Genomic DNA, 72,089 nt, shown 5'->3' on the forward strand with positions numbered 1-72,089 from the left:
ACACCTCCAATTTACTCAAATGATGTCAATTAGCCTATCAGAAGCTTCTAAAGCCATGTCATCATTTTCTGGAATTTTCCAAGCTTTTTAAAGGCACAGTCAACTTGGTGTATGTAAACTTCTGACCCACTGAAATTGTGATCCAGTGAATTATAAGTGAAATAGTCTGTCTAAACAATTGTTGGAAAAATTACTTGTCATGCACAAAGTAGATGTCCTAACCGAGTTGCCAAAACTATAGTTTGTGGAGTGGTTGAAAAACAAGTTTTATTGACTCCAACCTAAGTGTATGTAAACTTCCGACTTCAACTGTGTATGTATGGTTGGTTGAAATTTTCTTTCTTTTTTATGTAACATGATGGAAGACACCCAATACTGCAGAGTAGGTAGCAGCATGCACAAACAAAATGTGCAAATGCCATGACACTGAAGAAGACCTTTTCCGAATGCCTGACTTCTGTGGAGGCTGCATCGCAGTAAATGCTCTATGGCCAGTGACGACCCGTCATTCAGGGCATGTAATAAAAAAAAAAAGATATTTTTTTTAATTGTTGGCTGTTTTGCATGTTGTTTTGGTATTAATACATGTTTCATATCAGTTTGCAAACAATTTAAAAATATATAATAGTTGAGTTAATAAAGCTGCATACAAACATTGTTTATTTCTTTCTTAAGGCACCTCTAAAATGCAGGTGTTTCAGCCTAGCTCAGGTTTCAGCCTGTGGTTGTGGGACAGCCAGCGGAAAATACAGAACATAGGGGTTGGTAATGTTCTCTAGTTGCGCTATGTTGCACATTTTCTTAACATTTGTCATAATTAGCAATAAATTTGTATCCCCTCTTGTCAGACTTCGACTGCATATTTTCTTCCAACCTGAAAATGTTGAAGCCACGCCCATTTTCTGAATTGCATTATGGGCCAGAAAAGTACAGAAATAGTGTCCACTGCTTGTATACTTCGTATTTTGTTGAATGTAGTACGACATCCGGGAATTTTTGGCATTCTAACTATGACTAATAAGCACACTACATACTCAATTTATCTCACAAATAGTACGGTTAGTATGTGTATTCGAACACAGGTTAGGTCAGAAAATTCTTTGGGGAGAGCTCGACTGGGGAAAATAAGTTTTGAACGGTCATCCAACTCGGAAATCCATTTCGGGAACCTGGGCCTCTTTCTAGAGCTCCGACCTGAAAATCACTGACGTCATGATTCAACCTTTGTATTTTTCCCAGAGTTTTTAGTTACATTTTAGTCATTTAGCAGACGCTCTTATCCAGAGCGACTTACAAATTGGTGCATTCACCTTATAATATCCAGTGGAACAACCACTTTACAATAGTGCATCTAAATCTTTTAAGGGGGGGTTAGAAGGATTACTTTATCCTATCCCAGGTATTCCTTGAAGAGGTGGGGTTTCAGGTGTCTCCGGAAGGTGGTGATTGACTCCGCTGTCCTGGCGTCGTGAGGGAGCTTGTTCCACCATTGGGGTGCCAGAGCAGCGAACAGTTTTGACTGGGCTGAGCGGGAACTGTGCTTCCTCAGAGGTAGGGAGGCGAGCAGGCCAGAGGTGGATGAACGGAGTGCCCTTGTTTGGGTGTAGGGCCTGATCAGAGCCTGAAGGTACGGAGGTGCCGTTCCCCTCACAGCTCCGTAGTTGTCTTGAAAGCACCATAAATCCAGAGAATGCCAGACTTTGATTACAAAATTTGCCCACAAGGACCGTCGCACCACCTTGCTGTTCAAGTGTGCACAGCACAAGGTGAGTCCAAAAAATGTATTGTATGCTGCTGCATAAATGATGTAATATGCCAGGGAGATATGTATACTGTAGTTAAGAAAGTACTACTAAGTGTATGTTGTGTAGTAAGCTGTTAATAGCCCATGTGCCTCACCCTAATAATTTGATACCTTTCCCCCCTCATAACTTAGCCTACTGTTCTGACTTGGTGGTGTACGTTTAGACTATAGCCTGTTTTAGAGAAATTTCATCATTGAATATTGTAAGAGCTTTCATGGTCTGCTTACATACCCCCTTTATTTGGTGTACAGGGAGAATAGCCTACTGTAAGACCAGCCCATATTCTGAATTCTGTCACTGTACATTTCAAAAGTGCTGATCAAATAGTTATATTGACTGTTACTTTATATTGACTACTACTACGTTGCTCATTGTTTTAATTGAGATTACGGATTTCCTCATCTGCTCACCGTTCCCTTATGTCATAGTTTGTACATCTCAATTGTTACTAGAAACCACATTTGTTTCAGCAAGTCAGCCATATCGGCTATGTTTGTTTTTTTAAAGGCAGTAAATGAGGCTGAATGAACTGTTAGGCTGCCAGACAAGGCGCCGTTAATAGCCAGGCATAGCCAGGGTAAGGATTCATTCCATGGTGCTGAAAAGATATCTCTGCTGTTGGGACAGCTTTATGTAGGCCCTAATACTTAGTGGGTACCGTTTGGCACTGTTACAGTGTATTTAAAAAAAAAAAATAATCTGTTGTTGCTTTGCTGGCATGCTTCCCCAAAAATGTTTGGGGTTTGCCCCACCAAGCTTTACATGCTGAAATCGCCACTGGTTCACTGCACTGATCGCGTACTTCTCTTACTGGGCCTCAGCCAATAACGGACTCTCTCTGGAAGAGAACGTTGTCAGAGAGGAAGAGGCAAAGAGACTCAACTCGAGTAATCTAGCCATGATCTAATTTGAAAGACAATAGCAAGGGATTTCACTAATCTCAAATTCGGCCTGCCACTTTCCAGCAAACCGAAGCCAGCCAGCCAACTGCATGTTGTTGTTTCTATAAATACCTTAGAATTGTTGTGATTTTATTTGCAAATGTTAAAACAATGTAACCACACGTAGACATAATGCAGTTACAATCATTGAGGATGACACCAACAACCTGATTCAAATAATTTAAAGTTAAAATAGATTAATGATATATTGATTATAGCAAAAACAACCTACATTTTTTACATTAATTTAACATACTATATTGAGACAATACCAACAGTTATTTTCTAGCAATAAATGAATCCCTAAACCGCATCACCCACTTGCAGAAAAGTGTTTTACTATATACAGTAGGTGGCGGTACAACTTAAACACCACAGAAGAAGCTGAAAAGCATCAACAGGAAGTGCTTTGTTACCGTCCTCCTATTGCGTTTTTAAGGCAAATAAAAATCCACAGGCTTTTGCTGGATCTTTTCTGATGTAAAATTAGTCTTACATGACACTTATTTGTCCCAATTTAAATAGTTTTGATAATTAATAAGTTGTGATCTAGCTTTTATTTGTTTGAACGCTGTGACAAAGAAATGAACTGCAGCGTACACATTTACTGTCATCTTTTTTTTATTTGAAGAAAGAATATAGTAGCTTCCACTATGGATCGGGTAAGTTTGTTTGACTTTTATGAACAGTATGCCTACTGTGGTGTATAACATGTCTAGGTCTTCATCTTTGACTTTTCAATAATCATGCGTTCGATTTGAACAGCAGGACAAAAGAGCATGGTGGTAATTTCAGCCAAGTAGCCTAGTAGCCTATCCCACACAGATTGATACAAGCAATGCGCAACCAGCAGGTCAAGTCAGAACCAGGGAGAAATAATTAGGCATCGGCAACACCAATGGTGAATATAAACCCTGGATTGCTGATGCTATGTATTGGCCATTGAGTGGCTTTGGTTAACCTCTTTGAGGTATTTTCTGAACACCTTCTCACTTTGTTTATCCTGATGTCAGTTTGACCACACACACCGTTTACACACATTTTTGGCGCCCAAATAAAAAAAGGACAGTTGAAAATAGGTGATTGTTGTTGCAAGGCTACCATTTACGGTGCTTGTGTTTGCGCGTGTCTTTATACAGAGGGAATACAACAATGATAGCTAGTGTCGAATAATGATATGGAGTTAATGTTAGTCAAATTATTGAGCATGTCCTCAGCGCAAATAAGCATCAGAAATTTTCTTTATTTAGCATATCAAGATCCTGATGTGGTCCTCAGTCGAGCCTATCAATTTTTATGTCACATGCGCGGAATACAACGGTTGTAGACCTTAGGGAAATGCTTACTTACAAGCCCTTAACCAACAATGCAGTTTTAAGAAAATCCCCCAAAAAGTAAGAGAAGAATAACAAATAATTGAAGAGCAGCAGTAATTAACACTAGTGGTAGTGGTACAGAGTCAATGAGCACCTGTGTCGAGGTAATTATGTACATGTAGATAGAGTTATTAAAGTGGCTATGAATACCGTAATTTCCGGACTATTAAGCACACCTGAATATAAGCCGCACCCACTGAATTTAAAAATATATATTATTTTGAACATAAATAAGCCGCAGGTGCCTACCGGTACATTGAAACAAATGAACTTTACACAGGCTTTACCGCTAACAAAATAAATAGGCTTTAACGAAACACGGCTTGTAACAAAAAATACAAAATTAGCAGTAAGCTTTAGTTGTCTTTTTGCACTGAGTCAATTCCTCACGCTGCTGTTTCCAACATCTTATCATCGACTCATTAAGACCAAGCTCCCGTGCAGCAGCTCTATTTCCTTTTCCAACAGCCAGATCAATCGCCTTCAACTTGAAAGCTGCATCATATGCATTTCTCCGTGTCTTTGCCATGATGAGGGTGACAAAATGACTACCGTAATCAGAATGATGGGAAGTTTGAGAGCGCTCGATTTAATCTAAACAGTAAACAAAAAAGTTGTTTGACCTTAACCCGTTCGGCAATTTCATTGGTCTAATGAAAGCTTCATGCCGCCAAAAAACTGAGCACTTCACAGAATGTGTTTTTTTTTTTTTTGAGAAAAAAAAATTGAAAGCAGGAAAAATCCATATATTAGCCGCGTCATTGTTTAAGCCGCGAGGTTCAAAGCGTGGGAAAAAAGTCGCGGCTTATAGTCCGGAATTTACGGTAGATACTAACAGAGTTGCAGCAGCATGGTGGGGCAATGCAAATAGTCTGGGTAGCCATTTGATTAGCTGTTCAGGAGTCTGTTTGTTTAGAAGCCTCTTGGACCTAGACTTGGCACTCCGGTACAGCTTGCCCGGGGGGTAGCAGAGTGAACGGTCTATGACTAGGGTGGCCGGAGTCTGACAATTGTTAGGGCCTTCCTCTGACACCGCCTGCTATAGAGGTACTGGATGGCAGGAAGCTTGGCCCCAGTGATGTACTGGGCCGTTCGCACTACCCTATGTAGTGCCTTGCGTTCGGAGTCCGAGCAGTTGCCATACCAGGCAGTGATGCAACCAGTCAGGATGCTCTCGATGGTGCAGCTGTAGAACCTTTTGAGGATCTGAGGACCCATGCCAAATCTTTTCAGTCTTCTGAGAGGGAATAGGTTTTGTCCTGCCCTCTTCACGACTGTTTTGATGTTCTTGGTCCATGTTAGTTTGTTGATGTAGACACCAAGGAACTTGAAGCTCTCAACCTGCTACACTGCAGCCCCGTCGATGAGAATTGGGGTGTGCTCTGTCCTCTTTTTCCTGTAGTTCACAATCATCGCCTTTGTCTTGATCATGTTGAGGGAGAGGTTGTTGTCCTTGCACCACATGGTCAGGTCTCTGACCTCCCTATAGGATGGCTCATAGTTGTCGGTGTTCAGGCCTACCAATGTTGTCATCAGCAAACGTAATGATGGTGCTGGAGTCGTGCCTGACCGTGCAGTCATGAGTGAACAGGGAGTACAGGAGGGGACTGAGCATGCACCCCTGAGGGGCTAACGTGTTGAGGATAAGAGTGGGGGATGTGTTGTTACCCTACCCTTACTACCTGGGGGGTGGCCCGTCAGGAAGTCCAGGATCCAGTTGCAGAGGGAGGTGTTTAGTCCCAGGGTCCTTAGCTTAGTGATGAGCTTTAAGGGCACTATGGTGTTGAACGCTGAGCTGTAGTCAATGAATAGCAGTCTCACATAGGTGTGCCTTTTGTCCAGATGGGAAAGGGCAGTGTGGAGTGCAATAGAGGTTGCATTATCTATGGATCTGTTGGTGTGGTATGCAAATTGGAGTGGGTCTTAGGTTTCTGGGATAATGGTGTTGATGTGAGCCATGACCATACTTTCAAAGCATTTCATGGCTACAGACGTGAGTGCTACGGGTCGGTAGTCATTTTGGCAGGTTACCTTTGTATACTTGGGCACAGGGACTATGGTGGTCTGCTTGAAACATGTTCGTATTACAGACTCGGAGAGGGAAAGGTTGAAAATGTCAGTGAAGACACTTGCCAGTTGGTCAGTGCATGCTCGGACTACACGTCCTGATAATCGGCCTTGTGAATGTTGACCTGTTTAAAGGTCTTACTCACATCGGCGGCGGAGAGCGTGATCACACAGTCGTCTGGAACAGCTGATGCTCTCATGCATGTTTCAGTGTTACTTGCCTCGAAACGACAAAGTTATTTAGCTCGTCTGGTACGCTCGTGTCACTGGGCAGCTCTCGGCTGTGCTTCCCTTTTGTAGTCTGTAATAGTTTGCAAGCCCTGCCACATCCGATGAGCGTCAGAGCCGGTGTCGTACGATTCGATCTTAGTCCTGTATTGAAGCTTTGCCTGTTTGATGGTTCGTCGGAGGGCATAGCGTGTTTTCTTATAAGCTTCCGGTTTAGAGTCTCGCTCCTTGAATGCGGCAGCTCTACCCATTAGCTCAGTGAAAATGTTGCCTGTAATCCATGGCTTCTGGTTGGGGTATGTACGTACAGTCACTGTGGGGGCGACGTCATCGACGCACTTATTGATGAAGCTAGTGACTGATGTGGTGTACTCCTCAATGCCATCGGAAGAATCCCGGAACATATTCCAGTCTGTGCTAGCAAAACAGTCCTGTAGTTTAGCATCTGCTTAATCTGACCACTTTTTTTATAGAACGAGTCACTGGTGCCTCCTGCTTTAATTTTTGCTTGTAAGCAGGAATCAGGAGAATAGAATTATGGACAGATTTGCCAAATGGAGGGCGAGGGAGAGCTTTGAAAGCATCTCTGTGTGGAGTATAGGCGGTCCAGAGTTCTTTTTCCTCTGGTTGCACATTTAACATGCTGCTAGATATTTGGTAAAACGGATTAAAGTTTCCCTGCATTAAAGTCCCCGGCTACTAGGAGCGCTGCCCCTGGATGAGTGTTTTCCTGTTGGCTTATGGTGGAATACAGCTCATTGAGTGGGGTTTTAGTGCCAGCCTCTAACTGGTAGTATGTAGACAGCTACGAAAAATACAGATTAACTCTAGGTAGATAGTGTGGTCTTCAGCTTATCATGAGATACTCTACCTCAGGTGAGCAAAACCCTTCGACTTCCTTAGATATCGTGCACCACCTATTAGAGGTCGATCGATTTATGATTTTTCAACGCCGATACCGATTATTGGAGGTCCAAAAAAGCCGATACCGATTAATAGTCCGATATTTTTTTAATATATTTGTAATATTGGCAATTACAACAATACTGAATGAACATTGAACACTTATTTTAACTTATTATAATACATAAATAAAATCTATTTAGTCTCAAATAAATGAAACATGCTCAATTTGGTTTAAATAATGCAAAAACAGTGTTGAAGAAGAAAGTAAAACTGCAATATGTGCCATGTAAAAAAGCTAACATTTAAGTTCCTTGCTCAGAACATATGAAAGCTGGTGGTTCAATATTCCCAGTTAAGTTTTAAATTGTAGTTAATATAGGAATTAAGAAGCGTCGACTATTTCTCTCTATACCATTTGTATTTCATATACGTTTGACTGTTGATGTTCTAATAGGCACTTTAGGCTGGCAATACTAATCTCAGGAGTTGATAGGCTTGAAGTCATAAACAGCGCTGTGAAGCAAGCATTGCTAAAAGCTGCAGGTAAACGCAGTAAAGTCTGAATGAATGCTTACAAGCTTGCTGCCGCCAACCACCGCTCAGAGTGCTCCATCAAATCATAGTTAATTATAATAAACACAGAAATACGAGCCTTTGGTCATTAATATGGTCAAATCCGGGAACTATCATTTCGAAAACAAAACGTTTATTCTTTCAGTGAAATACGGAACCGTTCCATATTTTATAGAACGGGCGGCAACCCTAAGTCTAAATATTGCTGTTACATTGCAAACCTATGGTATGCCATAATTATGTAAAATTCGGGCAAATTAGTTCGCAACGAGCCAGTCGGCCCAAACTGTTGCATATACCCTGACTCTGTATGCAATGAACGCAAGAGAAGTGACACAATTTCCCTAGTTAATATTGCCTGCTAACATGAATTTCTTTTAACTAAATATGCAGGTTTAAAAAATATATATACTTCGGTGTATTGATTTTAAGAAAGGCAAAAGATGTTTATGTTTAGGTACATTCGTGCAACGATTGTGCCTTTTTCGCGAATGCACTTTTGTTAAATCATCCCCCGTTTGGTGAAGTAGGCTGTGATTTGATGATAAATTAACAGGCACCGCATTGATTAAATTAAACGCAGGACAAGCTAGTTAACTACACATGGATGATAATATTACTAGGTTAACTACTGATTATGTGAAGATTGATTGTTTTTTATAAGATAAGTTTAATGCTAGCTAGCAACTTACCGTGGCTCCTTGCTGCACTTGCGTAACAGGTGGTCAGCCTGCCACGCAGTTTCCTCATGGAATGCAATGTAATTGGCCATAGTCGGCGTCCAAAAATGCAGATTACCGATTTATGAAAATCGGCCATGCCGATTAATCGGTCGACCTCTACCAACTATTGTTTAAAAATATGCATAGGCCCCCGCCCCTTGTCTTACCAGAGGCTGCTGTTCTTTCCTGCCGATTTACTGTGTAACCCGCAAGCTGTATGTTCTTAATGTTGTCGTTCAGCCGCGACTCGGAAACATAAGATATTACAGTTTTTAATGTCCCGTTTGTAGGATATACGTGCTTTCAGTTCGTTCCATTTATTTTCCAGTGATTGAATGTTAGCTAGCAGAACGGAAGACAAGGGCAGATTAGCCACTCGTCGCCTGATCCTAACAAGGCATCCTGATCTCTTTCCGCGATACCTACGTTTCCTTTTCCAGCAAATTACAGGGATCTGGGCCTGGTTGGGTGTCCATGGTATATCCCTCGCGTCCAACTCATTGAATTGAACGAGGAGTTCTTCTTTGAGGTGAGTAATCCCAGTTCTGATGTTCAGAAGCTCTTTTCGTTCATAAGAGAAGGTAGCAGCAACATTATCTACAAAACAAGCTACGAACAACGCAAAGAAAGGAAGAAAAATAGTATGGTTGGTTAAGAGCCGATAAGACGACAGCGCTACCCTATGGGTTGGATGTGCTGAGAAAATATACAATGTAGGCAGTATTTCATCATATTCAGAAAACAAGGTTTCCTCATAGGCCTATATCAGGATACATGAGTCAATATCCAGCCAAACCATGTATGATATCTGGAGGGAATCCAAAAATGATTTGTGCATAAAAGAAAAGTATGGATTTCATTATTTAGCCTTTGCAGAAAACTGCATCAGAAATCCTTATTTTCAGCATATCAAGATCAATATATGGACCTCAAACGAGAAGCTTCATGTCTTGAATGTGCTGAAAAAACACAGATATGCAATGTATACAGTCAGTATTTATCAACATGAAGAAAGAAAATAGGGTGTCACACACCTCAGGATAGTGAATGATTCCATATCCGACCATAGGAAATGTCCATGTGTATTCCGAGTAATCCCAATATCCATTTTTTTATTTATTTCACCTTTATTTAACCAGGTATGCCAGTTGAGAACAAGTTCTCATTTACAACTGCGACCTGGCCAAGATAAAGTAAAGCAGTGCGACCAAAAACAACAGAGTTACACATGGGATAACACAATAGAAAAATCTATATACAACGTGTGCAAATGTAGTAAGATTAGAGAGGTAAGACAATAAATAGGCCATAGTGGCGAAATAATTACAATTTAGCATTAACACTGGAGTGATAGATGTGCAGATGATGATGTTCAAGTAGAGAAGCTGGGGTGCAAAAGAGCAAAAAAAAGAATAATATGGGGATGAGGTAGTTGGGTGGGCTATTTACAGATGGGCTGTGTACAGGTGCAGTAATCGGTAAGCTGCTCTGACAGCTGATGCTTAAAGTTAGTGAGGGAGATAAATTTCCAGCTTCAGGGATTTTTGCAATTCGTTCCAGTCATTGGCAGCAGAGAACTGGAAGGAGAGGCGGCCAAAGGAGGAATTGGCTTTGGGGGTGACCAGTGAAAAATACCTGCTGGAGCGCCTGCTACGGGTGGGTGTTGATATGGTGACCAGTGAGCTGAGATAAGGCGGGGCTTTACCTAGCAAAGACTTATAGATGACCTGGAGCCAGTGGGTTTGGCGACGAATATATATAGCGAGGGCCAGCCAATGAGAGCATACAGGTCGCAGTGGTGGGTAGTATATGGATGGGGCTTTGGTGACAAAACGGATGGCACTGTGGTAGACTGAGTCCAATTTGCTGAGTAGAGTGTTGGTGGCTATTTTGTAAATGACCTCGCAGAAGTCAAGGATTGGTAGGATAGTCAGTTTTACGAGGGTATGTTTGGCTGCATGAGTGAAGGAGGCTTTGTTGCGAAATAGGAAGCCGATTCTAGATTACATTTTGGATTGGAGATGCTTAATATGAGTCTGGAAGGAGAGGTTACAGTCTAGCCAGACACCTAGGTATTTGTAGTTGTCCACATATTCTAAGTCAGATCCGTTCAGAGTAGTGATGCTAATCGGGGGGGCAGCGAATGGTTGAAGAGCATGCATTTAGTTTTACTAGCATTTTAAATGCAGTTGGAGGCCACGGAAGAAGTGTTGTGTGGCATTGAAGCTCGTTTGGAGGTTTGGTAACACAGTGTCCAAAGAAGGGCCAGATGTATACAGAATGGTGTCATCTGCGTAGAGGTGGATCAGAGAATCACTAGCAGCAAGAGCGACATCATTGATTTTATACAGAGAAAATAGTCAGCCCGAGAATTGAACCTTTAGCACCCCCATAGAGACTGCCAGAGGTCCGGACAACAGGCCTTCGGAGTTCAGTGTGTCAAATCGATTTGAGAAGTAGTTGGTGAACCAGGCGAGGCAGTCATTTCAGAAACCAAGGCTATTGAGTCTGCCGACAAGAATGTGGTCATTGACAGAGTCGAAAGCCTTGGCCAGGTCGATGAAGACGGCTGCACAGTACTGTCTTTTATCGATGGCGGTTATGATATCGTTTAGGACCTTGAGCGTGGCTGAGGTGCACCCATGACCAGCTCGCATAGCGGAGAAGGTACGGTGGGATTCGAAGTGGTCGGTGATCTGTTTGTTAACTTGGTGTGCTTCTTCTGGTGTGCTGTGTATGGGGTCTTCTGTGTGGTCATCTGTGGGATTAAAGCTGGAGCACTTTGTTTTTTGGCAATCACACTCCAGATTCCCTGTTGCAGAGCACATGCAGCTGACTTCGCGGTAGAGAATTTTCCCAGGTGAAAGAGTGACCACCTGGTGGAGCCTCATTGTGGACGATACGGCTGGAAGGTCAGCTGGCATTTCTTTCACTCCATCCTCCACAGTTTGCTCCTGAATAAACAATTTCACCTCCGATTGTCCCTCACTCAGAGCTTGGTACAGGGACAATGCCGTGGGGATATCCACTCTTTGGCTGACAAGCTTGTTGGCCCTGCTCTTCAATGTGCCACCCACACCATCTGGGGCACCTTTGCCCTGACCAGCTTCAAAGTAGTTCCAGGTTCCTCTTGTAAACCCCTTCTTGAAAATGTCAGTACAAAAGAGGTAAAAATTACCACTCTGCTTGTACTGTGTGTAGGGACCGTCGCAAAGTAAAAACAACATACGGGCATCTCTCTCGGATTTCCTTCAGGATGGGCTCCAGGTGTTGCCATATGGCAGGTGGTCATTTCAGTCTGGATGCCGATACAGTAAACCCCAGTGTGCAAAGTGGCCAGCTTGTGCTTGAGTGCTGTACTTGCAGCTGTAGTTCTCAGAAAAGTCAATATGGACTGCACATTCATTTGCAAGGAGGTTCAGCGCCCGTGAGAAAGCATATTGCTGTCTGATGTTATAGAGATGGTGCCTGAACTTCTGGAGCAAAATGTTGTTTCCACCAGCTCTTCTTGCGGGGCATTCAAATTATTTTTTCAAAGAGATCTTTGTGCTCTTTGTCCACAGTGGCCCACTGAAGGTATGAGATGTGATCAGTGGCTCTGTAGTGGCTTTTGAGTGTATAGGTATTATTGCTGCATTGCTCACATTCCCCATACATACATTGCTTGCTTGTGGTGTCACACGTGATGGTATGTGTCAGGCTCTCCAAATTGGATGTGCATCTGGTGAAGCTTTTAGGCAAAATAAAGCCTCATGTTGTTTGCACATGCATGTGTCACGATCTGCCAATGTTGGATGCACAACCCAGTAGGAGGGGAAGTGTGCAGAACAGTGAGTATCATAGACGGAGGTTGGTATGCTCATCTAGGAATTTCAAATGGAGGCTCTTCATTGAATCCACCAGTAATCTTTTCTGCATTTTCTCTTTTTTTGTCACGTAAAAATAATCATTTCACTGTTGATCTCAGCGTGGCAGAAATCCCCTTGTGCTTCTTCCTCTGGTACCCGTAGACGTTTTAATTTGCCAGTTGTGTCCACCTTCTCCTTAAATCCAAAAACCTCCTCTGCCAATCTCTGCAACCTGTACTTTGGGATTTTGCTGGTGACTATTCCTGCAATGACTTGTCTGTCACTCTCTCTCTCTGAATGTGTGTACTTGTTACGTACTTCCTCAGCTACTGCTGTATGAAACAACAGGGTTCTCCTTAGGGATGTGCCCGAGATTTGCCGAACCAACTTCTTGACTTTGGATCTTGGAGATGGGTGGTCCTTTTTCGATCGTTGGAGCCACTTTTTGTATTTTTCTGCTCGCTGTTCGACTTTACTCAACTGATCTTGTAGTTTCTGCAGCTCCCTGTTTAATTTTGCTTTGGCAGCGCTCCTTTTTCTTCTCCCAAAATCATGTTGCCTAAAATAAACACATAAAGCATAACTATCTTGTTACTTAACCTGTTGGGGCTAGGGGGCAGTATTTGCACGGCCGGATAAAAAACATACCCGATTTAATCTGGTTACTACTCCTGCCCAGAAACTAGAATATGCATATAATTATTGGCTTTGGATAGAAAACACCCTAAAGTTTCTAAAACTGTTTGAATGGTGTCTGTGAGTATAACAGAACTCATTTGGCAGGCCAAAACCTGAGAAGATTCCTTACAGGAAGTGGCCTGTCTGACAATTTCTTGCCCTCCTTGATCATCTCTAACAAATACAGGGGATCTCTGGCATGACGTGACACTTCCTACGGCTCCCATGGGCTCTCAGAAGGCGGGAAAAAGCTGAACGATGTAATTCCATCCCCAGGCTGAAACACATTAGCGCGTTTGGCAAGTGCTCTATCAGAGGGCCATTAGACTGAGGCTCGTGCATGAGGGGATAGCATGCTTTTACTTTCACTCTTTGTAATAAAAAAACGATTTCCCGGTCGGAATATTATCGCTTTTTTACGAGAAAAATGGCATAAAAATTGATTTTAAACAGCGGTTGACATGCTTCGAAGTACGGTAATGGAATATTTAGAATTTTTTGGTCACGCCGTGCTCGTAACCCTTCTTTACCCTTTCGGATAGTGTCTTGAACGCACGAACAAAACGCCGCTGTTTGGATATAACAATGGATTATTTGGGACCAAACCAACATTTGTTATTGAAGTAGAAGTCCTGGGAGTGCATTCTGACGAAGACAGCAAAGGTAATACAATTTTTCTTATAGTAAATCTGACTTTGGTGAATGCTAAACTTGCTGGGTGTCTAAATAGCTAGCCCTGTGATGCCGGGCTATCTACTGAAAATATTGCAAAATGTGCTTTCACCGAAAAGCTATTTTAAAATCGGACATAGCGAGTGCATAGAGGAGTTCTGTATCTATAATTCTTAAAATAATTGTTATGCTTTTTGTGAACGTTTATCGTGAGTAATTTAGTAAATTCACCGGCAGTGTTCGGTGGGAATGCTAGTCACATGCTAGTCACATGCTAATGTAAAAAGCTGGTTTTTGATATAAATATGAACTTGATTGAACAAAACATGCATGTATTGTATAACATAATGTCCTAGGGTTGTCATCTGATGAAGATCATCAAAGGTTAGTGCTGCATTTAGCTGTGGTTTGGGTTTATGTGACATTAAATGCTAGCTTGAAAAATGGGTGTCTGATTATTTCTGGCTGGGTACTCTGCTGACATAATCTAATGTTTTCCTTTCGGACAGTGTGGTTAGATTAACGAGAGTCTTGTCTTTAAAATGATGTAAAATAGTCATATGTTTGAAAAATTGAAGTTTTTGCATTTTTGAGGTATTTGAATATCGCGCCACGGGATTACACTGGCTTTTGAGTAGCCCATAGAGGTTAACCATTTCACCTGCAGCAAAATAGACAGCGCCAGCCATTAACTGTAACCATATAGATACTTTCATTATTGATTTCACAGTAGCAACTTATTTGAGGGTCGTTACCCAGTAATTAATAGATAAAATTACTTACTAATGATGGTTATTATCAAGTGTTACCCTTAATTATTACATATATTTTACTATCCAGTAAAAGTGAAGCCTATTTCACTGTTCATTGTGCAGATAGTTCCTTTTCTTTACTTAAGCGTATACGATTACCTGTTTCTTTGTTAAGCGCTCAACACAGAATAGCCGCATGTGTGCACTCCTTCAAATCGCTTGAATAAAATATCCTTTCTATTTTATACAGCTATGTTCAATTGTTTTCTTCATACTATAAAATAATGCCACGGAATTCTAAGCCAATCTTGCCTGCTAAATGAACTAGTGTAGCCAACAGCCATATGGCATAGCCATATCAGGGCCTAACATAAGTATTGTCATGACTGGCCTGTTCGGGTCAGGTTACTGTGGACCACACTCCTACAGAGGCATCTGTCAGACCCACCAGAGGGGGAGAGATTGAGAGGTATGGAGGTGGGGGGTTTTATGACACCTCACGCCCATTGTAAATCTTAAATATATCCTTATGATCTGTGCTTACACTAATTTGCATTCCTCAATAACCTTAACTTCTGTTCTGACCTTGAAGTCTCTGGTTGAGGGCTGACTGGAGGATGAGGGCTGACTGGAGGATGAGGGCTGACTGGAGGATGAGGGCTGACTGGAGGATGAGGGCTGACTGGAGGATGAGGGCTGACTGGAGGATGAGGGCTGACTGGAGGATGAGGGCTGACTGGAGGATCAGGGCTGACTGAAGGATCAAGGCTGACTGGAGGGGTGTTTAATCCTTCAAGTACCTTTTTCCTGGCATTGCTCCTCATATGAGCCTCTCTCCACTTTTTTCGCTGGGCACCCTGCTCTCTAACACTGCGGTCTTTTTGCCTTTTCTTCTTCCCCGTTTCTACGTCTTCCCTACACTTCTATTTTTCTAAGTACTGCTGTCTCTTCTGTTAATCAGCATCACGTCTGGCACGGTAGCGCCTCTGCTTTTCAGCAGCGCTCAATGGTGTGCCAGAACTCTGAATGATGTGGCAAATCGCGGTTCTAGTGTTGATTTTACTATAGATTGTCCCTTCTGAGTGAACTGAAGGAGATGCAACACTGTTACTTGAATTATAATAACAGGGTTTCAAGTAACGGTTGTAAATCAATGCTAATGTTAGCATCTATTCCTGAGGAAAAAGCCATCTGTGGAATGTAGCGTTACTGTCAAGGACAAACTTAGTTATATAAATAAAAACTTTGAAATTAATTTGTCTTAATCTGATAATGAGTAACAGGGTTGTGTTAGTGAGTGACACTTGATCAAGGCTGAAATATTAGAGAAATAGAAGAGGACTTACCTTTTGGTCTAACCATGGTGTTAGCAAATGGCTTAATGATGTAATTTCCTCTCATGTGTCTCACTGTTTTTTCTCTTCCTCTGCCAGGCTAAACAGATTTCGGTAACAGGACTGCATGCATGTTGTGGGACACAACTTCAGTGCATAATGGATATCATTTTAAAATATGTTGATGATTTTAAACAAATTGTTTTAATGATTACAAGAGACATATCAACAAATTCACACCAAAAAAAAGTAGATTTAAAACTTATTTTAACTGTTATATTTGATGTGCAAGTTGGTCATCAAGAAGGTGGGATGAGAAATGCCATTTTAGGTGGTGCTTGAGAGCTATTTGCTTTTAAAATTATTTCGGAACCACTTTTTCTACAACTATATTTACATTTTGTCTCAGGACAATTATAATTTACACGAGGATGTTTTAATATTTTTATTATTTGATATTTCATGGGTGGGACAGAATGTCCTCCAATTCTGGAATGACCCAGCTACAGTGCATTTGGAAAGTATAACGACACCTTAATTAACTTTTTCCACATTTTGTTACTTTACAGCTTTATTCTAAAATGGATGAGGCAAAAAATTTATTTAATCAATCTACACACAATACCCCATAATGACAAAGTGAAAACAGGTTTTTAAAAATGTCAGCAAATGTATTATTATTTTACGACCATTTGGAGATGTGTAAACAACACTAAATAAATTGTGTACCAGAGTCTATTCTAAAGAAAAAATGTATAGCTTTTATTACAGCAAAGACTAAAAACAGTTAGTGAATTGCGCTTTATTTATTGTTTAGGCTAATTATTCAAAGCTCCCTTTGTTACTTTTTTTTAAAACTAAAATGCTTGATTGCATTTCAAAGCAGGAATTACTTGTCTGTGTGATGAAATGAACGAATGATTGACTGATTGCGTGCATATTATGCGTGACAAACAGATTTGTATTTAACTTTTGGTTTTGTACACCCCCTTCAAGCGGCTGAAAATACAATAGTTTGGGTTATGGAAAAGATAAATGACAGTGGTTTAGATGCTACAATGATTCTCTACACTATACTTGCTTGTTTTGTCACATAAACTGACATTAGGCAATTTATAAAACATTTTGCGACCAGGAAATGGGGGAGCAATTTCTGCGTAGTGCATTTTTTAAAATAACGTTTTATAGTGTTACATATTGGTTTATAGTGTTGCATAATGTTTTTATTTGTTTTTTTTTGTAGGCTTACATGTGTTGTTTTTTTTGGGGGGGGGGGGTCAGTTGCACCCCACGCTTGCTCTACTTCTGCCTCGATAATATGTTAAGGAATCCCTAATTGTCTTTCCGTCCCCCAAAGTGTGCACTTGTTCACTTCTCTTCACTGATTTGAAAGGAAATGACTGGTATAAAACCCACCCACTAGCACATGACAACACCAATCCAATTAAGTTTTTTTTCTCTCTTTGGTACATTTTCACAACTCTAAGCACAAAAATCAGTTTCAAAATTCTTAGGCCATTTTCAATTAATTACTTTGGAAAAGATTTGTCATTTGTAAACTATACATTTATCTATAATTTAATGAAACTGCTAAAAACTGAACCACCAAACCAAAATAGTATAATGTCAAGTTTACGTACAGTTTGAAAACAACTATAAATTGACATGAATTTAATTTAGGTTGGAAGGTAAAACCAAATAATTTATGGATTTGGCTGTAAATACTACACCACCCTTCAGCCAGTGTACTTCTAACAGTATGGCAAAGTGGGTCACTGTGCTACCATTTGAAATGATGGTGTGGTGTACAATGCACTGCTAAAATAGTTGGGTGGTAAATTACAGTTTATTCCACTCATTATCTGAATGTTGATGATTTTAAATGTGGATGCTGTTACAGTAATAAGTCACACAGAAAAGTGGATCTTGACCAATGTTGCATGGGGACAAAATTGCATCAGGCTACACCAATGCCTTTTTAATGTAGGCTTTTGCTACAGTGAGGGAAAAAAGTATTTGATCCCCTGCTGATTTTGTATGTCTGCCTACTGACAAAGATATGATCAGTCTATAATTTTAATGGTAGGTTTATTTGAACAGTGAGAGACAGAATAACAACAAATAAATCCAGAAAAACGCATGTAAAAAATGTTATAAATTGATTTGCATTTTAATGAGGGAAATAAGTATTTGACACCCTCTCAATCAGAACGATTTCTGGCTCCCAGGTGTCTTTTTATACAGGTAACGAGCTGAGATTAGGAGCACACTCTTAAAGGGAGTGCTCCTAATCTCAGTTTGTTACCTGTATAAAAGACCTGTCGACAGAAGCAATCAATCAGATTCTAAACTCTCCACCATGGCCAAGACCAAAGAGCTCTCCAAGGATGTCAGGGACAAGATTGTAGACCTACACAAGGCTGGAATGGGCTACAAGACCATTGCCAAGCAGCTTGGTGAGAAGGTGACAACAGTTGGTGCGATTATTCGCAAATGGAAGAAACACAAAAGAACTGTCAATCTCCCTCGGCCTGGGGCTCCATGCAAGATCTCACCTCGTGGAGTTGCAATGATCATGAGAACGGTGAGGAATCAGCCCAGAACTACACGGGAGGATCTTGTCAATGATCTCAAGGCAGCTGGGACCATAGTCACCAAGAAAACAATTGGTAACACACTACGCCGTGAAGGACTGAAATCCTGCAGCGCCCGCAAGGGCCCCCTGCTCAAGAAAGCACATATACATGCCTGTCTGAAGTTTGCCAATGAACATCTGAATGATTCAGAGGACAACTGGGTGAAAGTGTTGTGTTCAGATGAGACCAAAATGGAGCTCTTTGGCATCAACTCAATTCGCTGTGTTTGGAGGAGGAGGAATGCTGCCTATGACCCCAAGAACACCATCCCCACCGTCAAACATGGAGGTGGAAACATTATGCTTTGGGGGTGTTTTTCTGCTAAGGGGACAGGACAACTTCACCGCATCAAAGGGATGATGGACGGGGCCATGTACCGTCAAGTCTTGGGTGAGAACCTCCTTCCCTCAGCCAGGGCATTGAAAATGGGTCGTGGATGGGTATTCCAGCATGACAATGACCCAAAACACACGGCCAAGGCAACAAAGGAGTGGCTCAAGAAGAAGCACATTAAGGTCCTGGAGTGGCCTAGCCAGTCTCCAGACCTTAATCCCATAGAAAATCTGTGGAGGGAGCTGAAGGTTCGAGTTGCCAAACGTCAGCCTCGAAACCTTAATGACTTGGAGAAGATCTGCAAAATCGGAGTGGGACAAAATCCCTCCTGAGATGTGTGCAAACCTGGTGGCCAACTACAAGAAATGTCTGATTGCCAACAAGGGTTTTGCCACCAAGTACTAAGTCATGTTTTGCAGAGGGGTCAAATACTTATTTCCCTCATTAAAATGCAAATCATTTTATAACATTTTTGACATGCGTTTTTCTGGATTTTTTTGTTATTCTGTCGCTCACTGTTCAAATAAACCTACCATTTAAAATGATACTGATCATTTCTTTGTCAGTGTGCAAACGTACACAATCAGCAGGGGATCAAATACTTTTTTCCCTCACTGTACATGCCACAATACCCCTATATCTGATATATCTGTATGTACTGTATAAGAATACTGAAACTATAAGACTGACATTTTTCTCAACATGCTCCAAAAGTAGGATAACGAGCAGCAGTAGTTCTGGTGTTTAGGTTTTTCATTACTGGTTATTTGAACAAACCATGATTTAGCAGGTGTTACCATCTTTAACATTTCAGAAAGGGAGGGGACATTTGGCCCTTATCAAGAGAGGGAGGAGGTCCTCATTCTGGTTCTGCTCCTCGTTCTAGCGTCTCTTAAATCTGGTGAAAGATGTGTTCAAATCCAATGAATGCTCAATCAAGGTTCTGAACATAAAATGGGGTATTACAAGTGATATCAGTTTTGGCATTTGTACTAAGAGTAAAAAAAATATAGAAACCACTTACATTTGAAAAATGTGCCAAAGTGATTTGAAAAAATATGTACATTTGTGGAAAGTAGTGAACGATTACACACTTCAGGAGAAAGGAGGTATAATAAGGATGCAGCCATCAATCAGAGATTTAAACTAAAGTAATCAAATGTTTGGTCTAATGATATTCTATGTACTTTACTTCCTGTGGTCACCAGGACAGAGCTAGCCCGTCCCCCTCCAATCTGCCAGAGTCCCCTGGTCACAACTCTCCTGGTAGCGCCTTACTGCTGGGTCTGAAGAGGGTGTCTGTGCTGCTGGTCGACTGCAGGAAAACAGCAGGGCAGAGTGGAACTGTGAGAGAAGGTCACGAGGAGGGAGATGGAGATTTGATTTCATCAAGTAAGAACAATGTGTGTGAATTAGACTACAATCTGCTTCTGCAACTTCTGTTAATTGATTGATAAACAATATATACTCAATGGACAGTTTATTAGGTACACCCATCTAGTACTGGATCGGGCCAGCCTTTGCCTCCAAAACAGCCTGAATTCTCCGGAGCGTGGATTCTACAAGGTGTCGGAAACGTACCACAGGGATGTTGGTTTATGCTGACGCAATGGCAACACGCAGTTGCTGCAGATTGGACAGCTGCTCGTTCATGCTGCTACAGCCCATTCCATCTCATCCCAAAGATACTCTTGGGTTTGGTCAGCAACCATGTTTAGATGCACTGTGCCGTTATTTGTCTATTTGTGGCCCGCCTGTTAGTTTGCACGATTCTTGCCATTCTCCTGCGACTTCTCTCGTCTATGAGCTGTTTTCACCAACAGGACTGCCGCTGACTGGATGTTTGCTTTTTTGATGAACCATTCTTGGTAAACTCTAGACTGTCGTGTGTGAAAAGTCCAGGAGAGCGGCTGACGATCATACTTCGCTCAGTCGCTTTGTCACTTGTTTTGCCCATTCTAATGTTCAACCAAACAGGAACTTAGGCAGAGAGATTATCTGTCTGCTTATCTGTCTGCTTTATATAGCAAGCCATGCCACGTGACTCACTGTCTGTAGGAGTGACCTATTTTCATGAACTGGGAAGTGTACCTAATACACTGTCCACTGAGTGTATAATGATATATTGTTGTTTGTTTATGGACTCATATTTCCAAAACCTAGTTATTAAATGTCTTTGTTTCACAGGGACCACCCCTAACCATCGTTCTCTCAGTGGGAGGGACTTATCATCTGGGGAGCCTCAACAACAACATGTTGATGATGAGACAGAGAAGAGTCTCTCCCAATCAGAACACCTCAAACACCAGCACAGACGTACAGGGAAGAAATCTCACCACAGCTGCTCTGACTGTGGGAAGAGTTTCACTACACGGAGGTCCTTCATAATTCACCAGCAAACACACACAGGAGAAAAGCCTTATAGCTGTGATCAGTGTGGGAAGAGTTTTGCTCTATCAGGACACCTGAATAGACACCAGCTAACACACACTGGAGAGAAGCCTTATAGCTGTGGTCAGTGTGGAAAGAGCTTCAATCAGTCAGGCAACCTGACAGCACACCAGCTAACACACACTGGAGTGAAGCCTTATAGCTGTGATCAGTGTGGGAAGAGCTTTGCTCGGCCTGGAGAGCTGACTACACACCAGGTAACACACACTGGAGTGAAGCCTTATAGCTGTGATCAGTGTGGAAAGAGTTTTGCTAAAGATTCCAACCTAACTAGACACCAGGTAACACACACAGGAGAAAAGCCTTACAGCTGTGATCAATGTGGGAAGAGGTTTGCTCAAGCTTCCAACCTAACTAGACACCAGCGAACACACACAGGAGAAAAGCCTTATAGCTGTGTTCAGTGTGGGAAGAGCTTTGCTACATATAACACCTTCAAATATCATCTGAGAATTTATGAAGGGGAGAAGCCCTACCCCTGCCTTGATTGTGGGAAAAACTTTGCTAGTGCAGGAGCCCTAACCATACACCAGCGTGTACACACTGGAGAGAAGCCTTATAGCTGTCATCAGTGTGGGAAGAGCTTTGCTGTAGCTTCCACCCTGATTATACACCAGCGCATACACACTGGAGAGAAGCCATATAGCTGTCATCAGTGTGGGAAGAGCTTTGCTGTGGTTTCCACCTTGAATAAACACCAGCGCATACACACTGGAGAGAGAACTTATGTCTGTCTATGTGGAAAGGACTTTGCTCGAGCTTCCACCCTGACTATACATCAGCGAACACACACTGGAGAGAAGCCGTATAGTTGTGATCAGTGTGGAAAGAGCTTTGCTGAGTCAGGGACCCTGAATTCACACCAGCGAACGCACACTAGAGAGAAACCCTATGTCTGTCTATGTGGAGAGAGCTTTACTCATTTAGGGCAAATTAAAAAACACCAGAAAGCAAAAATGTGCCATATTTCATCTCCATCCTATCCGACACCATTTCCAGATCCATAAATAAAGGTTCAATAGAAAACATTTAGTGAACAGTCATATCCATCTCCCATTCTTAAACAGTTGCCTTAGTCTGATCACCATGGTAACCTCTGTGCAGCATAATATGCAGCTCTGATCTAGGATCAGGTCTCCCCTGTGTTTATGTAATATCACACATTGGGATCTACATGGATAAATGTTATCATAGAAAATGTCATAGTGAACCTGTGTGTGTGGGGGGGAAAGATGTTGAAAATTCTATTGTCTTTCATATACTCATGATACTATTATTAAATCTCATTATGTAGAATAATGTTTCAAAAATAGGTGTATATTCAATTGATCAATAAATTCAACCCATTATCTTATAAACAAGATATCACTTTAATGTTATAGTTTTCTTGTGTGAGCAAAATGGTGCCAACAGAAAGGGTCACCTCGCTTCTAGTCCAGCCGGGAAGAACTATTGGATATCAGAGTGATGTCAACTTACCAACATTAACGCCAGGAATACAACTTTCCCGATGCGGATCCTTTGTTCGCACCACCACCCAGGGCATTCGATCTGATTCCAGAGGCCGACAACGTCGCCGCAGAAGTGGTAGACGGAGCGGCCTTCTGGTCAGAATTTGGAGGCGTGCACACCACCCACAGCTTCCGAGTATATTACTCACTAATGTCCAGTCTCTAGATAACAAGGTAGACGAAATTAGGGCAAGGGTTGCTTTCCAGAGAGACATCAGGGCCTGTAACATACTCGGTTTCACAGAAACATGGCTCTCTCGGGATATGTTGTCGGAGTCCGTACAGCCACCGGGATTCTTTATGCGTCACGCTGACAGAAATAAACATATCTCTGGGAAGATGAAGGGCGGGTTGTTAGTTTCATGATTAACGACTTATGGTTTAATCGTAACAACATACAAGAACTCAAGTCCTTTTGTTCACCTGACCTAGAATTCCTCACAATCAAATGCCAACCGTATTATCTCCCAAGATAATTCTCGTCTGTTAATGTCACCGCCATGTATATCCCCCCTCAAGCCGATACCATGATGGCCCTCAAGGAACTTCACTGGACTCTATGCAATCTGGAAACCATATATCCTAAGGCTGCATTTATTGTAGCTGGGTATTTTAATTAACAAAGCAAATTTGAGAACAAGGCTACCTAAATTCTATCAGCATATTGATTGTAGCACTCGTGAGGGCAATACACTGGATCACTGCTACTCTAACTTCCGCGATGCATACAAGGCCCTCCCCTGCCCACCGTTCGGCAAATCTGACCATGAGTCCATTTTGCTCCTGCCTTCATATAGGCAGAAACTCAAACAGGATGTACCTCCTGACGAGAAATATTCAACGCTGGTCTGACCAAGCGCAATCCACGCTTCAAGATTGTTTTGATCGCATGGACTGGGACATGTTCCAGGTAGCCTCAGAGAATAATATCGATTTATACGCTGATTCGGTGAGTGAGTTTATAAGGAAGTGCATTGGAGATGTTGTACCCACTGTGACTATTAAAACATACCCCAACCAGAAACTGTAGATAGATGGCGGCAGGTTCTGAAATTAACCTCTGCCAAGCGCCAAATGCGGGTAGATTTTTCATTTGGCGAGTAAATCTTAGGTTATCCGCAATACTGACGGGTAAATGTTTGTACCAAAATAGTAATGTAATAAAATCTGGCATGAGGGCTCGAGGAAATTACTCATGTTTGCCAGCCTACCACAGACCGTCTCTAGTGCTCCTAATTTCGCGGCACTGTTTACCGCACAGTACATCAGCTACTAGACATCGCTCACTTGTGACGGGTCTGCTGCTAGCTACTGTTCAATAAATAGCTATTATGTGACGACATTTACCTGGAGTGAGCCAACCTTTTTGAAACGAAAACCCACCGACGAAAAGGAGGACGAATCACAGAAAGTTGTGAGAGAAATGGAGGTTTGGAGATAAAGGAGTTTCAAGAAGCTGGCTACAGTAAGATGCGGAGGCTGTGGTGATGAATTGTTCTGTGTGTCACCAGTATGCTGAAGATAAAAGCAGAAACGACTAATTTGTTATCGGAAATAAAATGATGAAGCTGGAGAACATTCGTGACCATGAACACAGCAAGTGTCACATTGTGTCTGTCCCGGGCTCAATCAGAGCCTCTCCTCTTGACACCCTCTGTAACGGTACTAATGGCAATGTCAGAGCAGACCACGAGGATGAAGATACTGTTTAGGACTGTACATGCCATTGGCAAGAAGGCGAGACCACTTTCTGACTTCGAATGGATGTGCAAGGAAGTGAAAATATTGTTACTCTTGTAGCTAGACTAGTACTTTTGTAGCTAGTTTTTTCAAGTCTATTTAGCAGACGTGGTCCGGTATTGTAGGTTATTTCTCAGTTCTTGATAAGCTTTGGTTCACCTTAATTTTCTTATTTATACACTATTTTATAGGCCTGATGATGATATGGATCTCCATGCTTTCCTATGACTCTGTAACATTCTATTTTAATGTTTGTCTCCAGATGATGTTTACATTTAAACCATTGTTACACAATTGACTTTACCTGCCTTATAGTGTTGATCCTTAAGTAAACAAAGGCTAATTTAGCACAATCAACTGACACCTATATTGGATAACATGATTGTATATTTAATTAATTTGATGTTTTTATTTTTGCGGTTTGGATGAGAGAAAAAGAGAATCGCGGTGGGCTCAACATATAGAAATGATAAGCAGGCCAAAGAGTTTATGCACCATATTGCAGAGGTCAGAGAGACTCTGAAAAACACAATTTCTCTCCATGTCAGATTGCTCCACAGACGGTTCTGTGAAAGAGGAGTTAGTTTGTCAGATTCTGTCAAGGGCAAGATCAAGTCGAAGTTTGTTGACAAAGTCAGTGGAGAAGGCAGACGCGCACACATAAGCAACGCCATCATGGAGGGAGTGTGTGATGAGTGGGGGAGCAAGTTGGTCGCTCTGGGAACAGATTGAGCTGCTGTGATGACCGGAGCCAAGAATGGTGTGGTCAGCCGGCTGAAGGGGAACGGGGCCTACATCATCGGCATCCACTGTATGGCACACCGCCTTGAACTGACCTTTTCTGATGCCATCCGGTCCAACGTGATGTTTCAGAAAGCACAGGGGTGGCAGCATCATGTTGTGGGGGTGCTTTGCTGCAGCAGGGACTGGTGCACTTCACAAAATAGATGGCATCATGCGGCAGGGAAATTATGTGGATATATTGAAGCAACATCTCAAGACATCAGTCAGGAAGTTAAAGCTTGGTTGCAAATGGGTCTTCCAAATGGACAATGACCCCAAGCATACTTCCAAAGTTGTGGCAAAATGGCTTAAGGACAACAAAGTCAAGGTATTGGAGTGGCCATCACAAAGCTCTGACCTCAATCCTATAGAACATTTGTGGGCAGAACTGAAAAAGCGTATGCGAGCAAGGAGGCCTAGAAAACTGACTCAGTTACACCAGCTCTGTCAGGAGGAATGGGCCAAAATTCACCCAACTTATTGTGGGAAGCTTGTGGAAGGCTACCCAAAACATTTGACCCAAGTTAAACAATTTAAAGGCAATGCTACCAAATACTAACTGAGTGTATGTAAACGTCTGACCCACTGGGAATGTGATGAAAGAAATAAAAGCTGAAATAAATCATTCCCTTTACTATTATTCTGACATTTTCACATTCTTAAAATAAAGTGGTGATCCTAACTAACCTAAGACATGGACTTTTTACTAGAATTAAATATCAGGAATTGTGAAAAATGTAAATTGTAAATGTAATATCTTGTTGCTTAATATAAAATGTTGAATTGTTATCGAAAAAACTTTTTCCACTTATTACATTAAGTTACTTTATCATGTAAGAACTTTTTAAATTAATAAAGTAATGACTGTGACCGATCATGTAATAACACATAAACCAATGATTTATGTGTTACTTCACTAATGTTAATGCACATACCACCCTCCACCAATAGCAAACACACACAAACCTATGCACCTGTACTCACACACAAACACACACTCTAATAATCAAATTGTAAATGCTTGTGTTCCTAGCCCCAACAGTGCAGTAATATCTAACAATACACCCATCTAAAAAGGAAAATAATGGAATTATTGAAATGTACACACCTGTACAATCACTCACACACACACATTGATACATTTTTTTTACTGAATTTATCTGTAGACTTTGTAGTCAATGAGCCAGGGGGCTTGTTCAGGCTCACTCGGGGTGACAATGTATATGTCCCTAGAGTGTAAAATGTGTTCTATCATTGCAGCAATGGTAGCTTTCTGTGTGTTATTACCATTTCTATTCATCCCTCCATCCAATTCAGTTTCCCCATAGAGGTTTTACCCTATGACAATGTCAGCATACAGTACATCAGGTTATTACTCATGTTCACCCTTTAACCTCTATGGGCTAGGCGTCCCACCTACTCAACAGCCAGTGTAATCCCGTGGCGCGTTATTCAAATACCTCAAAAATGCAAAAACTTCAATTTTTCAAACATATGACTATTTTACACCATTTTAAAGACAAGACTCTCGTTAATCTAACCACACTGTCCGATTTCAAAAAGGCTTTACAACGAAAGCAAAACATTAGATTATGTCAGCAGAGTACCCAGCCAGAAATAATCAGACACCCATTTTTCAAGCTAGCATATAATGTCACATAAACCCAAACCACAGCTAAATGCAGCACTAACCTTTGATGATCTTCATCAGATGACAACCCTAGGACATTATGTTATACAATACATGCATGTTTTGTTCAATCAAGTTCATATTTATATCAAAAACCAGCTTTTTACATTAGCATGTGACTAGCATTCCCACCGAACACTGCCGGTGAATTTACTAAATTACTCACGATAAACGTTCACAAAAAACACAATTATTTTAAGAATTATAGATACAGAACTCCTCTATGCACTCGATATGTCCGATTTTAAAATAGCTTTTCGGTGAAAGCACATTTTGCAATATTCTCAGTAGATAGCCCGGCATCACAGGGCTAGCTATTTAGACACCCAGCAAGTTTAGCCTTCACCAAACTCCGATTTACTATTAGAAAAGTTTGATTACCTTTGGTGTTCTTCGTCAGAATGCACTCCCAGGACTGCTACTTCAATAACAAATGTTGGTTTGGTCCCAAATAATCCATTGTTATATCCAAACAGCGGCGTTTTGTTCGTGCGTTCAATACACTATCCGAAAGGGTAAATAAGGGTGGCGAGCATGGCGCATTTCGTACTTCGAAGCATGTCAACCGCTGTTTAAAATCCATTTTTCTCGTAAAAAAAGCGATACTATTCTGACCGGGAAAGCCTGTATACGTACAAAGAGAGAGAAAATAAATACATCTCGTGCACGAGCGTGAGTCTTGGAGTACTCTGACCAGCCACTATCCAAACGCGATAATGTGTTTCAGCCAGAGGCTGCCTCGATATCATTCAGCTTTTTCCCGGGTTCTGAGAGCCTATGGGAGCCGTAGGAAATGTCAGGTTACGGCAAAGATCCTCAGTCTTCAATAAAAAGAGCCAAGATGAACAACAACTTGTCAGAGAGGGCGCTTCCTGTTTGGAATCTTCTCAGGTTTTTGCCTGCCATATGAGTTCTGTTATACTCACAGACACCATTCAAACAGTTTTTGAAACTTTAGGGTGTTTTCTATCCAAAGCCAATAATTATATGCATATTCTAGTTACTGGGCAGGAGTAGTAACCAGATTAAATCGGGTACGTTTTTTATCCGGCCGTGTCAATACTGCCCCCTAGCCCTAACAGGTTAATCATATCATTGGAAATATTAGATTCATAGCTATTCATCAGACACATCTTCAGAATGTCCAGATTGACAGAAAGGTGATCTTTGACCTCTAGGAAACATATTTGAATTACCTGTCATTGCTTTAAAAAGAAAATTATACACTTTTAACTTTGTTTGACATGTGGTTCTGAAACGTTGTAAAAATGACCTTTAAAAAGTAGCCAGGACTCAGGCGGGGAGAATCCCCGACCGGACCCCCACCCTCACCCCATAATGGGCTACCACCTCCACCCCGACCACCACTCCTCAGAGAGGTCACTACACTCCTCAGAGAGGTCACTACACTCCTCAGAGAGGTCACTACACTCCTCAGAGAGGTCACTACACTCCTCAGAGAGGTCACTACACACCTCAGAGGACTCTGATGTCAACGTCAGAAGACTGTAAGAGTGAAAAATATTTTCAGATGGTAACATAAAATAGACAAACATACTTTGATAATGTAATGTGTTGTCAGTTGGATGAAACAGGACCAAAATACACATTAGGAAAAGGTGAAGATCATTGCCTTGCATTTGCGAAATGTGAGAGTAAATATAGCTGACTATACTGATGGTGAATTTTGAAGAATTTGTAACAGAAAAAGCACAGAAGGCTTCATAAAATATCAAGTTCATGACTGCTATTGTCTCATAGAACAAAACGTATAAGATCACCTTAGCCTGCGCTGACCTAATTTTCAGTGTTTATTCCAAAACTCACATTTTCCCCCATTAATTTTTGCCATTGGGATGGCTGAACGAGCCAAACGTATCTCATTTCCGAGTTTCAAGACTACAAGCTGGCGAGCTCGTATAGCTCGACATTGAAATGATTGGTTGACGGTAAGTGGGGGCGGTACTTCCTGTATAAACAAACTCCCTTGCTTGACTACTTCCTTCCAGCAGTGTGTAGCAGCGAGATTCCTAGATGTGAGAAGTGTGCAGGAGGACCTGAGAGAAAGGAATGTGTAGTATTGATGCAAAAAGTTGTGTGTGTAAACTGTAGGGGTACACATGGTGCTTGAGATCAGACGTGTCCGGTGAGAGAAAGACAGGTTGAGGTTACCAGGATCAGAGTAGCGCAGAAGGTGTTGTATGCTGAGGCAGTGAAGAGAGTAGTAGAGGAAGATGGGTCCAGGGTGAAGGATCCTGAGAGGATCCCTGTGATTAGACTGAGGTCAATAGAGAGTGATAGGAATAACATGCTTCAGTAAGATTCATTTTTTTGGCGTTCATGGCCATGGTTGTCAACCGTACCACAGGAATATAATGTAAATAACAGTGGATAGATGTTGTGGCAGCTGTTGAGAATACTTGGGTGTACAATATTTTACTGCAGAGTTACAAGGTGTTTTGAAAGATAATATCCCGTCCTCTCAGGCTGCTGGCCTGATGTAGGATCAGAGAGCTAAAGTAGTGGAATATTGATGAGGTTTTAATGGGTGTAGGGTTTGTTGGTTTTTCACAAAGTGCAATGAATTAATACTACAGAATAGTAGGCTGATGCACAGCCAATACACTAGGTGGGGGCGTGCACCTATAATAATTGTTTGCGGACCGCCATAACACCAGTTCTGCTCTGGATCTGGTCTGTAAAGCGTAACGCGTGTTTAGCAGATGTTATTGCGGGTGTAGCGAAATGCTTGTAATACACAGACTACTGCGAAGGTTGCATTGCTGTAAATGCTGCATGGTTCGCTGCACGTATAGCTGCTGTAAATACCCAGGTATTTTATAGGCTACCGTTACTGGGCATCAGACAATTAAAACTAGCTGGACTCTCGTGTAGAGTTAGACGATAACAGACATCAGGATTCTTAGTGAATAGGATGTTGGACGTTTAATTGACTTGAATAGATTAAAATCTTATCCAGGATCTTTCTGAAGTAAGATTAGGCTACATCAGACATATATTTGTCACAACGTAAATCGAGTGTTGATATTTAAATTTACGTTTGCTCTGGTCTAGCTTTATCTGAACGCTGTGACAAGGAAGTAACTGTAGTCTTGGCTAGCTACAGATTTACTGTCACGTTTTTTTATTTGAAGAAACGCTGAAGAAAGAAAAGCTAACTATGGATCGGGTAAGTTTGGTTTACTTTTATTAACAGTATGCCTACTGTGGTGTATAACATTTCTAGGCCTAGTTATCATCTTTGATCTTCCATATCCATTCGTTTCATTTGAACAGTTGGACAAAATAAACAATGATGATAATAAACACGTTGGATATTTTGTCTTTCAGCAAAGTACCCTACTAGCCTAAAGCACAGTTTGATACAAGGCAACAAGCAGCTAAAGTCAGAACCAAGAAGAAATAATGAGGCCAAGCCTACACCTTGCAGAAGCAGTGTGTGGGTAAAATCACCAGGGAAGCCAAGCCAGAAAAATTGCCATATTACATTGTGGTAATTGCGTTGTTATAACCTGTTAGTTTATATGCCTTGACACAGCTGAAACAAGAAGACAGTGGCAGAATACATTCAACCACACCTTTGTTACATCATAAAACTAGAGCAACATCTGTCCTGTTAAGTTCACAAAACATGTTGCATGTAACAAACAGTTACATGACCTTCAGAGTGGTCAAGCAAGCGAATGTTTCTGAATACTAAACAACTATTGATTTAGAGTTACCGCAAGTCGAAAAGGAAACAGGTGCTGCCTCCACTATTCAAGAACCATTTCAACTTCAACATCATCTAATTTAGTCTTCTACAGTGACAACTAAAAGATAACAAAAACCAGGGGTGCAACTTTCACTGGGATGGAGTGTACATGCCCCCCACATTCTGAAATAGCATTTTTGTCCCTCCTAGTTTTATCATTGAAATGTGATACTAAATGTGGGAACGGTGTGCTTTAGGACCATGTGGATGCCTCCAAAAGGTCGAGTAGGCTGTTTGTAGTGTGTATCTGACTGAAAAACATTTTTAAATGATTATGACCCCCCACACTTCTAAAACCAAAGTTGCGCCCCTGCCAAAAACGGTTTAGTCCCATCAACCTAAGCTAAATATGACGCGTCTATCCATGGTACTCATTTCTGTGTGTGCGTGCAAGAAAAAAAAAAAAACATGTTGTGTGTCACAACTTATGTTTCCTGAACGGTCTAGGACTCTGTCATACAGTACACGCTTTTCGTATTTTTTTTGTCCAGGGCTACCTGGCTACGATGCTTGCTCGCTAGCCTAGTAACTTACATTCACGGGCAACGATGCGCAGGCCAGCTAGTTAATAGTCCCTTTTCAAATGATTACTATTTTTGAAGTAATTGTGAGATGCTCATCTCACTACATACTGGCAAAAACAATTATATTTGGACAATTATTATTTTCTATGTTATTGTTTAAGATTCCCTTATATTGTAGTCGTGAGTGTTCAGTATTTTCTGAGCCTACTTTGCTAAAATTATTGCGTCGGATTAAAATGGCACTATAGCTTCCATAAAGTGATGATTGGAATTAAAAGGTTTGAATAACCTTTTAGGTGGAACAGGTTTTATTACATTTGATCATGTATCACTCTCACGTGCACATTTCTGTCCATTAAGACCCAACAATGTGCTACCTTTTTTGTAGCATTTCTGACAATGCTAACAACTTTTCAGCATATCTATCTAACCTGGTCAGCAACTTGGATGCTTGGCAACAATACTGCAGCTATTAGCTAACATTGGCTTGCTTGTCCAACGTCCAGCTAGCCTCTGTAGCTAGCTAACACCAATCAACTGAAAGCTGCTAGCTAGCTAATCTACAGGCATAGAAAGGTAGCTAGCTGTAATTGTTTATAGAAGGTTTGTTACACAAATAACTTCAGCCGTTAGCTAGCTAGCTAGTTAGAAACAGACAACAATAGCTGACATCAACACAGAAGTTGGCTAACTATAGCTAGTTCACATCCAAATGCCAGTCCTATATTTTTGCACAAAACATAGCTGCATCCGTTCAAAACCAAATTGACACGCTGCTACCTTACAATGCATGCAATGCAATAGACTTTTGCAACACTAGCTAGCTAGCTACTCCGTAGACCAAGCTATGTTAAGAGCTAGCCATATTTCACTGTCAGACAGGACACAACTCAAACTGTAGCGGAGAAAACAAATACACACGTAAACAGCACGTTGTGCACTGCAGTGAGCAAATGCATGCTGGCTAGCATCAGAACAAACTCAGTTTCAAACATCCAGAATACATTAAAATATGCTTCTTCTCCTGTTTTCTTTACATTTTTTATGCAAATATGTGCTGATCAACAGTGCCAAACTAAGAACTTTGCCAATTGACTGGCTTGATTATTTTTACAGCTCCGATCTGGATGCTGGACTAGCCGATGTGTTGGATATTTGTCAACAACTCTGCCATGCACTGCCATTCCAGTGGTGCGGCACTAAGGGTGGGGGCTAATGGGGACAAGAGAATATGATATAAAATAAAAAATTCTCAGTAGCATACATTGTTAAAACAAAGGTTTAAGTAAATACAGGCAGGGACCACATTACTGCAAGACAAAATCATTAAAGCAGTGTGTTAACTTAATTTAAACTATTAAACTCAATAAATAAATCATTTCGAAGACCCTGGTCCTTCCCCCACCAGCAGCCAACCAGCAGTGCAGCCACCAGTCACAGGTGTACCCTCGAGGTATACTGACAGACGTCTGTAGGATATATTGCTTTATAAAATAAGCAACAGCTTAGACCAATTCCAGGATTTAATTTAATCATATGTTTTATAGTGTTAAATATGTAATTATAGTGTTGCATGTTTTATAGTGTTAAAAAAAATGTTTTATGGTGTTACATAATATTTTATAGTGTTAAATAATGGTAGATCTACATCATATTTCTTTGTATCTGCAGGAACAGGCCCTCACGCAAGCTCCACTTCTGCCTACATAATATGTTAAGGAATTCCTAGTTATCTTTCTGTCCTCCCTAACTCTGCACTTGTTCACTATCCCTTAACTGATTTGAAAGGAAATGGCTGTTATAAAACATATGGTGGATTCTCCCACTAGCCCATGACTCCACCAATCCAATGCCGTTTTTTTTTCTATTTGGTACAATTTTCATAAGTACGTTGTAGATTTTCGTAACTGTAAGTACAACGATGTTCCTGTCATTTGTTAACAATACATTTAACTATAATTTAATCAAACTGCTAAAAACTGAATTACGAAAGCAAGATTATAAAGTGTAAAGTTTACGTACAGTATAAAAATGAAATTTGAAATGATGGTGTAGTGTACAATGTACTGCTGAAATACTTGGGTGGTAAATTACAGTTTAATCCACTCATTATCTGAATGTTGTTGATTTTAAGATGTGGCTGCTGTTACAGCAACATGTCACATAGACAAGTGGATCTGAGCAATGTTGCATGAGGCAGAAATTGCACGAGGCTACACAATACCTTTTTACTGTAGGCTTCTGCTACATGCCACAATAGCCCTATATCTGATGGTTTCTTCTATGTATGTACTGTATAAGGATACTGAAACTATAAGACTGACATTTTTCTCAACATGCTCCAAAAGTAGGATAACGAGCAGCAGTAGTTCTGGTGTTTAGGTTTTTCATTACTGGTTATTTGAACAAACCATGATTTAGCAGGTGTTACCATCTTTCACACGTTGGAAGGGGATGTGACATTCGGCCCGTATCTTCAAAGAGGGTGTGGAGCTTTTCGATTCGGTTCTGCTCTTTGTTCTACCATCAAGTTTTATACGTTTTTACATTTTGTAAAAAATATTCCAATTCCATTTTGAAAAATTTGCCAAAGTGAAATATACAAGACATTTGTGGAAAGTAATGAACGATTACACACTTCAGGAGAGAGTAGTTATTATAAGGATGCAGCCATCAATCAGAGATTTAGACTACAATTATCAAATGTTTGGTCTAATGATATTCTATGTACAATACTTCCTGTGGTCACCAGGACAGAGCTAGCCCGTCCCCCTCCAACCTGCCAGAGTCCCCTGGTCGCAACTCTCCTGGTAGCGCCTTACTGCTGGGTCTGAAGAGGGTGTCAGTGCGGCTGGTCGACTGCAGGAAAACAGCAGGGCAGAGTGGAACTGTGAGAGAAGGACACGATGGAGATTTGATTTCATCAAGTAAAAACAATGGGGTGTGTGGATTAGAATACAATCTGCTTCTGCAATTTCTGTTAATTGATTGATTAACAGTATACACTCAGTGGCCAGTAAATTGTCGATCCAGTTTCGTGAACGGAGGGGGTTGTACCTAATAAACTGGCCGCGGAGTGTATTTATTGATGATGAGGGCAGCAGGTAGCCTAGTAGTTAAGGCCAGTAATCGCAAGGTTGCTGGTTTGAATCTCTGAGCCAACTAGGTAAAACATCTGTCTGTGCTCTTGAGCAAGGTACTTAACCCTGATTGCTCCTGTAAGTCGCTCTGGATAAGAGCGTCTGCTAAATAACACATTTTTACAAAAATAATACTATTTATGGACCTATATTTCCAAAACCTAGTTATTTAATGTTATTGTTTTACAGGGGAAACCCCATACCGTTCTCTCAGTGGGAGGGGCTTATCATCTGGGGAGCCTCAACAGCATCATGTTGCTGACGAGACAGAGAAGAGTCTCTCCAGATCAGAACATCTCAAGAAGCACCAGCAGAGACGTACAGGGAAGAAACCTCACCACTGCTGTTCTGACTGTGGGAAGAGATTCACAAGCCAGAGTGGCTTCATTATTCACTGTGATCAGTGTGGGAAGAGTTTTGCTGCATCAAACACCTTCAAATCTAATGTAAGAATTCGTACCAGGGAGAAGTCTTACCCCTGCCTTGATTGTGGGGAAAGCTTTGTTAGTGCAGGAGCCTTAACCATACACCAGCGTGTACACACTGGAGAGAAGCCTTATAGCTGTGATCAGTGTGGAAAGAGCTTTACTGTATCAGAACAACTAACCAAACACCAGCACATACATACAGGAGAGAAGCCTTATAGCTGTGATCAGTGTGGAAAGTGCTTTACTCGATCAGGGAACCTGAATTCACACCAGCGAACACACACTGGACAGAAGCCTTATAGCTGTGATCAGTGTGGGAAGAGCTTTGCTGCAGCTTCCACCCTGACTGCACACCAGCGAACACACACTGGAGAGAAACCTTATAGCTGTGATCATTGTGGAAAGAGCTTTGCTCAATCAGGGACCCTGAATTCACACAAGCTAACACACACTGGTGAGAAAGAAGCCTTATATCTGTGATCAGTGTGGGAAGCGTTTCAGACAGTCGGGGACCCTATATTCACACCAGTGAACACACACTGGAGAAGGAACCTTATGTCTGTCTAGTTGGGAAGAACTTTGTTTATTTAGGGCCAATGAGGAAACACCAGAAAGCACAAACTTGCTGTATTTTGTCTCCCTCCCTTCTGGAACCGGTTCCAGATCCCTAAATAAAGGATCAATAGAAAACATCTAGTGAACACTCATATCCATCTCCCATTGTTAAACAGTTGACTTAGTCTGATCACCATTTTAACCTCTGTGGAGAATAATATGCAGTTCTGATCTAGGATCAGGTCTCCCCTGTGTCTATGTAATATCACACATTGGGATCTAAATGAATAAATGTTATCATAGAAAATGTCATAGTGAACCTGTGTGGGGGAGGGGGGGGGTTGATAATTGTATCTTCTTTCATATACTCATGATACTATTATTATGAAATGTCATTATGTAGAATAATGTTTCAACAATAGGTGTATATTCATGTATTCAATTGATCAATACATTCAATCCATTATCTTCTAAACAAGAAGTTATCACTTAAATTGTATATTTTATATATCTATATTGATTTAAAATGCTCCTTAAACGAATCAATAATACATTGGATAATAATATCCATGAGGTCATGGCAAGAACTATGCATACTGTGTCTTGTAACAACGGTTAATGTAATAACTTTTAGATTTATAATGTAATAAAACCAGTAAATGCAATATCTTGTTGGTTAATATGATAAAATGTTGAATTGCTGTCGTAATAACTTTTTCCACTTAATGTAATAAGTTACGGTACCAGTTAACAACTTTTTTTTAATCAAATCAAATGTATTTACATCAGCTGATATCTCAAAGTGCTGTACAGAAACCCAGCCTAAATCCCCAAACAGCAAGCAATGCAGGTGTAGAAGCACGGTGGCTAAGAAAAACTCCCTAGAAAGGCCAAAACCTAGAAAGAAACCTAGAGAGGAACCAGGCTATGAGGGGTGGCCAGTCCTCTGACTGCACCGGGTGGAGACTATAACAGCACATGGCCAAGATGTTCAAATGTTCATAAATGACCAGCATGGTCAAATAATAATAATCATAGTAGTTGTCGAGGGTGCAACAAGTCAGTCACACAAGAGTAAGTGTCAGTTGGCTTTTTCATAGCCGATCTTTGAGAGTATCTCTACCGCTCCTGCTGTCTCTAGAGAGTTGAAAACAGCAGGTCTGGGACAGGTAGCACGTCCGGTGAATAGGTCAGGGTTCCAGCAGGTCTGGGACAACAGGTCTGGGACAGGTAGCACGTCCGGTGAACAGGTCAGGGTTCCATAGCCGCAGGTAGAACAGTTGGAACTGGAGCAGCAGCACGGCCAGGTCAACTGGGGACAGCAAGGAGTCATCAAGCCAGGTAGTCCTGAGGCATGGTCCTAGGGCTCAGGTCCTCCGAGAGAGAGAAAGAGAATTAGAGAGAGCATATTTGAATTCACACAGGACACTGAAAAAGACAAGAGAAATACTCCAGATATAACAGACTGACCCTAGCCCCCCGACACAAACTACTGCAGCATAAATACTGGAGGCTGAGACAGGAGGGGTCAGGAGACACTGTGGCCCCATCCGATGAAACCCCCGGTCAGGGCCAAACAGGTAGGATATAACCCCACCCACTTTGCCAAAGCACAGCCCCCACACCACTGGAGGGATATATCCAACCACCAACTTACCATCCCGAGACAAGGCCGAGTATAGCCCACAAAGATCTCCGCCACGGCACAACCCAAGGGGGGTCGCCAACCCAGACAGGAAGACCACGTCAGTGACTCAACCCACTCAAGTGACGCACCCCTCCCAGGGACGGCATGGAAGAATACCAGTAAGCCAGTGACTCAGCCCCTGTAATAGGGGTAAAGGCAGAGAATCCCAGTGGAGAGAGGGGAAACCGGCAAGGCAGAGACAGCAAGGGCGGTACGTTGCTTCAGCATTTCCGTTCACCTTCACACCCCTTGGCCAGACTACACTTAATCATAGGAGCTACTGAAGAGATGTGTCTTCAGTAAAGACTTAAAGGTTGAGACTGAGTCTGCGTCTCTCACATGGGTAGGCAGACTGTTCCATAAAAATGGAGCTCTATAGGAGAAAGCCCTGCCTCCAGCTGTTTGCTTAGAAATTCTATGAACAATTAGGAGGCCCGCGTCTTGTGACCGTAGCGTACGTGTAGGTATGTACGGCAGGACCAAATCGGAAAGATAGGTAGGAGCAAGCCCATGTAATGCTTTGTAGGTTAGCAGTAAAACCTTGAAATCAGCCCTTGCCTTAACAGGAAGCCAGTGTAGGGAGGCTAGCACTGGAGTAATATGATACATTTTTTTGGTTCTAGTCAGGATTCTAGCAGCCGTATTTAGCACTAACTGAAGTCTATTTAGTGCTTTATCCGGGTAGCCGGAAAGTAGAGCATTGCAGTAGTTCAACCTAGAAGTAACAAAGGCATGGATTAATTTTTCTGCGTCATTTTTGGACAGAAAGTTTCTGGTTTTTGCAATGTTACGTAGATGGAAAAAAGCTGTCCTTGAAACAGTCTTGATATGTTCTTCAAAAGAGAGATCAGGGTCCAGAGTAACGCCGAGGTCCTTCACAGTTTTATTTGAGACGACTGTACAACCATCCAGATTGTCAGATTCAACAGAAGATCTCTTTGTTTTAATGAATAATGTAATAACTTCAACCGATCATGTAATAACACCTAAACCAATGTTTTGTTACTACACTAATGTTAATGCACATATCAACCTCCACTAATTGCAAACCCACACACACAAACCTATGCACTTGTACTCTTACACAAGCACATACACACAGTTATAGACACGCATTGATTTGAAAAAAATAAATCAACAATTAATCTAGTTCTTATAGTCAATTAGACAGGGTGCTCGGTCAGGCAAGCGGAAGAAGGATTGGGAAACTGCAAATAACAATAAGCTGAACTCCACCTAGCAGAAACATCTTTGTATTAGCAACTATTAATTATGAGCTGATATTGTATTATAGTTAAGGGACATCACCCTGGGTGGGGTGAACCATAGTAGGGGATAAAAAGGGAAAACACCATCTTTAGAACGGAGTGTGTTGTTTGTAAATTGCTGTAAGTGTATACTCCGGGTTGCAATCCTTATTAAACAAACTAACCTCTGATCAAAGAAGTTTCCTGTGGTCTCTTGTATAAACATAGGGCTGAATTCCCTTACATGTTCTGTATGTTATCACTATTTCTATTCATTACGAAATAGTAGGCTGATAAATGGACAAATCAGTTGGAGTCGTGCATCTATAACAATTGTTTGCTGACCGCCATAATACCAAAGAAGAAGACCCTTTCCTTCACAACAGCTCTGCTCCGTGAAGCGCAGAAAGCATGAATGCCCTGACTTCTGCCAAGGTTGCATCGTTGTAAATGCTGTATGGCCACTGCAGACGTCGGATTGAACATACATCAGACTTTACTGTTTCACTGCAAGGACAGCGCAGCTGTAATCGGTATTTTATTTACGAGGCCACTCTTACTGGGCCTCAACCAATAAAAATATCTGTTCGCTCAAAGAGAACGTTGTCAGATAAGAAGAGGCAAAGAGGCCATCTCGAGGGCAAATCTGTCGCCCTAGGTCAATGAAAGTGTTGAATTTGGTCAAGCAAAAAACGAATGGCTTATTTGCTATGTGAGGTTTATTTGATCGAATAGAAGTCCCTTAGCCTGCACTCATAAGACCGCTTTAAGCCATTGGCGAGCCATTTTTGCGTCTTCCTTTCAGAGAACCGCTACAAGCCCTATAAAGCCATCTAGCCATGAGCTAATTTGAAAGACAATAGCAAAGAATTTCTGTTTTTGTTGTTTCTATAAATACCTTAGATTTGTGATTTTAATTAGATTTTATTTGCAAATGTAAAAATAATACAACCACACGTGATCCGAAAACACTGAAACATGTAATAATGTACAGTTTAAATAGATTAATGATATAATACAAAACTATTTGCGAGCATAATGACTCCCTTAACCTCCTCACCCACTTGAAGAGAGGTGTTGATGACTATGTACAGTAGGTGGCGGCACCTCTTAAACACCACAGAAGAAGCTGAAAAGCATCAACAGGAAGTTCTTTGTTTCCTGCCTCTATCGAGTTTTCAAATCGAATAGAATTCCACAGGCTTTTGCAGAATGTTTCTATTGTAAGATTAGTCTACATGAGACGTTTATTTGTCACAATTTAAATTGGGTTTTGAGATGTATAAAGGTGTGGTATATATTTTCTTTATCTGGACGCTGTGACAAAGAAAGTAACTGTAGCATACACATTTAATGTCGTTTTTTTTTTGAAGAAACATTGGCTTCCAAGATGGATCGGGTAAGTTTGGTTGACTTTTATTAATAGTATACCTATTGTGGTGTATAAAATGTCTAGGTACAGTTTTCACGTGTGATCTTCCACATCCATGAGTTCGATTTGAACAGCTAGACAAAAGAAACCATAGTGGTAATTTCAGCCAAGTAGCCTACCAGCCTATCGCACACAGATTGATGATACAAGGCAATGCTCAACCAGCAGCAGGTCAAGTCAGAAGCAGGGAGAAATAATTAGGCATAGGCTACACCAAAGATGTATATAAACCCTGGATTGCTGATGCTATGCATTGGCGGTTTGAGACCGAGGTAAAGACAGTTTCAAGTCGGATATTCGCGCTTTCAAACCTCAATAGCTTTCAAACCACTTGAGCCACAGACTCCAAATAAGTGTCATTATGTTGGAATAATTGCGCACAACATTGCACAGGTCTTATTTTCACGATTTGGACATTCATTCGCTTTCCAAAGGACATTCCTTCGCTTTCCATCTACAACAAAAAATAAAATAGAGTTTTTGACCTAATTGTCACATAACAGCTAACCATTCATTATTGAAAATATAACAATCAAACCTGCATTACAAAGACCCCGTAGCTGAAGGTGTCCTGCTGCATGGTGTGAGTTATTTCCCCTCCTTTCCACTTTATGTCCACCCTGTCGTCTATTCCATAGCAGGATCTTCTCATTTTGAAGTATTCTCTTTTTGGAATTCTGATTAGTTATAGGCAACTGAATACACAAGCCAAATTTGTATGCTGTTTTCCTTATCACTATAATCTAGTAGTAATTTATTAGTAGAGGTAATTTCCTATATGCCCAATTCTACACACAGCCTAAATTATAGGCACTGAACCATTTACAGGACAATAATAAAAGTAGCATATAGCATCCAACCCTATCACATAGTGAATAAATGTAGAGCGTTTGTAGACTTTAATAAAAAATATTAAGTGACAGTTTCATCAGTACGTGCTTAAAGAAAGTCATATCACAAAGATCACAGATGACAGTGCCCACCAAATCTATGACAACAGAGAATTAATTGTAAGCACCAAAGTGTGTTGACAAAATAATATCTGAAAATGTCAGTTGTTGAACATAATACTTCTATTTGTAGTAGCAATTTATGATATATGCAGTTGAGGAATATTTCATGTACCAACACTACATGTAGGATGGACATAAGACATTCCCACATACAGTATTTTTTTATTTCTTTTTTTTTATTTCACCTTTATTCAACCAGGTAAGCCAGTTGAGAACAAGTTCTCATTTACAACTGCGACCTGGCCAAGATAATTTTATTTATTTATTTTACCAGGTAAGTTGACTGAGAACACATTCTCATTTACAGCAACGACCTGGGGAATAGTTTCAGGGGAGAGGAGGTCGATGAATGAGCCAATTGTAAGCTGGGGATGATTAGATGGCCATGATGGTATGAGGGCCAGATTGGGAATTTAGCCAGGACACCGGGGTTAACACCCCTACTCTTACGATAATGCAAACCTGTGTGACACAAACAACAACACAGAGTTACACATGGAATAAACAAATGTACAGTCAATAACACAATGGAAAAGTCTATATACAGTGTGTGCAAATGAAGTAAGATTAGGGAGGTAAGGCAATAAATAGGCCATAGTGGCAAAATAGTTACAATTTCGCACATTTTTTATATATTTTTTTAATTTAACCTTTATTTAACCAGGTAAGCTAGTTGAGAACAAGTTCTCATTTACAACTGCGACCTGGCCAAGATAAAGCAAAGCAGTGCGACAGAAACAACACCACAGTTACATGGAATAAACAAGTGTACAGTCAATAACACAATAGAAAAAAAAGAAAGTCTATATACAGTGTGTGCAAATGGCGTGAGGAGGTATGGCAATAAATAGGCCATAGTAGCAAAGTAATTACAATTTAGCAGATTAACACTGGAGTGATAGATGAGCAGATGATGATGATCAGATGATGGTGTGTAAGTAGTGTTATTGGTGTGCAAAAGAGCAGCAAAGTAAATTAAAAACAATATGGGGAGGAGGTAGGTAGATTGGGTGGGCTATTTACAGATGGACTATGTACAGCTGCAGCGATCGGTTAGCTGCTCAGATAGCTGATGTTTAAAGTTAGTGAGGGAAATGTAAGTCTCCAGCTTCAGCAATTTTTGCAATTCGTTCCCGTCACTGGCAGCAGAGAACTGGAAGGAAAGGCGGCCAAAGGAGGTGTTGGCTTTGGGGATGACCAGTGAGATATACCTGCTGGAGCGTGTGCTACGGGTGGGTGTTGTTATCATGACCAGTGAGCTGAGATAAGGCAGAGCTTTACCTAGCATAGACTTGTAGATGACCTGGAGCCAGTGGGTCTGGCGACGAATATGTAGCGAGGGCCAGCCAACTAGAGCATACAGGTCGCAGTGGTGGGTGGTATAAGGTGCTTTGGTAACATAACGAATGGCACTGTGATAGACTGCATCCTTTTTGCTGAGTAGAGTATTGGAAGCTATTTTGTAGATGAAATCGTCGAGGATCGGTAGGATAGTCAGTTTTACTAGGGTAAGTTTGGCGGCGTGAGTGAAGGAGGCTTTGTTGCAAAATAGAAAGCCGATTCTAGATTTGTTCCCTGTGGCTCAGTTGGTAGAGCATGGTGTTTGCAACGCCAGGGTTGTGGGTTCGATTCCCACGGGGGGCCAGTACAAAAAAAAAAATGCATGAAATGAAATGTATGCATTCACTATTGTAAGTCGCTCTGGATAAGAGCGTCTGCTAAATGACTAAAATGTAAATGTAGATTTGATTTTGGATTGGAGATGTTTGATATGAGTCTGGAAGGAGAGTTTACAGTCTAGCCAGACACCTAGGTATTTGTAGTTGTCCACGTATTCTAGGTCAGAACCGTCCAGAGTAGTGATGCTAGTCGAGCGGGCGGGTGTGGGCAGCGAATGGTTAAAAAGCATGCATTTGGTTTTGCTTGCGTTTAAGAGCAGTTGGAGGCCATGGAAGGAGTGTTGTGTAGCATTGAAGCTCGTTTGGAGGTTAGTTATTAACACAGTGTCCAAAGAAGGGCCAGATGTATACAGAATGGTGTCGTCTGCGTAGAGGTGCATCAGGGAATCACCCGTAGCAAGAGAGACATCATTGATATATACAGAGAAAAGAGTCGGCCCAAGAATTGAACTCTGTGGTACCCCCATAGAGACTGCCAGAGGTCCGGACAACAGGCCCTCCGATTTTACACACTGAACTCTATCTGCAAAGTAGTTGGTGAACCAGGCGAGGCAGTCATTTGAGAAACCAAGGCTATTGAGTCTGCCAATAAGAATACGGTGATTGACAGAGTCAAGCCTTGGCCAGGTTGATGGTGGTTATGATATCGTTTTGTACCTTGAGCGTGGCTGAGATGAAAATGGACTAACTAAAGGGTGTGCAATGTGTAGGCCCACTGAGTGGATATTCTGAACCTTGTTTGAAGTCACTAGGTCACATGACCAAGGAGCTATTGAAATTGTACATTTAGAAAATTAATGTAAAATCTTGTGAGACTAAAGGGTGTGCAATATAAAAGGTAAGTCAGTGGACATACTGAACCTTGTTTGAAGTCATTAGGTCACATGACCAAGGAGCTATTGAAATTTTACATTTTGAAAAATTCATGTAAAATCATGTGAGATGAAAATGGACTAACTAAAGGGTGTGCAATGTGTAGGCCCACTGAGTGGACATTCTGAACCTTGTTTGAAGTCATTAGGTCACATGACCAAGGAGCTATTGATATTTTTAATAAAATAAAAATCATGTCAAATCTTGTGAGATGAAAATGGACTAGCTAATGGGTGTGCAATATAGAAGGGTAGTCAGTGGGCATTCTGAACCTTGATTGAAGTCACTAGGTCACATGACCAAGGAGCTATTAAAAAATTAATGTACAAACGTGTGAGATGAAAATGGACAAACTAATATAGAAGGGTAATTTGATTTGTCACTATGTTGACGGTCCCTAACTGCTGTTGGTGGACATAAGGAATATATCTGTCGAATATCCAACCTGAAACTGTCTTTACCTCAGTGCCGTTTTTCTTGTACAATAGAGCCATGTCTTTCTTGTGCCTTTACAGCTTGTTTCTAGCCGAAAGCATTGCAGTTGTGCATCCTATACATTTACATAATCAGGGTTTGGGGTCATTAGCCCTGAGCTATCCCTGTGAATCCACCATGGCTCCTCCCACCTCCAGTAGTAGATCTAGAAGTATTGGAGAGACTACAGAAAGATATGGAGGGTGTTGATCCATCTGATTGGTTTAAGAGATGTCTGGATACTGTGTATCAGAATTTTGTGGCCATTTACACAGATGGTTCAAAAGATCCAAGGACAGGACGTACTGGGTCAGCATTTGTAGTGCAGGAATGTGGGGTGAGACTCAGGAAACGTATTACATATCAACTGGCTCTATATACGGCGGAGATGATGGCCATACTGTTGGCCTTGCAGTGGGTGGAGGAAGTTAAGCCAGAAAGAGTAGTTATTTGCTCTGATTCATGTGCAGTGCTAAGGAGTCTCCCGTCCTTTTATATCACGTAGCAGACAAGACCTGCTTTATGAGGTGCTACAAACCCATGGCAGGAGTAAACAAATGGGTATAGAGATAATATTTACATGGGTCACAGCTCGTGTGGGAGTGGAGGGGAACGAGGCATTTGATGTACTGGCTAAACAAGCATTAGTAGTGGGGATGTTGATGTGGTAGTTTCAATGAGTAAGGCAGAGACAAAAAGCATGATATGGACAGTGAAGGTGGAGAAATGGCAGGAGCAGTGGAAAATAGATACTATGGGCAGGCATTTTATTTCAAGTACAGAGGAAAGTTTGGGAGGGGAGAACGGCAGGAAGGTACAGAAGAGAAGAGGCTATATTTACAAGATTAAGGGTGGGACACAGACAGTTGAATAAAACCTTACATGTGATAGGAAAGCTTCCAACAGGAAAATGTTTGTATTGCCAGGAAACAGAGACAGTGGAGCATGAATTGATACTATTGATACGGTGTGGACATTATTGGAGGGAAAGAGAGAGGATGAGATCTAGTATGAGGGAGAAGGGGATACAGGAAATGAGTTTGAAGAGTATATTGAGTAGAACGTCATTAGATATAGTCTCAAATATATTATATTTTTTAAGAGCAACGGGGCTGGCAGGTAGGATTTAGTTTCTCCCGGTCTCTGGCCCACACTCCAGTACAGTAGGTGGCGGTAACGCACCATAACGTTGAATGCCAACTGCCGATAAAACCCACCAAAGGAGGAGAAGAAAAAGAAAAATAATGATCTCGTCCCCAAGCGCCACACAGCTGGAATGGCGTGCACTGCAGAGTTGTTGACAAATTACTCTGTAAAACGAGGAATGCATTTACTCAATTTAACGAATGGAATGTATTAGTCACTAAACAATTACCACTCAAATAATTACAGTGTATAGGAAATGCATGATAAATTAGACTACTCAGTAAATGACTATCAGCAATAGATTTAACGTGGTTACACGTGTCTTAAATTCAGAACAATCAATCTCTAAGAGAAAAAACTGACACACAGGAGCTTGCTAACAAGTTCACTCTCCTTTTAACCAAATTCAAGCAGAAACTCACGTACAACATGAATTAACATTTCTTTGCCCTTTTCTTGTAAAAAAAAAAAATTGGACAACACCCAGATTATAATCTAATCAACTCAATTTAAATGACAGGACCGTACCTGTGTCACTCCTCTCTTAACTATCCGCCTTCCAACGAACAAAATAAGTTTCCCTTAACAATACATCCATAGCACTTGCAGTACATTAAAACATATCAGAATGCATAGCTCTTTATGAGCTATTCAAACAATCCAAACATTACATTTTAATTCACACAGTAGCGTTCATTTCATACATTTCACGTTTTCGTCTGTCTTTACACCTCAGAAGCATGGAGAAATAATGAGGCCAAGGTTCACCTTACAGTAGCGTTGAGTGGGTAAAATAACATAGTTAAGCAAGTTAATGTTTCCGACATTTTCTAACTACTAAACAACTATTGATTTAGTTACCGCAAAGATGACAGGGGCTGCCTCAACTATTCCAGCACTACTTCAACATAATCTAATCACCTAGGTTTAGTCTACAACAGTGACAACTAAAAGATGCAATTAACGATTTTGTCCCATCAACCTAAGCTAAATATGATGTGTCTATCCATGGTTTGTTGTGCTAGGCAACCTGGCTAAAATGCTCGCTCGATAGCCTTTAATTCATGGCTAACGATGCGCTAGTCCAGCATGTTAATTGCCCCTTTTCAAATTATTACTCTTTTTTTGACTAGTTACTTTTATACGCATCTCACTACCTACACATTTTCAAAAAATGTCATTTGGACAATTATTATTATTATAATATATTCCATTCCATTATAGTCGTGAGTTTAGAGTATTTTCTGTACCTGTTTAGCTCAAATTCTTGCTTTGGATTAAAACAACACTTGTTTTTATTTATCCTAAATTTGATCAGGGAGTCAGAGATATAGCTTCCATAAAGTGACCTTTGGACTTGTCGGATTGACACATTTTGTAGATGCATCATTTTTTATTACATTGATCATTTCTCGCTCTCACGTGCACATTTCCGTCCATTAAGAACGAATGATGTGCTACCTTTTTGTAGCTTTTCTGATACTAATTTATTTTCAGCTTCATCTCAGAGTTCTATCAAACCTGGTCAGCAACTCTGTTGCTTGGCAACAATACAGCTGCTATTAGCTAACGTTAGCTTGCTTGTCCAAAGTCCAGCAGCTAGCCTCTGTAGCTAGCTAACGAACAGGCAAAGAAAGTTAACTAGCTGTAATTGTTTATGGAAGGGTTGTTACGCAAATAACTGCAGCCATTAGTTAGCCAGCAGACAACGACAGCTGTCAACGATAGCTAGTTCATGTCTAAATGGCAGTCCTACATTTTTCCACAAAACATGGTTAGCTAGTTACATCAGTTCAAAACCAAATTGTCACGCTGCCACCTTACAATGCATGCAATGGACTTCTGCAACGTGTCGTGGTAGTTATTCTAATCAAAAGGAGAGACTTTTAGATTTCTACAAAATCATCAAACTTTATTAAAAATTACTGCAGTAATGGAGCGTTAACGGTCACCCAATGGTGTAGAGTTAAAAGCCCAAATAAGCAGGGGTAGGTTACAACTTTTTATAGTCCTCCTGATTCCTCATGAAAAAGATGTGAAATTATACAAGGGCTTTCAAGCAACAGACAGCAAGATTTACATGGTGCCAAATGTCTGTCTCTAGGTCATTTACTACTTGTTTATACAGAAATGATAATGCATAGGACACTGGGTCCTTCCCACAACAGATGAAATCCAGTGTCCATTTGTGATGTGGGAGAGAAACTGGAGGTTGAGTTTGCCTGGCCCTGGCAGACAGACCAGCATTTCACACAGACACTAATCACTAATCATGCAGTGGAGTGTAGTCTTATCACCAAGGCATTGTAAATCAACTGCCAGCATTAAGCCTCAGAGGCTCCTCTCACGCCAATAGACAGTGTGAAAGTACTAATTGAAGAATATTCTAATATAAAAGGTCATTTGAATAACAATGTTGTAATTTCTACCACAAACGCTAGCTAGCTACGCTATAGTTCAAGCTTATGGTAAGAGCTAGCCATATTTCACTGTCAGACAGGACACAACTCCAACTGTAGCTGAGAAAACAAATAAAATCAGATTGTACTGGTCACATACACATACTTAGCAGATCTTATTGCAGGTGTAGCGAAATGCTTGTGTTCCTAGTTCCAACAGTGCAGTAATATCTAACATTTCACAACAATAACGTTACACATCTAAAATAATGGAATTCAGAAATATGTTAATATTAGTCCAGAGTATAAATACAGTACATTCATAAGTATGTGGCCACCCCTTCAAATGATTGGATTTGGCTATTTCAGCCACACGCGTTGCTGACAGGTGTATACAATTGAGCACACAGTCATGCAACCTCCATAGACACACATTGGCAGTGGAATGGCCTTACTGAAGAGTTCAGTGACTTTCAACGTGGCACCATAATAGGATTCCACCTTTCCAACAAGTCAGTTTGTTAAATTTCTGCCCTGCTAGAGCTTCCCCGGTTAACTGTAAGTGCTGTTATTGTGAAGTAGAACGTCTAGGAGCAACAATGGCTCAATCGAGAAGGGTATGCCACACAAGATCACAGAACGGGACCACCGAGTACTGAAGCGCGCAGCGAGTAAAAATCGTCCGTCCTCAGTTGCAACACTCCCCACCGAGTTCCAAACTGCCTCTGGACGCAACGTCAGCACAATAACTGTTCGTCGGGAGTTTCATGAAATGGGTTTCAATAGCTGAGCAGCTGCACTCAAGCCTAAGATCACCATGTGCAATCCCAAGCGTCGGCTGGAGTGGTGTGAGGCTCGCCGCCGATGGACCAATCTGGGTTTGGCGGATGCCAGGAGAACGCTACCTGCCCCAATGCATAGTGCCACCTGTAAAGTTTGGTGGAGGAGGAATAATTGTCTGGGAATGTTTTTTCGTGGTTTGGGTTTGGCCCCTTAGTTACAGTGAAGGGAGTTCTAGAATGACATTCTAGACGTTCCTGTGCTTCCAACTTTGTGGCAACAGTTTGGGGAAGGCCCTTTCCTGTTTCAGCATGACATTGTCAACGTCCATACAGAAATGGTTTGTTGAGATAGGTGTGGAAGAACTTGACTGGCCCGCACAGAGCCCTGGCCTCAACCCCATAAAACACTTTTGGGCTGAATTGGAACGCAGACCGCAAGCCAGGCTTAATTAGCCGACATCCGTGGCCGACCTCACTAATGCTCGTGGCTGACAAAAAAAAGCACCGTTCTGAAGGTAGCTCCCTCGGGGCAGTCCCGGTAGATCTCTTATATACTGGTTACAGACATGTTACATAGTCATCGTTCATAGGGTTGGTTCCGGCATGTGTCTGGCACCGTCACCTGTCTTGACTTATAGAACATATTCTGGACGATCTACCAGATGCTCCTAAGGATGGGGTCATATCTTTACCAAGCACAGGCAGGAACCAAGGATTATTTATGACAAAATGAACATTTAAGGCTACTCTTCACATAATATTTTTCATCACAGGATGTATAGACATTATGGACAGTATGTGGATAGAATATTTAGCATAACTGTAGAATACTTATTATTGAATTTTGTGTGTGTATATATATATACAGCAATAGTTGAATAGGATGGCCTTGACTAGAATACAGTATATACATATGATGTGGTTAAAACAGTATGTAAACATTATTAAAGTGACCAGTGGTCCATGTCTACTTACAAAGGGCAGCAGCCTCTAAGGTGCATGGTAGCCCAACTGGGTAGTGGTGAGCTAGTGACAGTTACTAAGTTCAAGGCAGGGTACTGGGTGCAGGCTGGCTAGTGATTTAACAGTCCGATGGCCTTGAGATAGAAGCCGTTTTTCAGGCTCTATGTCCCAGCTTTGATGCACCTGTACTGACCTCGCCTTCTGGATGATAGCGGGGTGAACAGGCTGTGGCTCGGGTGGTTGATGACCTTGATGATCTTTTTGGTCTTCCTGTGACATTGGATGCTTAACTGTCCTGGAGGCAGGCATTGTGCCCCGGTGATACGTTGGGCAGACCGCACCACCCCCTGGAGAGCCCTGAAGTTGCAAACGGTGTAGTTGCTGTACCAGGCGGTGATACAGCCCGACAGGATGCTCTCTATGGTGCATCTGTAAACGTTTGTGGGTCTTAGGGGCCAAGCTGAATTTCTTCAGCCTCCTGAGGTTGAAGAGGCGCTGTTCAGCCTTCTTCACCACATTGTCTGTGTGGATGGACCATTTCAGATTGTCAGTGATGCGTACACAAAGGAACTTGACCATCCCCGTCGATGTGGATGGGCAGAGAGTAGCAGATTGGAGTCGTGATCTGATTTGCCGAAGGGAGGGCGGAGGAGGGCAAATACACATGTAAACAGCATGTTGTGCACTGCAGTTCGAACATCCAGAACAGATTCCAGTATGCTCCTTCTCCTGTCTTGACATTTTTATCCAAATCTGCTGATCAACAGTGCCAAACTAACAACTCTGCCATTAGACAGGCTTGATTGCATCTACAGCTCTGATCTGGATGGTGGACTAGCCAATGTGTTGGATATTTGTCAACGGCCATTCCAGTGGTGTGGTGCTTGGGGTGGGGGAGGGGCTAAAGCCCCCCAAACCCTGATTATATAAATGCATAGGGTGCATAACTCTGCAATGCTTTAGGCTAGAACAAGCTGTAAAAGGCACCAGAAAGACGTGGCTCTATTGTACATAGGGATAACTCTATAAATTGACATTCATTTAATTTAGGGTGGAAGGTAAAACCAAATAATTTATGGAATTGGCTCTAAATACTAGGGGGTGTGGCAGGTAGCCTAGTGGTTTGAGCGTTGGACTAGTAACCCAAAGGTTTCAAGATTGAATCCCTGAGCTGACAGGGTACAAATCTGTCATTCTGCCCCTGAACAAGGCAGTTAACCCACTGTTCCTAGGCCGTCATTGTAAATAAGAAAATGTTCTTAACTGACTTGTCTAGTTAAATAAAGGTAGAAAAAATACTACATCATAATGAGCAGCAGCAGGTCAGGTGTTTTGGTTTTTCCTCTGGTTATATTGACAAATCACGATTCGGCAGAGGTTGGCGTCCATCTCTTAAGCTCACCTCCTAACACGTATGAACCCAGAACTAAATCGAGCAGCTGACCAATTACGAGAGACATTAGTTCTGGGTTAACCAAGACTAACTCAGGGGTGATAGATGTGTTCAACTCCAATGAATGCTCAATCAAAGATTCTGAACATAAGACAGGGGGCATTACAAGTATCACTTCCATTTAGAAAAATTTGCCAAAGTGATTAGAAAATAACGCTACATTTGTGGAAAGTAGTGAACGATGACACACTTCAGGAAAATGGTGCATCCTTATAATATCTCCAATCAGATTTAGACTAAAGTAATCAAATGCTTGGTCTAATGATATTCTATGTACAATACTTCCTGTGGTCACCAGGACAGAGCTAGCCCGTCCCCCTCCAACCTGCCAGAGTCCCCTGGTCACAACTCTCCTGGTAGCACCTTACTGCTGGGTCTGAAGAGGGTGTCTGTGGGGCTGGTCGACTGCAGGAAAACACCAGGGCAGAGTGGAACTGTGAGAGGGGGCACGAGGATGAGGGAGATTTGATTTCATCAAGTAAGAACAATGGCGTGTGTGGATGAGACTTTTCTGCAACTTCTGTTAATTGATTGATAAGCAGTATACACTCAGTAGACAGTAAATTGTTGACCCAGTTTCGTGAATGGGGGGGGGGGGGGTTTACCTAATAAACTGGCCACTGAGTGTATATTGATCATAAGGGCAGCAGGTAGGTTAGTGGTTAAGAGCGTTCGGCCACTACTAAAGGTTGCTGGTATGAATCTCTGAGCCGACAATGTGAAAAATCTGTCTGCCCTTGAGCAAGGTACTTAACCCTAATTTCTCCTGTAAGTCTGCTAAATAGTATTTGTTTATGGACTCATATTGACAACCTAGTTATTTAATGTTATTGTTTTACAGGGGAAACCCCGTACCGTTCTCTCAGTGGGAGGGGCTTATCATCTGGGGAGCCTCAACAGCATCATGTTGCTGACGAGACAGAGAAGAGTCTCTCCAGATCAGAACATCTCAAGAAGCACCAGCAGAGACGTACAGGGAAGAAACCTCACCACTGCTGCTCTGACTGTGGGAAGAGTTTCACTAGCCGGAGTGGCTTCATTATTCACTGTGATCAGTGTGGGAAGAGTTTTGCTGCATCTAACACCTTCAAATCTAATGTAAGAATTTGTACAAAGGAGAAGTCTTACCCCTGCCTTGATTGTGGGAAAAGCTTTGTTAGTGCAGGAGTCCTAACCATACACAAGCGTGTACACACTGGAGAGAAGCCTTATAGCTGTGATCAGTGTGGAAAGAGCTTCAATCAGTCAGTCCACCTGACTACACACCAGCTAATACACACTGGTGTGAAGCCTTATAACTGTGATCAGTGTGGAAAGAGCTTTGCTGTATCAGAAAAACTAACTATACACCAGCGAATACACACAGGAGAGAAGCCTTATAGATGTGATCAGTGTGGAAGGGGCTTTTCTCAATCAGTAACCCGGAATATACACCAGCGAATACACACAGGAGAGAAGCCTTATAGCTGTGATCAGTGTGAGAAGAGCTTTGCTGTATCAGAAAAACTAACTATACACCAGCGAACACACACTGGAGAGAAACCTTACAGCTGTGGTCAGTGTGGGAAGATCTTTGCTGTAGTTTCCTCCCTGATTAGACACCAGGTAACACACACTGGAGAGAGAACGTATGTCTGTCTATGTGGGAAGAGCTTTGGTCTAGCTTCCTCCCTGACTACACACCAGCGAACACACACTGGAGAGAAGCCTTACAGCTGTGATCATTGTGGAAGGGGCTTTTCTCAATCAGTAAACCGGAATATACACCAGCGAACACACACAGGAGAGAAGCCTTATTGCTGTGATCAGTGTGGAAAGAGCTTTGCTCTAGCTTCCACCCTGACTGCACACCAGCGAACACACACTGGAGAGAAGCCTTATTGCTGTGATCAGTGTGGAAAGAGCTTCAATCAGGTATGCAACCTGACTAAACACCAGCGAACACACACTGGAGAGAAGCCTTATAGCTGTGATCATTGTGGAAAGTGCTTTGCTCAATCTGGGAGCCTGACTGCACACCAGCAAACACACTGGACAGAAGCCTTATATCTGTGATCAGTGTGGGAAGCGCTTCAGTCAATAAGGGACCCTTTATTCACACCAGTGAACACACACTGGAGAAGGAACCTTATGACTGTCTAGGTGGGAAGAACTTTGTTTATTTAGGGTCAATGAGTAAAAAACAGAAAGCACAAACATGCTGGATTTCATCTTCTTTCCTTCCGGCACCGGTTCCAGATCCCTAAATAAAGGATCAATAGAAAACATCTAGTGAACAGTCATATCCATCTCCCATTCTTAAACAGTTGCCGTAGTCTGATCACCATGGTAACCTCTGTGCAGCATAATATGCAGTTCTGATCTAGGATCAGGTCTCCCCTGTGTTTATGTAATATCACACATTGGGATCTAAATGGATAAATGTTATCATAGAAAATGTCATAGTGAACCTGTGTGGGGGGGTGTTGATAATTGTATCTTTCATACACTCAGGATACTATTATTATTAAATGTCATTATGTAGAATAATGTTTCAACAATAGGTGTATATTCATGTATTCAATTGCTCAATGAATTCAATCCATTATCTTCTAAATAAGAAGTTATCACTTAAATTTTTATATTGATTGAAATGAAACTAAATCGAATCCATAATGTATTGGATAACAATTTCCATGAGGTCAAGGCAAGAACTATGCATACTGTGTCTTGTAACAACGGTTAATGTAATAACTTTTAGATTTATAATGTAATAAAACTGGTAAATGTAATATATTGTTGGTTAATATGATAAAATGTTGAATTGTTGTCGTAATAAGTTACGGTACCAGTTAACAACTTTTTTAATGAATAATGTAATGACTTCAAGCGATCATGTAATAACACCTAAACCAATGTTTTGTTACTACACTAATGTTAATGCACATATCACCCTCCACTAATTGCAAACCCACACACACAAACCTATGCACTTGTACTCTTACACAAGCACATACACACAGTTATAGACACGCATTGATTTGAAAAAAATAAATCAACAATTAATCTAGTTCTTATAGTCAATTAGACAGGGTGCTCGGTCAGGCAAGCGGAAGAAGGATTGGGAAACTGCAAATAACAATAAGCTGAACTCCACCTAGCAGAAACATCTTTGTATTAGCAACTATTAATTATGAGCTGATATTGTATTATAGTTAAGGGACATCACCCTGGGTGGGGTGAACCATAGTAGGGGATAAAAAGGGAAAACACCATCTTTAGAACTGAGTGTGTTGTTTGTAAATTGCTGTAAGTGTATACTCCGGGTTGCAATCCTTATTAAACAAACTAACCTCTGATCAAAGAAGTTTCCTGTGGTCTCTTGTATAAACATAGGGCTGAATTCCCTTACATGTTCTGTATGTTATCACTATTTCTATTCATTACGAAATAGTAGGCTGATAAATGGACAAATCAGTTTGAGTCGTGCATCTATAACAATTGTTTGCAGACCGCCAGAATACCAAAGAAGAAGACCCCTTCACAACAGCTCTGCCTTGCTCCCAGACAGACTAAACTTTTTTGCTCGATTTGAGGACAATACAGTGCCACTGACACGGCCCGCTACCAAAACCTGCGGGCTCTCCTTCACTGTAGCCAACGTGAGTAAAACATTTAAACGTGTTAACCCTCGCAAGGCTGCAGGCCCAGACGGCATTCCCGGCCGCATCCTCAGTGCATGCGCAGACCAGCTGGCTGGTGTGTTTACAGACATATTCAATCAATCCTTATCCCAGTCTGCTGTCCCCACATGCTTCAAGAGGGCCCCCATTGTTCCTGTTCCCAAGAAAGCTAAGGTAACTGAGCTAAATGACTACCGCCCTGTAGCACTCACTTCCGTCATCATGAAGTGCTTTGAGAGACTAGTCAAGGACCATATCACCTCCACCCTACCTGACACCCTAGACCCACTCCAATTTGCTTACCAACCCAATAGGTCCACAGACGACGCAATCGCCATCACACTGCACACTGCCCTAACCCATCTGGACAAGAGGAATACCTATGTAAGAATGCTGTTCATCGATTACAGCTCAGCATTTAACACCATAGTACCCTCCAAACTCGTCATTAAGCTCGAGACCCTGGGTCTCGACCCCGCCCTGTGCAACTGGGTCCTGGACTTCCTGACGGGCCGCCCCTAGGTGGTGAGGGTAGGTAACAACATTCCACCCCGCTGATCCGCAACACTGGGTCCCCACAAGGGTGCGTTCTCAGCACTCTCCTGTACTCTCTGTTCACCCACGACTGCGTGGCCATGCACACTTCCAACTCAATCATCAAGTTTGCAGACGACACTACAGTGGTAGGCTTGATTACCAACAATGACGAGACGGTCTACAGGGAGGAGGTGACGGCCCTCGGAGTGTGGTGTCAGGAAAATAACCTCACACTCAATGTCAACAAAACAAAGGAGATGATCGTGGACTTCAGGAAACAGCAGAGGGAGCAGCCCCCTATCTACATTGACGGGACAGTAGTGGAGAGGGTGGAGAGTTGTAAGTTCCTCTGCGTACACGTCACGGACAAACTGAAATGGTCCACCCACACAGACAGCGTGGTGAAGAAGGCGCGGGCAGGTGCGGGCAGCAGGCAGGTGCTGGCAGCGATTGGTTGAAGAGCATGCATTTAGTTTTACTTGCATTTAAGAGCAAGAAGGGCCAGAAGTGTCATCTGCGTAGAAGTGGATCAGAGAATCACCAGCCGCAAGAGCGACATCATTGATATGGGGCAGCAGGTAGCCTAGTGGTTAGAGCGTTGGACTTGTAACCGAAAGGTTGCAAGATCGAATCCCCAAGCTGGCTAGGTAAAAATCTGTTGTTCTGCCCCTGAACAAGGCAGTTTACCCACTGTTTCTAAGCCGTCATTGAAAATTAGACTTTGTTCTTAACTGACTTGCCTAGTTAAATAAAGGAAAAATAAAATAAATACAGAGAAAAGAATTGAACCCTGTGGCACCCCCATAGAGACTGCCAGAGGTCTGGACAACAGGCCCTCTGATTTGACACACTGAACTCTATCTGAGAAGTAGTTGGTGAACCAGGCGAGGCAGTCATTTGAGAAATCAAGGCTGTTGAGTCTGCTGATAAGTTCCTAACTTCCCTGAAACATATTTGCACATTGCGGGGGCTATTCGATGCTAATGCAGTACGCCACAGGGATGTTTTTGTGCTGGTCAAGGGCAGTCAGGTCTGGAGTGAACCAGGATGGTAATCTGTTCTTAGTTCTACATTTTTTGAAAGGGGCATGCTTATTTAAGATTGTGAGGAAATTATTTTTAAAGAACGACCAGGCATCCTCGACTGACGGGATGAGGTCAATATCCTTCCAGGATACCTGGGCCAGGTCAATTAGAAAGGCCTGCTCGCAGAAGTGTTTTAGGGAGCGTTTGACAGTGATCGTTTGACCACGGACCCATTACGGACGCAGACAATGAGGCAGTGATCGCTAAGATCCTGGTTGAAGACAGCAGAGGTGTATTTAGAGGGCAGGTTGGTCAGGATGATATCTATGAGGGTGCCCGAGTTTACGGATTTGGGGTTGTACCTAGTAGTTTCTATGATAATTTGGGTGAGATTGAGGGCATCTATCTTGGATTGTAGGACGGCCAGGGTGTTAAGCATATCCCAGTTTAAGTCACCTAAAAGTACACTCTGAAGATAAATGGGGGGCAATTAATTCACATAGGGTGTCCAGGGCGCAGCTGGGGGCTGAGGGGGGTCTGTAACATGTGGCAACGGTGAGAGACTTATTTCTGGAAAGGTGGATTTTGAAAAGTAGAAGCTAGAACTGTTTGGACACAGACCTGGATAGCATGACAGAACTCTGCAGTAGATTGCAACTCCACTCCCTTTGGCAGTTCTGTCTTGGGGGAAAATGTATACACATGCATAGAGGCATTTTTCAGCTATGATTGTACCACTTCGAATCCAGAATGGATATGACAACGTAATACACCCTTACAACAATCTACTTTTATCTGGTAAACTGCTACTGTGGGTCAAGAAAAGAGCCCCAATTAGGGGTTAGTGTACTCCAGTAAAAAAGGGCTGGTTTAGATTAAAAACTATTGCCCTGTGTCCACGTTCATAGGGGCATGAGAGACTAGTCAGTGGTAGAATTTGGCCCTTTATTGGCCCAAACACCCACAAGGTTGAGGTTACTCATGGACCGTAATTAGTAATTTTTTTGTTTGTTGCATTGAGTCTTCTTACTGTCCAAGAATAGGATCCAGTGTTAGGAAATATTTGTTCCCATAAATACAAAGGAGGATGATGTACCCGTGTCACTCCTCTTAACTATCCGCCTTCCAACGAACAAAATAAGTTTCCCTTAACAATACATCCATAGCACTTGCAGTACAGTAAAACATATCAGAATGCGTAGCTCTTTATGAGCTACTGAAACAATCCAAACAACCCCCTTGGGTTGTGCCGTGGCGGAGATCTTTGTGGGCTATACTCGGCCTCGTCTCAGGATGGTAAGTTGGTGGTTGAAGGTATCCCTCTAGTGGTGTGGGGGCTGTGCTTTGGGAAAGTGGGTGGGGTTATATCCTTCCTGTTTGGCCCTGTCCGGGGGTATCATCGGATGGGGCCACAGTGTCTCCTGACCCCTCCTGTCTCAGCCTCCAGTATTTATGCTGCAGTAGTTTATGTGTCGGGGGGCTAGGGTCAGTCTGTTATATCTGGAGTATTTCTCCTGTCTTATCCGGTCTCCTGTGTGAATTTAAGTATACTCTCTCTAATTCTCTTTTTCTCTCTTTCTTTCTCTCTCTCTCTCTGAGGACCTGAGCCCTAGGACCATGCCTCAGGACTACCTGACATGATGACTCCTTGCTGTCCCCAGTCCACCTGGCCGTGCTGCTGCTCCAGTTACAACTGTTCTGCCTGCGGCTATGGAACCCTGACCTGTTCACCGGACGTGCTACCTGTCCCAGACCTGCTGTTTTCAACTCTCTAGAGACAGCAGGAGCGGTAGAGATACTCTCAATGATCGGCTATGAAAAGCCAACTGACATTTACTCTTGAGGTGCTGACTTGTTGCACCCTCGACAACTACTGTGATTATTATTATTTGACCATGCTGGTCATTTATGAACATTTGAACATCTTGGCCATGTTCTGTTATAATCTCCACCTGGCACAGCCAGAAGAGGACTGGCCACTCCTCATAGCCTGGTTCCTCTCTAGGTTTCTTCCTAGGTTTTGGCCTTTCTAGAGAGTTTTTCCTAGCCACCGTGCTTCTACACGTGCATTGCTTGCTGTTTGGGGTTTTAGGCTGGGTTTCTGTACAGCACTTTGATATATCAGCTGATGTAAGAAGGGCTATATAAATACATTTGATATAAGGAAATAAGCAAACAGGAAACCACTCACCCAGAGGCGGCGCTCCTAGTGGCCGGAGACTTTAATGCAGGGAAACTTAAATCAGTTCTACCTCATTTCTATCAACATGTTAAATGTGCAACCAGAGGGAACATAAATTCTAGATCACCTGTACTCCACACACAGAGACGCGTACAAAGCTCTTCCTTGCCCTCCTTTTGGTAAATCCGACCACAACGCTGCTATAACAGCCTACACTCTTCTGGGAAGACTTTTCACTAGATGTTGGAACATTGCTGCGGGGACTACAATTCAGCCACAAGAGCATTAGTGAGGTCGGGCACTGATGTTGGGCAATTAAGCCTGGCTTGCAGTCTGCGTTCCAATTCATCCCAAAGGTGTTCGATGGGGTTGAGGTCAGGGCTCTGTACAGGCCAGTCAAGTTCTTCCACACCGATCTCAACAAACCATTTCTGTATGGACCTCTCTTTGTGCACAGGGCATTGTCATGCTGAAACAGGAAAGGGCCTTCCTCAAACTTTTGCCACAAAGTTGGAAACACAGAATCGTCTAGAATGTCATTGTATGCTGTAGCATTAAGATTTTCCTTCACTGGAACTAAGGGGCCTAGCCCGAACCATGAAAAACAGCCCCAGACAATTATTCCTCCTCCACCAAAACTTACAGTTGACACTGTGCATTGGGGCAAGTAGCGTTCTCCTGGCATCCGCCAAACCCAGATGTCAGTCGGCAGCGAGTCTTACACCACTCCAGCCGACGCTTGGCATTGCGCATAGTGACCTTAGGCTTGTGTGCGGCTGCTCAGCTATAGAAACCCATATCATGAAACTCCAGACAAACAGTTATTGTGATGACGTTGCGTCCAGAGGCAGTTTGGAACTCGGCAAGGAGTGTTGCAACCGAGGGCATACGATTTGTACGCACTAAGTGCTTCAGTACTCGATGGTCCCGTTCTGTGAGCTTGTGTGGCCTACCACTTCTCGATTGAGCCGTTGTTGCTCCTAGACGTTTCTACTTCACAAAAACAGCACTTACAGTTGACCAGGGAAGCTCTAGCAGGGCAGAAATTTGACAAACTGACTTGTTGGAAAGGTGGCATCCTATGATAGTGCCACGTTGAAAGTCACTGAGCTCTTCAGTAAGGCCACTCTACTGCCAATGTTTGTCTATGGAGATAGCATGGCTGTGTGCTCAATTATATACACCTGTCAGCAATGAGTGTGGCTGAAATAGCCAAATCCAATAATTTGAAGTGGTGTCCACATACTCAAGAATGTACTGTATTTATACTGTGGACTCCGACATTGCTCGTCCTGATATTATTATATTTCTTAATTCGATTATTTTACTTTTAGATGTGTGTATTGTGAATTGTTAGATATTACTCTACTGTTGGAACTAGGAACACAAGCATTTCGCTACACCTGCAATAAGATCTGCAAAGTATGTGTATGCGACCATGGGAGTAGCTAGCTAGCATTGGAAAACTCCATTACATTGCATGCATTCTAAGGTAGCAGCATGACAATTTGGATTTGAACAGATGTAGCTAGCTAGCTAGTTATGTTTTGTGGAAAAATGTAGGCCTGGCATTTGGACGTGAACTTGCTATCGTTAGCTAGCTTTAGTGTCGATGTCAGCTGTTGTCTGCTAGCTAGCTAATGGCTATAATTATTTGTGTAAAAAACCTTCCATAAACAATTACAGCTAGTTAACTTCCTTTGCCTGTTCGTTAGCTAGCTACAGAGGATAACTTAGCTGCTGGACTTTGGACAAGCAAGCTAACGTTAACTAATAGCAGCTGTATTGTTGCCAGGCAACAGAGATACTGACCAGGTATGATAGAGCTCTGAGATTTGTAGCACATTGTTGGTTCTTAATGGACAAATGTGCACGTTGTTAAAGTTGCGTCAATTCGAATCTGGTATCAGGACAAAATAGTCAGCACATAGTAACTTCTGATTTCTTTGTACTTTAATTAATGCAAACACTTGAATGGTAAATGTGTGGCTCGTATATACGGGCTCCCTGTAAACCCCGCAGGGCAGACAGAGAACTTACAATGACATCACATGTTCTTCCTTAAATACTGGACAGACTTAGTTCCCTCTCCATGAGGGCCTGTCATAGTAGAGGCTAGAATATGGTTTAGACTTATTCCAGCCTATCGTTGGCGTGCAGGTTGGTCCCAACCTCTAGACACACTCCTGTTTCCTGGCGTAGCTGTTGTCTCTGGCGGATGTCTCATCTTGTGACTTCACAATGCACAGTTCTCTAAAACCCTTACACCCCCCTGCATATACCTTTCACCCATATCATGTTATTGCTATTATTCTACAGACAATCCTGTTTCTACAGCATCAGCATTCTGTCCACATGACCCACCATCACATGAACCACTTCCTCTAACATATAGCAGTATTCAATTATCTTATAGTTAATAAACTTATCATTATAGCATCTGTGTTATATTATATAGGTTATGCAAACAGATTGTTATATTATATAGGATATGCACACAAATAGTTGGTCAAACCCTAACAACGTGAAAGTTGCATCCCTGGTTTTTGGTGTATTTGAGATGTCACTGTAGTAGACTAAGCATAGGTGATAAGATGATGTTGAAGTTGAAATGGTGCTTGAATAGTGGAGTCAGCGCCTGTTTTATTTGCGGTAACTAATTTAATAGTTGTTAAAACCTCTTACATCTAGACGTTCCGCTAGCGGAACACCTGCTCCAATATCCAATGATAGGCGTGGCGCGAATGACAAATTCCTCAAAAATACAAAAACTTCAATTTTTCAAACATATGACTATTTCACAGCATTTTAAAGACAAGACTCTCCTTTATCTAACCACACTGTCCGATTTCAAAAAGGCTTTACAGCGAAAGCAAAACATTAGATTATGTCAGCAGAGTACCAAGCCAGAAATAATCAGACACCCATTTTTCAAGCTAGCATATAATGTCACAAAAACCCAGAAGACAGCTAAATGCAGCACTAACCTTTGATCTTCATCAGATGACACACCTAGGACATTATGTTATACAATACATGCATGTTTTGTTCAATCAAGTTCATATTTATATCAAAAAACAGCTTTTTACATTAGCATGTGACGTTCAGAACTAGCATACCCCCCGCAAACTTCCGGAGGAATTTGCTAACATTTTCCTAAATTACTCACGATAAACGTTCACAAAAAGCATAACAATTATTTTAAGAATTATAGATACAGAACTCCTCTATGCACTCGATATGTCCGATTTTAAAATAGCTTTTTGGTGAAAGCACATTTTGCAATATTCTAAGTACATAGCCCAGGCATCACGGGCTAGCTATTTAGACACCCGGCAAGTTTAGCACTCACCATAATCATATTTACTATTATAAAAGTTTGATTACCTTTTGTTGTCTTCGTCAGAATGCACTCCCAGGACTGCTACTTCAATAACAAATGTTGGTTTGGTCCAAAATAATCCATCGTTATATCCGAATAGCGGCGTTTTGTTCGTGCGTCCCAGACACTATCTGAAATGGTAAATCAGGGTCGCGCGCAATTCGTGACAAAAAAAATCTAAATATTCCATTACCGTACTTCGAAGCATGTCAAACGCTGTTTAAAATCCATTTTTATGCCATTTTTCTCGTAAAAAAGCGATAATATTCCGACCGGGAATGTCCATTTAGCTAAACAGAGGAAAGAAAACACAGCTTTCGGTCGACGCGGGCACGAGCCTGAGTCTCACAGTACTGTAACCAGCCACTACCCAAACGCGCTACTTTGTTTCAGCCAGAGCCTGCAAAGCCACGATTCAGCTTTTTACCGCCTTCTGAGACCCTATGGCAGCCGTAGGAAGTGTCACGGGACAGCTAAGATCCTCACTCTTCAATAAACAGAGACAAGAAGAACGACACCTTGTCAGACAGGCCACTTCCTGAATGAAACCTTCTCACATTTCTGCCTGCCAAATGAGTTCTGTTATACTCACAGACACCATTCAAACAGTTTTAGAAACTTTAGGGTGTTTTCTATCTATATGTAATAAGTATATGCATATTCTAGTTACTGGGTAGGAGTGGTAACCAGATTAAATCGGGTACGTTTTTTATCCAGCCGTGAATATACTGCCCCCTAGCCATAACAGGTTAAGTTGTCCGAAAACGTCGGGAACATTAACTTGCTTGATCATTCTGTAGGTCATGTAACTGTTTGTTACATGCAACATTTTTTGTGAACCTAACAAGACAGATGTTGCTCTCCGGTTTCATGATTTAACAAAGGTGTGGTCGAAATGATTCTGCCACTGTCGTCTCGTCACGGCTGTGTCAAGGCATATGAAGTAACAGGCTAGAACAAAAAACGCAATTATCACAACACGTGGGTTGTAATATGGCTTCCCAGGTGAATTTACCCACACACCGCTACTGCAAGGTGTAGCCTTGGCCTCATTATTTATCCATGGTTCTGACTTTACCTGCTCGTTGCGCATTGCCTTGTATCAAACTGTGCTTTAGGCAAGTAGGGTACTTTGCTGAAGGACAAAATATCCCTGGTTTTTATTACCATCATTGTTTATTTTGTCCAGCTGTTCAAATGGAATGAATGGATATGGAAGATCAAAGATGATAACTAGGCCTAGACATGTTATACACCACAGTAGGCATACTGTTAATAAAAGTAAACCAAACTTACCCGATCCATAGTTAGCTATTCTTTCTTCAGCGTTTAAAAGTGACAGTAAATCTGTAGTTAGCTTACACTACAGTTAGTTTCTTTGTTACAGCGTTCAGATAAAGAACAGCTATACCAGAGCAATCAGACGCCCTAGCAATTAGTGGAGTGTTGTATGTGCATTAACATTAGGATAGTAATACATTAAAACATTGGTTTAGGTGTTATTACATGATCGGTTGAAGTCATTAAGTTATTCATAAATTATTACTCACCTGATAACGTAACTTATTACATTAAATGGAAAAAGTTATTATTATAACAATTCATTATAATTAACAATCAAGATAATTCATTTACCGGTTTTATTACATTATAAATCTAAAAGTTATTACATTAACCGTTGTTACAAGACACAGCATGCTTAGTTCTTGCCTTGACCTCATGGATATTATTATTCAATGTATAATTGATTCATTTTAGGAACAAATCAATTTAGATATTATAAAACAAATTAAAGTTCTTGTTTAGAAGATAATGGCTTGAATTTATTGAATATATGATTTTTCTTTTAATTTAACCTTTATTTAACTAGGCAAGTCAGTTAAGAACAAATCCTTATTTAGAATGACGGCCTACCGGGGAACAGTGGGTTAACTGCCTTGTTCAGGGGCAGATGACAGATTTTTACCTTGTCCGTTTGGGATTCGATCCAGCAACCTTCCGGTTACTCGCCCAACGCTCTAACCACTAGGCTACCTGCCGCCCAATATACACCTATTGTTGAAACATTATTCTACATAATGACATTTAATAATAATAGTATCCTGAGTATATGAAAGAAGATACAATTATCAACACCCCCCCACACAGGTTCACTATGACATTTTCTATGATAACATTTATTCATTTAGATCCCAATGTGTGATATTACATAGACACAGGGGAGACCTGATCCTAGATCAGAGCTGCATATTATGCTGCACAGAGGTTACCATGGTGATCAGACAAAAGCAACTGTTTAAGAATGGGAGATGGATATGACTGTTCACTAGATGTTTTGTACTGATCCTTTTTTTAGGGATCTGGAGATGGTTTCGGATAGGAGGGAGACGAAATATGGCACATTTTTGCTTTCTGGTGTTTTTTCATTGGCCCTAAACGAGCAAAGCTCTCTCCACATAGACAGACATAGGGTTTCTCTCTAGTGTGTATTCGCTTGTGTGAATTCAGGGTCCCTGATTCAGCAAAGCTCTTTCCACACTGATCACAGCTATAAGGCTTCTCTCCAGTGTGTATGCGCTTGTGTATAGTTAGTTTATCTGATACAGCAAAGCTCTTCCCACACAGATTACAGCTAAAAGGCTTCTCTCCAGTATGTACACGCTGGTGTATGGTTTGAGCTCCTGCATTAACAAAGTTTTTCCCACAATCAAGGCAGAGGTAGGGCTTCTCCCCTTCATAAATTCTCAGATGATATTTGAAGGTGTTATATGTAACAAAGCTCTTCCCACACTCAACACAGCTATAAGGCTTTTCTCCTGTGTGTGTTTGCTGGTGAATTATGAAGGACCTCCGTGTAGTGAAACTCTTCCCACAGTCAGTGCAGTTGTGGTGAGATTTCTTTCCTGTACGTCTGTGCTGGTGTTTGAGGTGTTCTGATTGGGAGAGACTCTTCTCTGTCTCATCATCAACATGTTGTTGTTGAGGCTCCCCAGATGATAAGTCCCTCCCACTGAGAGAACGATGGTTAGGGGTGGTCCCTGTGAAACAAAGACATTTAATAACTAGGTTTTGGAAATATGGGTTCATAAACAAATATCAACAATATATTACTCAGTGGATAGTTTATTAGGTACGCTACCCCATTAATGAAAATAGATCACTCCTACAGCCAGTGAGTCACGTGGCTGTGGCTTGCTATATAAGACAGCCAGAGGCATTAAGTTCCTGTTTGGTTGAACATTAGAATGGGCAAAACAAGTGACATAAGCAACTGAGCGAAGTATGATCGTCGGTGCCAGGCGCGCCGGATACAGAATCTCAGAAACAGCCGCTCTCCTGGACTTTTCACACACGACAGTCTAGAGTTTACCAAGAATAGTGCGACAAACAAAAAACATCCAGTCAGCGGCAGTCCTGTGGGTGAAAACAGCTCATTGACGAGAGAGGTCGCAGGAGAATGGCAAGAATCGTGCAAACTAACAGGCGGGCCACAAATAGACAAATAACGGCGCAGTACAACCGTGGTGTGCAGTGCGGCATCTTGGAATGAAAAACTCGTAGATCCTCGTCACTGATGGGCTATTTCAGCAGACGACTACACTGTTTCACTCCTATCAGCTAAAAACAAGAAGAAGCTGCTCCAGTAAGAACGCAATAACCAACACTGGACAATTAAGGAGTGGGGGAAAAAATCACGGTTCCTTTTGCTTCATGCTGATGGCAGAGTCAGGATTTGGCATAAGCAGAATGAGTTCATGGACCCATCTGCCTGTTGTCAACGGTACAGGGTGGTGTACTGGTGTGGGGAATGTTTTCCTGGCACACGTTAGGTCCCTTGATACCAATTCAGCACCACAGTGTATCTGAACATTGTTGCTGACCAAACCCAACAGAGTGTCTTTGGGATGAGATGGAATGGGCTGTTGGCAGCATGAATGTGCTGCCGTCCAATCTGCAGCAACTGCGTGATACCATCGCGTCAGCATAAACCAACAACATCCCTGTGGTACATTTCCGACACCTTGTAGAATACATGCTCCGGACAATTCAGGCTGTTTTGGAGGCAAAGGGGGGTCCGTTCCGGAACTAAATGGACGTACCTAACAGACTGGCCACTGAGTGTATATTGTTTATCAATCAATGAATAGAATTTGCAGAAGCAGATTGTAGTCTAATTCACACACACACCATTGTTCTTACTTTATTAAATAAAATCTCCATCTCCCTCCCTCCTCGTGTCCTTCTCTCACAGTTCCACTCTGCCCTGGTGGTTTCCTGCAGTCGACCAGCAACACAGACACCCTCTTCAGACCCAGCAGTAAGGCGCTACCGGGAGAGTTGTGACCCGGCAGGGTGGAGGGGGATGGACTAGCTCTATCCTAGTGACCATAGAAAGTATTGTACATAGAATATCATTAGACCAAACATTTGATTACTTTTTTCTAAATCTCTGATTGATTGGTGCATCCTTATAATACTTCCTTTCTCCTGAAGTGTGTAATCGTTCACTACTTACCACAAATATATGTTTTTTTTTTCAAATCGCTTTGGCACATTTTTCAAATGGAAGATGTTTATATTTTTTCACTCTTAAAACATATGTCAAAACTGATAACTCTTAATGCCCCGTCTTATGTTCAGAACCTATGAGAATTAATAGGAGTTCACCCCTGAGTTAATACTGATTGATGCAAGATGGCACCGACAGAGATGGTCACCTCGCTTCGAGTCCTTAGGAAACTATGCATGTTTTTTCTGTATTATTTCTTACCCCCAAGAAATCTTAAGTCTTATTACATACAGCTGGGAATAACTATTGGAAATAAGAGCGACGTCAACTTACCAACATTACGACCAGGAATACGACTTTCCCGAAGCGGATCCTTAGTTTGGACCACCACCCAGGACAGTGGACCTAATCCCAGAAGCCAACCCAAAACAATGTCGCCGCAGAACAGGCAGATGGAGCGGCCTCCTGGTCAGGCTCCGTAGGCGTGCACTTTGCCCACCGTTTCCGAGTATACTACTCGCGAATGTCCAGTTGCCTTCCAGAGAGACATCAAAGATTGTAACATTCTCTGTTTCATGGAAACATGGCTCTCTCGGGATATGTTGTCAGAGTCGGTTCAGCCACTGGGCTTCTTCATGCGTCACACCGACAGAGATAAACACCTCTCTGGGAAGAAGAAGGGCAGGGGTGTATGCTCCATGATTAACGATTCATGGTGTAATCATAACAACATACAGGAACTCAAGTCCTTCTGCTCACCCAACCTTGAATTCCTTACAATCAAATGCTGGCCATATTATCGCCCAAGAGAATTCTCAGCAGTTATCACAGCTGTGTATATACCCCCTCAAGCAGACACCACGACGGCCCTCAAGGAACTTCACTGGACTCTATGTAAACTGGAAACCATATATTCTGGGGCTGCATTTATTGTAGCTGGGGATTTTAGCAAAGCAAATTTGAGAACAAGGCTACCTAAATTCTATCAGCATATTGATTGCAGCACGGGCAATACACTCGATCCCTGCTACTCTAACTTCCACGATGCATACAAGGCCCTCCCTTCGGCAAATCCGACCACGACTCCATCTTGCTCCTACCGTCTTAAAGGCAGAAACTCAAACAGGATGTACCCGTGACTAGAACCATTCACTGCTGGTCTGACCAATCGGAATCAACGCTTCAAGATTGTTTTGATCAAGCGGATTGGGAAATGTTCCGGGCAGCCTCAGAACAACATCGATCTATACGCTGACTCGGTGAGTGAGTTTATAAGGAAGTGCATTGGAGATGTTGTACCCACTGTGACTATTAAAACCTACCCTAACCAGAAACCGTGGATGGATGGTGGCATTTGGGCAAAACTGAAAGCGCGAACCATCGCATTTAACCACTGGGAATATGGCCGAATACAAACAGTGTAGTTATTCCCTCCGCAAGGCAATCAAAAAAGCGAAATGCCAGTATAGAGACAAAGTGGAGTCGCAATTCAACGGCTCAGACACGAGACATATGTGGCAGCGTCTACAGGCAATTACGGACTACAAAAAGAAAACCAGCTACGTCATGGACAACGACGTCTCGCTTCCAGACAAACTAAACACCTTCTTTGCCCGCTTTGAGGATAATACAGTGCCACAGTCGCAGCCCGCTAACAAGGACTGCCCCCCCCTCCTTCTCCGTGGCCGACGTGAGTAAGACATTTAACTTCTCTAGGGTAGGGGGCAGTATTTTGACGTCCGGATGAAAGGCGTGCTCAAATTAAACTGCCTGCTACTCAGGCTCAGAAGGTAGGATATGCATATTATTAGTATATTTGGATGGAAAACACTCTGAAGTTTCTAAAACTGTTTGAATGATGTCTCAGAGTATAACAGAACTCATATGGCAGGCAAAAACCTGAGAAAAATCCAACCAGGAAGTGGGAAATCTGAGGGTTGTAGTATTTAAAACCTGTTGGGGATAGGGGGCAGTATTTGCACGGCCGGATAAAAAACGTACCCGATTTAATCTGGTTACTACTCCTGCCCAGTAACTAGAATATGCATATAATTGTTGATTGATTTGGATAGAAAACACCCTAAAGTTTCTAAAACTGTTTGAATGGTGTCTGTGAGTATAACAGAACTCATATGGCAGTCAAAACCCTGAGACAAATCCTGACAGGAAACTGAAATCTGATGTGTGGATATCACTTCAAACATTTGCCATTGAAACACACAGGGGCTTATGAATCATTTAGCACTTCCTAAGGCTTCCACTAGATGTCCCCAGTCTTTACAAAGTGGTTTGAGTCTCCTACTATCAAAACTGACTGAAAGAGAGGCTGTGGAAAGTGGTCACAGGTGGAGGGCCATTTCCCATTATGACGTGGCCGCCCATGGCTACCCTCCCCTTTCGAAACGTTTTGAAAGACGATGCAAACGTCCACATGGAATATTATTGAAGCTCTGGTTGAAAAAGGCCCTAAAGATTTATGTTATACAACGTTTGACATGTTTGAACGAACTTAAATATATTTTTTTTGTACATTCGTGACGACAAGTCCTACTCAGCACGGTACATTTTCAGTAGCCTTCGGAGCGCGCTAACAATTGGGACATAAATTATTAACTTTTTCGAACAAAACTACATTTGTTATGGACCTGGGATTCCTGGAAGTGCTTTCTGATAAAGATAATCAAAGGTAAGGTTTTATTTACAATAGTATTTTTGATGGTTGATCGTTCCAAGATGGCTCCAACATGTATAGCCTAGCCTATTTTGCTGGGTATACCACGTCGTTTATTGCAAAGTGTGATTACCCAGTAAAGTTATTTTTAAATCTGGCAAAGCAGTGGCATTCAAGACATGTTAATCTATAAGTCTTTGAATGACAATATTACATTTTAACAATGTTTTCGAATAGTAATTTTGTAAATTGTAGCGCTGATTCATCGGAAGCATTTGAGGGAAAAGATTTTCTGAATGTCACGCGCCGATGTAAAATGCTGTTTTTATATATAAATATGAACTTTATCGAACAAAAAATGCATGTATTGTGTAACATGATGTCCTAGGATTGTCATCTGATGAAGATTGTCAAAGGTTAGTGCTGCATTTAGCTGTGTTTTGGGTATTTGTGATGCATCTAGTTGCTTTGAAAATGGCTGTGTGATTATTTCTGGCTGGGTTCTCTCCTAACATAATCTAATGTTTTGCTTTTGCTGTAAAGCCTTCTTGAAATCGGACAACGTGGTTCGATTCAGGAGAGGTGTATCTATAAAACGGTGTAAAATAGTCATATGTTTGAGAAATTGAAGTTATAGCATTTATGAGGTTTTGCATTTCACGCGACGCGATTCCACTGGCTGTTGATTAGGGTGGGACGCAAGCGTCCCACTGGCCCAGACAGGTTAAGTGATTGCCTATTGCCTATACAGTGACTTAGGGTTCATTTTGCACTTCCTAAGGCTTTCACTAGATGTCAACATTCTTTAGAACGTTGTTTCATACTTCTACTGTGAATATTGAGCGAACGAGAGGGCCTGGAGTTAGATGACTGAGGAAATGACATGAGCTCATAGGCGTGCGCTCACGTGAGTGTGAGCTGTGTTCCTTTTCTTTTCTGAAGACATTGGAATTGTCCGGTTGGAATATTACTGATGATTTATGTTAAAAACATCCTAAAGATTGATGCTATACATAATTTGACATATTTCTACAAACATAAATAGAACTTTTTTTGACTTTTCGTCGTGACATTTGGACATAAATGATGGACTTTATCGAACAAAACAAACATTTATTGTGGACCTGGGACTCCTGGGAGTGCATTCTGATGAAGATCATCAAAGGGAATATTTATGATATTATTTCTGAGTTTTATTGACTCCACAAAATGGCGGGTTTGGTTTCGTGTCTGAACGCTGTACTCAGATTATTGCAAAGTGTGCTTTCGCTGTAAAGTTTTTTTGAAATCTGACACAGCGGTTGCATTAAGGAGAGGTGTATCTATAATTCTTTGAATTACAGTTTAATATTTTATCAACGTTTATGATGAGTATTTCTGTAAATTGATGTGCTCATTCACCAGAAGTTTTGGGAGGCAAAACATTTCTGAACATTACACGTCAATGTAAAATGGGGTTTTTGGATATAAATATGAACTTTATCGAGCAAAACATACATGTATTGTGTAACATGAAGTCCTATGAGTGCCATCTGATGAAGATCATCAAAGGTTAGTAATTAATTTTAACTGTATTTCGGGTTTTTGTGACGCCTCTCCTTGCTTGGAAAATGGCTGTGTGGTTTTTCTTGTCAAGGTGATGTACTAACATAATCTAATGCTATGCTTTCGCCGTAAAGCCTTTTTGAAATCGGACAATGTGGTTGGTTTAACCTCTTACATCTAGACGTTCCGCTAGCGGAACACCTGCTCCAATATCCAATGATAGGCGTGGCGCGAATTACAAATTCCTCAAAAATACGACTATTTCACAGCATTTTAAAGACAAGACTCTCCTTTATCTAATCACACTGTCCGATTTCAAAAAGGCTTTACAGCGAAAGCAAAACATTAGATTATGTCAGCAGAGTACCAAGCCAGAAATAATCAGACACCCATTTTTCAAGCTAGCATATAATGTCACAAAAACCCAGAAGACAGGTAAATGCAGCACTAACCTTTGATGATCTTCATCAGATGACACACCTAGGACATTATGTTATACAATACATGCATGTTTTGTTCAATCAAGTTCATATTTATATCAAAAAACAGCTTTTTACATTAGCATGTGACGTTCAGAACTAGCATACTTCCGGGGAATTTGCTAACAATTTACTAAATTACTCACGATAAACGTTCACAAAAAGCATAAATTATTTTAAGAATTATAGATACAGAACTCCTCTATGCACTCGATATGTCCGATTTTAAAATAGCTTTTTGGTGAAAGCACATTTTGCAATATTCTAAGTACATAGCCCAGCCATCACGGGCTAGCTATTTAGACACCCGGCAAGTTTAGCACTCACCAATATCAGATTTACTATTATAAAAGTTTGATTACCTTTTGTTGTCTTCGTCAGAATGCACTCCCAGGACTGCTACTTCAATAACAAATGTTGGTTTGGTCCAAAATAATCCATCATTATATCCGAATAGCGGCGTTTTGTTCGTGCGTCCCAGACACTATCCGAAATGGTAAATCAGGGTCGTGCGCATGGCGCAATTCGTGACAAAAAAAATCTAGATATTCCATTACCGTACTTCGAAGCATGTCAACCGCTGTTTAAAATCCATTTTTATGCCATTTTTCTCGTAAAAAAGCGATAATATTCCAACCGGGAATGTCCATTTAGCTAAACAGAGGTAAGAAAACAAAGCTTTCGGTCGACGCGGGCACGAGCCTGAGTCTCACAGTACTGTAACCAGCCACTACCCAAACGCGCTACTTTTTTTCAGCCAGAGCCTGCAAAGCCACGATTCAGCGTTTTGACGCCTTCTGAGAGCCTATGGCAGCCGTAGGAAGTGTCACGGGACAGCTAAGATCCTCACTCTTCAATAAACAGAGACAAGAAGAACGACACCTTGTCAGACAGGCCACTTCCTGCATGAAATCTTCTCAGGTTTTTGCCTGCCATATGAGTTCTGTTATACTCACAGACACCATTCAAACAGTTTCAGAAACTTTAGGGTGTTTTCTATCCAAAGCCAATAATTAAATGCATATTCTAGTTACTGGGCAGGAGTAGTAACCAGATTAAATCGGGTACGTTTTTTCATCCAGCCGTGAAAATACTGCCCCCTAGCCATAACAGGTTAAGGAGAAGTGTATCTTTAAAATGGGATATAATAGTTGTATGTTTGAGAAATGTCAATTATGAGATTTTTGTTGTTTTGAATTTGGCGCCCTGATATTTCACTGGCTGTTGAATAGTGTGTCCCGCAGGTGGGACGGTCACGTCCCACATACTCAAGAGAGGTTAAACGTGTTAACCCTCCCAAGGCTGCTGTCCCAGACGGCATCTCTAGCCGCGTCCTAGTGTGTTTACGGACATATTCAATTGCTCCCTATCCCAGTCTGCTGTCCCCACATGCTTCATGATGGCCAACATTGTTCCTGTACCAAAGAAGGCAAAGATAACTGAACTAAAAGACTACCGCCCGTAGCACTCACTTCTGTCA

General features: G+C 41.7%; 2 protein-coding genes and 1 long non-coding RNA gene across 4 annotated transcripts; all 3 read left to right on the forward strand.

Annotated features, from left to right (window-relative positions):
- The first annotated feature begins 3,121 nt into the window (after nucleotides 1–3,121).
- On the forward strand, nucleotides 3,122–22,685 carry LOC106601473 (zinc finger protein 664-like). Of its 2 annotated transcripts, none has more exons than XM_045715734.1 (3): nucleotides 3,122–3,408; nucleotides 20,080–20,274; nucleotides 21,059–21,280. In XM_045715734.1, exons 1-3 carry the CDS (start codon nucleotides 3,400–3,402, stop codon nucleotides 21,257–21,259), a joined length of 405 nt encoding a protein of 134 aa, XP_045571690.1. In that variant the 5' UTR covers nucleotides 3,122–3,399; the 3' UTR covers nucleotides 21,260–21,280. The 2 variants fall into 2 exon arrangements, with proteins under 2 accessions (XP_045571690.1, XP_014049170.1); XM_014193695.2 differs by having other exon boundaries at nucleotides 3,145–3,408; nucleotides 20,080–20,263; nucleotides 21,059–22,685.
- A 6,369-nt stretch (nucleotides 22,686–29,054) lies between these two features.
- On the forward strand, nucleotides 29,055–36,127 carry LOC106601481 (uncharacterized). Its single transcript, XR_001328015.2, has 3 exons — nucleotides 29,055–30,236; nucleotides 34,098–34,286; nucleotides 34,675–36,127. It is a non-coding gene; the product is annotated as an uncharacterized lncRNA (long non-coding RNA).
- A 3,665-nt stretch (nucleotides 36,128–39,792) lies between these two features.
- LOC106601475 (zinc finger protein 135-like) lies at nucleotides 39,793–53,959 on the forward strand. The gene is made up of 3 exons (XM_045716079.1): nucleotides 39,793–39,801; nucleotides 50,915–51,044; nucleotides 51,458–53,959. The coding sequence occupies exons 1-3, from the start codon at nucleotides 39,793–39,795 to the stop codon at nucleotides 52,669–52,671; spliced, it is 1,353 nt and encodes a 450-aa protein (XP_045572035.1). The 3' UTR covers nucleotides 52,672–53,959.
- The last annotated feature ends 18,130 nt before the right edge of the window (nucleotides 53,960–72,089 follow it).

The sequence above is a fragment of the Salmo salar genome, chromosome ssa03 (genome assembly GCF_905237065.1).
Source record: "Salmo salar chromosome ssa03, Ssal_v3.1, whole genome shotgun sequence".
In the NCBI taxonomy this organism is placed as follows: domain Eukaryota; kingdom Metazoa; phylum Chordata; class Actinopteri; order Salmoniformes; family Salmonidae; genus Salmo; species Salmo salar.

Bases quoted from the DNA above. Each gene is read 5' to 3' on its own strand.
- LOC106601473 (XM_014193695.2), top strand. The intron at 20,264-21,058 runs GTAAGAACAATG...TTTGTTTCACAG, and splicing joins TGGAGATTTGATTTCATCAA to GGACCACCCCTAACCATCGT.
- LOC106601475 (XM_045716079.1), top strand. The intron at 51,045-51,457 runs GTGGAACTGTGA...ATTGTTTTACAG, and splicing joins CAGGAAAACACCAGGGCAGA to GGGAAACCCCGTACCGTTCT.